The following is a 72,089-nucleotide window of genomic DNA, read 5'->3' as shown; positions in this document are numbered from 1 at the left end:
AACATGTTATCAGTTCAATTAAACAGTAATGATAAAGCAGGACAATTAAATAAATCCTAAGTACTCTTGTTAATGCAAGTATGAATGTGGTATGATGCGTGCCCTCACGCGTACACCCTCAGCGTCTTCATCTTACGTTACGCATGACATCGCCTCAAAGTGCGCCACATCTACAATGCACATGCAAATGCGGTGCATGGATATGATTACCAAGTTGTTCTTAGTCCGTTTCACACAACAGGATTGGGAAGCTAAGATACCTTCCTCATATCACCATCCAAACAGTGATCCATACTAGGGTCGTCAATCCTAGACATCTCATACGATTATATATTTGAGGTCGTAGCAAAGGGCTCGTCACCAATCAATGCACGCCTTTCATGCCCTTCCTACCACAGTTCGGCTCGTCACCTCATTGCGGTATCCAGGTATGCTCGAGGTCACTACAAAGGGCTCGTCACCAATCAATGTAGGCCGACAACACGAATATGGTGTCCCGTACCACTATAATCGGCTCACGAGTTTAATTGCTCATTGGTCACTACGGGGAGGCTCGTCACCCCAGCGTAGGCCGACAGCTTGACCACGGTGTCCCTACCACCATGTCCGGCTCATGAGTCTTAGCGGATCAAGTACCATAGTTAATAGGATGTCACTGGTAAGTTCGGTACCCTAGATTCAAGCAGTAGCGTCCATACATGGTTAACATACATCGGACAATCGGGTTACTTGACGAACTCGACTAACACGAGCGCACGTTGAATTGAACGACATAGAGTGCGCAAACACTCCGCGTGGCCAAACCACTGCCGCCAACTCTAATACGGCTCGGGTTCGTCTAATACGTCCTACGTGGCGAAAGCAATCTCAACCACGAATATAGAGTCGATTACCGATTTCCTAGACTAATGCATAGTCCCACACACCTTACACTACAATAGATATTCATATGGAATGTAAAACAGTAATGGAACAACAGCTTAAATCATGGTACATAAGCACTTGAGGAATATCAACTTAACATAAATGTAAGCACAAGTAGTGCTTGAATTTAAATAACTTGGAATGTAACTTGCATAAGGAAAATCATGCACATCAACAGGAGTATTGAGAATCACTTCTCAACGCCTACAATTCGTGTAATCAGTTACACTTAGGTCATTCATGCATTTCTACAAACACTTAGCATACATGGAACAACATACATGACGTATGTTGGAATACATGCACTTAGACAATTCCTTTTACCAAGGAGTTGTCATACATGCATCTAGCATACATACATGACAAATAATCATGGCAAACACAAGTGTGTATTTTATACGTATACGGTACTTTATAAATACACATAGAATACACAAATCTCACCATAGCACACGCATATCAGGAAAGCAATGTAAACATAACATTTGACATGTGAAATCTCATCCATAACAAGAATAAATCACTAACTGGGATTGAAAGCCTTGAAAACCATAACCTATACACTTAAAGTCCGCACCTTAAGCAAAGAAAGAACCACCGAACTGATTTAGACGAGTTGTCTTCGTCAACGACGCTAGAATACCCTAAAACAAGGATAGAAATGAGATACAACAACTCCAAAACTAATCTAAGCTCTAACACAGGTTAGGGTTAGGTTAACTTACCCCATAAGAACTCAGAACCGTTAGAAGAACGATTCAAAGTGAAGGTTCAAAGATGAAGAAGAACAATGAGGAATCCAAGGTGATTCACCAACTTATCTCTCTCACTTTCTCTCTCTTTTCCACTCTCTTTCCAAGCTAGGGTTAGAGAAAATCGTATGGAAAAGAGGGCTAGGGTTTAAGGACTATAAATAGGCCTATTCTTGATGACAATAACCCTAGGGACAAGGTATACTTAGGTTATAACCAAAGTAAGGCTTTCTCGATCCAACGAAGCACTTCTGGTGGGCCTATAACCACGAAAGGTCGGACTTAAGCTCCTTGACCATGGATCTAGGTCAAGCTGAGTTTTCATACCGACCGGCTCTTCAGATCAGCCGTGGCGGACCACACTTAATTCAACGGTCACGGAAACTCGATCAGGTCCACAAGCTCTAGAATATGCCTGGGCCAACTATCCTGATCAGAGGGTGAAATTGGGTCAGAAACCAACGGTCAGATAGCTTAAAATCGTCGCGCAAGCGACACGACTCAGATTTCAATAAAAGCTTAATAAATTCCAACTGTTCTCACACTCTTTACTCCGAGCTCAAGCAAATCGACCCAGAACATCAGATGGACTTGATTTTTGAGGAGAAGATCAAGCCCAACTCGGTGACCGCGACAGCCTAAGATCATCGCCATCGGACTTTCGACGCGCGGTCTAGGTCCGATCCAGATCTTCCAAAAATTTTCCAGAACAACTGGATTTAGCGATGGATCCCAGGTTTCAGAGTAACGTAGCGCTCACTAATCTACACGTTTAGAGCCATGCAGATACAATTTAAAGTGATTGATGCGGATTTCACAAGCAATCGAGTAAAGCACTAATTACCCCAAAAACAACTACTTAAGGAAAGATTAGCACAAAAATTCCAAGGTCGTTACAATCCACCCCCCTTAAAGAAAATTTCGTCCTCGAAATTCATACCTTCATATAATCCTCGAGGATCAGAGGGTAGGTCTTTCTGACCTCAGCTTCAAATTCCCAAGTAGCCTCTTCCACACCATGATGCGTCCATAGCACCTTCACAAGAGGGATAACCTTGCTACGCAATACCTGCTCCTTCCTGTCGAGAATACACGTCGGTCGCAGTACATAAGTGGCATCCTCACTCAACTGCACTTGCTCCCAACTGATAATATGCGAAGGATCAGGAACGTACTTCTTCAGCATAGAAACATGAAATACGTTATGCACGCCCGCAAGAGGTGTGGGCAAAGCAAGGCGGTATGCTACCGCTCCCACTCGATCTAGAACTTGAAATGGACTAATAAATCTCGGCGTCAGCTTCCCCTTCTTACCGAACCGCAGAACTCCCTTCATAGGAGAGACCTTCAGAAAAACATGGTCTCCCACTACAAACTCAAGCGGTCGACGCCTCGTATCAGCATAACTCTTCTGCCTGCTCTGCGCTGTCAGAAGTCGACGTCGAATGATGTCAACCTTCTCAGAAGTCACCTGCACCAACTCTGGGCCAAGCAAACTACGCTCACCAATTTCTACCCAATAATGTGGTGCTCTGCACGGGCGACCATACAACGCCTCATAGGGAGCCATACCGATACTCGCCTGGAAACTATTATTATACGCGAACTCTGCATACTGAAGACAATCATCTCAACTGTCCTTGAAATCCAAAACACAAGCTCACAACATATCTTCCAGGACTTGATTCACGCGCTCCGTCTGCCCATCTGTTTGCGGATGAAACGCGGTGCTGAACTTCAGTTTCACACCCATCGCTTCCTGGATACGAGTCCAGAAGATAGATGTAAAACGCGTGTCTCTATCAGACACAATCTCCAGGGGAACTCCATGCAGACGCACTATCTCCTTGATATACAACCTAGCCAACTCGTCTGTAGAGTAAGTAACTCTGATCGGCAAGAAATGCGCCGACTTCGTTAATCGATCGACGATCACCCAAATAGAGTCAAATACCTTTCTCGTCCTCGGCAACCCAGAAATAAAATCCATAGAGATAAAGTCCCACTTCCATTCAGCTATGGGCATGGGCTGCAACAACCCAGGAGGTCAGCGATGCTCTGCCTTGACCTGTTGGCACGTGAGACAACGAGAAACAAATTCAGCAATCTGGACCTTCATATTGTCCCACCAATAAGACCTCTTCATATACTGATACATCTTTATGCTACCTGGATGCATCGCAAGTTTAGAACTATGGGCTAACTTGAGAACCTCACGTCTCAAGTTAGGGATATCAGGAACACATAACCGGCCATGAAAACGTAGGCCCCCAATCAGAACTAACACTCTAGTCGGAGTTCTCATCTGTACCAACCCGCTGCCTCATGTTCACCAAAAGCTCATCATCTGCCTGAGCTGCAACGATCCTCTCGTCGATAACGGGCTGTACACGAATGTGTGCGATAACCTCATACGGCTCAACCACCGTAAGCTTCTGCTCAAAATTGTGCACGAACTCCAACATATCCCACTCTGCTATCATCAGCGGAGCCGCAAACTCAATAGCCTTCTTGCGACTCAACGCATCTGCCACAAGGTTCGCCTTACCAGGATGGTAAGAAATATCGAACTTGAAGTCCTTCAATGTCTCCATCCACCTGCGCTGCCTCATATTCAAGTCACGCTGCGTGAAAATGTACTTAAGGCTCTTGTGGTCGCAAAAGAGCTCGAACTCCTCACCATAGAGGTAATGTCTCTAAAGCTTTAATGCGAAGATGACAACTGCCAATTCCAGGTCGTGCGTAGGGTAATTCTCTTCGTGTTTCCTCAACTGACGCGAAGCATAAGCAATCACCCTGTCCTTCTGCATAAGGACACAACCCAGACCAACGCGAGAGGCGTCAGTATATATAATATACTTAACCCCTTGCTCTGGCAATACTAGCACAGGGGCGGACGTCAACTTGTCCTTCAGCTCCTGAAAAGCTAACTCCGCCTGCTCACTCCAAGCAAACTTCAAATCCTTCCGTGTCAGCTGCGACAACGGTCTGGCAATCTTCGAGAAGTCCTGAAAAAAGCGTCGATAATAGCCTGCAAGACCCAGAAAACTCCTCACCTCAGTAACTGAACCAGGCTGCTTCCAGTCCTGCACTGCAGCTACCTTGGCAAGGTCGACGGCTATTCCTTCCTTGGACACCACATGTCCCAGGAACTTGACTTCCTCTTTCCAGAAATCACACTTCTTGAACTGTGCGAAGAGCTGATGCTTCCTAAGAGTATCCAAAACCGCTCTTAAGTGCTCCTCGTGCTCTGCCCGGCTCGCTGAATAAATCAAAATGTCATCAACAAAAACAATGACGAATCGAAACAGGAATGGCCGAAGCACCCTGTTCATCAATCCATGAACACGGCTGGTGCGTTCGTCAGACCGAACGACATCACAAGGAAATCATAATGACCGAAGCTGGTCCTGAAAGCGGTCTTCTGCACGTCCCCATCCTTGACGCGCAACTGATGATACCCTGACTACAGATCAACCTTCGAGAAGTACCGTGCCCCCTTCAACTGATCAAACAGATCATCAATCCTGGGCAAAGGGTACTTATTCTTCACAGTTACCAAATTCAACTTGCGATAATCAATACACAATCGCAAGGAACCATCCTTCTTCTTCACAAACAAAACAGGTGCTTCCCAAGGAGACACACTGGGCCGAATAAAACCCAATTCCAGCAAACCATCTATCTGCTTCCTCAACTCCTCCATTTCACTCGGAGGCATCCGATAGGTGGGTAAAGAAATGGGCACCGCACCAGGCATAAGATCGATAGCAAAATCAATCTCACGCTGAGGAGGTAATCCAGGAATCGACTCAAACACATCTTCAAACTCCTGAACTATCGGCGTACTAACCAACGCCGATTCGGCCGAACTCTCCAACAGAGAAGAATAAAAATCAATACGAAGAGGGTAACTGACCTGAACTGGGAAAGTAACAATCTCGCCCTCAGGTCCATGGATCGTCACTGATCTCGCTTCACAATCAATCTCAGCTCACATCCTCGTGAGCCAATCCATACCCATAATAACATCGTAGTGATAAAGCGGTGCGACTAGCAAATCAACACGGATCGATCCACCTCCCAGATCGACCAAACAATCCATACAACGCTTGCCCAAAGCAGAGGACATCCTCGTAGCGGTAGTAAGCGTCACTCCTTGCATAGGAACAGATCTCGAACCCAAACGCCTAACTGCCGCATAAGAAATAAGAGAAGTAGTGGACCCTGTATCCACTAACACAGAAACGGGAATACCTTCAATATGCGTTGTCACCTCAAAGGACCTCGGCACCAAGTCAGACATAGGCTCTTCAGCTGAAAGCGCATGAACACGAGCCTGCTGCTGACGATTCGGTGGAGGAACCATGGGCCGTTGAGGTGGCCTGAAACTAGGAACTGCAGGTCTGAAGGATGGATGAGCTGGCGCTGATCGAAGAGAAGGAGGAGAAATAACCTGAGGCATCGGACGACTAACCCTTTGCGGTGAAGTAAAACCACCAGCTCGCATACGGGAGAAGCAGAAACGGTCCAAGTACCCCACCTTCTCACAATAAGAACATCTAAGATCAGCTCTCATCTACTGAGCGGGCGGCGCTGAACGCCTAGGAGGAGAATCAACTAGGTGCACCCTGAAAGTCCGGTCGCGGCCTAGGAGCCATCGGTGCTCGCATGCGGGACGCTCTATCTCCGTCCTGCTCTGCTCGTAAGGACATGCTCACTAGCTCCGCATATGAAGAAATGCTAGCACAGCAAATCTTCGATCGGATCTCAGGTCGCAGTCCCTCAGAAAAATGCCGCATCCTCATCGGCTGATCACCCAAGATCAAAGGAACATACCGCCCCAACTCAGTAAACCAGTTCTCATACTCCGTAACCGACAACCCTCCCTGGCGGAGGCGAAGTAACTCACTCTCCTTCTCATGTCGGTATGTCATCGGGAAATACTTCTCATGGAAGCTCGCCTCACGAAGTGATCTTGAGGAGAAGATCAAGCCCAACTCAGTGACCGCGACAGCCTAAGATCATCGCCATCGGACTTTCGACGCGCGGTCTAGGTCCGATCCAGATCTTCCAAAAATTCTCCAGAACAACTGGATTTAGCGATGGATCCCAGGTTTCAGAGTAACGTAGCGCTCACTAATCTACACGTTTAGAACCATGCAGATACAATTTAAAGTGATTGATGCGGATTTCACAAGCAATCGAGTAAAGCGCTAATTACCCCAAAAATAACTACTTAAGGAAAGATTAGCACAAAAATTCCAAGGTCGTTACATATATGATCTTAGTTACGACGTTTTTAATACATTATACATGTGTGAACTATGTTGAATATAAGATGCATTCCATGTGTTTGTTGAAATGTTTGAATGAACATGAAATTGTGATTTGCGCTTGTCATGATTGTAAATCTTGGATTCATGTTTGTCGTATGTATGTCGATCTCTTTGTATAAGGATTTGCCATAATATATGTCGTAACTAATCTAATCTTTGTATTTGGTAATGTGTAGTCTAAGTGTTTGACAAAATGTCTAAATGAGAAATTGTTGATGAATTGTATCTAATATAGGTATTGAGATAAGATTTTTAATTACCTTATCCATATGTGTAGTTTCCTTCATGTAATCTTAATTTTGACTACGAGATTTATGGATGAAATGCAAATGTTTGGTAACATATTCAATGTGTTTGATGCAATGCTTAAATGAGGAATCCACTTAAATTGTTTCTTAAATGTTGATATGATTACCACATGTATTTACATGCTACAACTGAGTAAGATTGGGACTACAACGTATCCAGGCAATCGGTAACAGTTCCCATTCAAGTGGCCAAAATAGTCTCGTTACATTTGATAGGTTCGATGAATCCGGGTCGTAGGACGATCTTCGACAGTGGTTAGGCCACGTGGGGTGCTTATGTGCTCCATGTCGATTAAGTCAGTGTGCGCTCATACCAATCGAACTTGTCCAATAAACCGATTGGCCTATTGTGTGTTTACCATATATAGACATCACTGCTTGAATCTAAGGTACCACTTACCAATGTAAAAGCCCATTTCAACCATGGTAACCCGATCCACTAAGACTCATGAGCCGGGCATGGTGGTATGGGACACCGTGGTCGAGCTGTCGGCCTATGCTAGGGTGACGAGCCTCCCCGTAGTGACCAGTGAGCAACCCAAACTCGTGAGCCGGGCATGATAGTATGGGACAACGTGTTTGAGTTATCGGCCTACGCTAAGGTGACGAGCCTCCCATACTGACCGTGAGTATAAATAATGAATTTACCTATCGACTTCTTTTCATTAAGGATGATGCCCTACAACTTGCCTATCGTATGTGAATAACTAGGATTGACGACCCTAAATGGAATCTTCAGTTTGCGTTAATGATATAAAGGGATGTACCTTAGTTTCCCAAATCTGCTGTATGAATAAGTTTAATTAAGTACTTGGCTAACACGACTATGCACCGCATTGCATGTGCTTTGACAAGGAAGTTACACTTTAGGGAGGTTGTCATGCGTGAACTTGGTTGTCGGAGTCGCTTGTGAGGGAGCTTTGTGCGAGGGCATACATCATTACTGCATACCATCCCTGCATTAACAAGAGTAGTTAGAGAATAATTGTTGTACTACTTTATCATTACTGCTTGATTGACTTGATAACATGTTAACCTTTGCCTTATAGTACCACTGAGTTGATCACTCACTCCCACCCTGGGACAATGTTTTAAAAAACCAACCAGACTCTGTTGTAGATGCAGGTGATGACGAAGTTTATATAGCTGAGTTGGACTTCATAGATGAGGAGGAATTCTCCTATGTTCAGCTATCAAGCGGGTCTATGTAGACCTTGTATTAATTCAATGGGATTACAGGGTCACATGGATTAGTTGGACACCTACATTTTGACATTTTATATATTTTAAAACAAACCTTATATATATTAAACCCTATTACATCATCATACTCTAGAGGCTGTGAACCGCTTACTTATTTCAATACATATACTTCAGACTTCTGCTTGCTTAATTACATTATCTCTGAAGTATGATATGCTGTTTTAATATAATCTCACTCATGTTTAATACATTGATATGGACAACATTTAAACATCATTATCCATGTTGCATAAGTGATGTGCTGGATCTCAGGAGTTGAGCTTTGCTCTACCCTTGAAATCCGGGTCGTTACAGTCCATCATCCTTGTTGTTTGTAGATCATGCTGCCTAGACGTGACGCCCATGGCCATGGTGCCCGTGGTTGAGTCATGAGAGGTAGAGGCATTCGTGATACCCGATCGACCCGAGCATATCCTGCTCCACCTGTTGTGGACCCTAGTCCCGATCCTATACCCAAGGTTGTGATTCTAACCCCAGTGGCACCTGTTTGTCCACCTGAGCCCGTTATTCCAATTTCTAAGGCTCCCACCCCTCTTACGCCTCCACCTGAGGCTAGTGCCACCCCCGTTCATCTGACGATTACAGTTGCGGCCGAGCATTTCTAGTAGATGACACAGGCCGTCATTGCTATTCTTCAGACCCGTCAGCCCGTTCCTAAGGCTCCTGAGCAGTCTCAGAAGTTGCTAGCGAGCGCGCTACTCCATGATTTTATGTAGCATGATCCCCCATGATTTTGGGATGAGCTGGACCCGTCTACAGCAGAGTTATAGCGCACTGAAGTGGAGAAGATTTTTGACACCATGCAATGCACCAGTGAGCAAAGAGTTCCGTTGGCCGTCTTCCTTCTTCAAGCCGAGGCCCGTCATTGGTGGAGTTCAGTTTCGAGGATGCCTAAACCAGATTTTGTATGGACTTGGAAGGACTTCATGGATTGTTTTGACTATAAGTTCTTTCCAGAGCATATTCGTGAGCAGAGGGCCCTAGAGTTCGAGACCCTAGTGCAGGGTGAGATGAAGGTGTCTTTGTATGAGGCCTGACTTATTGCCCTGTCTCATTTTGCCTCCTACCTCGTCAACAACGAGAAGCAGATGGCTAAACATTTTGTGAGCGGCTTGCGTCTCGCCCTTCGCCGTTCTGTCGTGGGACATCTATTGACCACATTTGATGAGGTCATGCATAGGGCCTTGGTGTATAAGGAGGACCGGGCCATGACCCAGAGGACGAGAGATCAGAGTTCTAGCGGCGACTGGAAGAGGAAGACACCTTCCAGTAGCTCCCGTCAGCACCAACACCGATGACATCGGGGCCGTTCTGGATTCAGATCACCTGCAGTACAGCCAACAACATCCTCATCACAGCCAGCAGCTCCTTCTTCCAGGCCTTTTACTGGCATATGTTATGGTTACAGATAGTCTCTGAAAGTGCCCTGGTTTGTCAATTAGTGTGAGTGTTGAGTCAGCTAGACTGCAGAGCCTTATAGGAAGATCGATCAAAGCGTTTGCCTCAACCGGATGTGTGCACGAACTCGCCACAGGTAAATCTAAGCCTCACATCCCATGTCCCAAAACACTAGGTAATTAAAACCCTTAAAATCTATTAAAATATCATAGGGTTTTTGGGTTAGAAAACTTTTTTACAAAATCAGAAAATCTCTTAGTTTTCTACCTCTATCAATTTATCAATATCAGGTTTGATAAAATTGAGAAATGCTGTCGATGTCCTCGATGGCTAAACAATAACATCGAAATGAGGACAAAATATGTCCAGCAACCACATACTCATCTAGACAGAATTATCGATGTATCGATATACCTATCGATATCATCGATAGTCGAATCTCGAGTCTATCCAAGGTGACTTGATATAATCGACAACAGAGTATTTGTGTCCCTATTTTTTTATAAGAAAATCATATAGACCTTCGATATATTGATGTACCCCTCGATATCCTCGGAATTCAAAAACCGATGATATCGGAAGGCCATCGTTGATATCGATCTTGGACACAGTCTTTTCAACAACATTTTTCAGGTGGTTTTTTTATCTTAGATTGAGGGTCACTCGATAAAATAGATATTCAAATATTGATGATATCGAGGCTGGATCGATTGCATCGAGAAAGCATATAAACTGTCCAGTAAGCTCACTGATAAAATCTTCAGATTTATCGATGCATCGACACAACCTTTGATATCATCGACATTCAAATTTTGATGATATCAAGTGTACCTCGATCATATCTATTGACCTGAAATATTTCAAAGCAAGTCTCTCTCATTTTTAAATGCCGAGGAATCAAACCTCGTATCGATACTATCGGAGTTCAAAATCTAATGATATTGACACCTATCTCGATTTCCTCAACCAGTTGGCAAAAGGTTTCAAAAAGCTTATGACATTGAGTTCATGTCATCGAGCAGCCAGTCGATGCAATCGAGAGTATACGCTCGATGATATCGAACTCTGTCATAAATGTGACCATTTTATATCCGTTGAAACTTTTTGCCTATATATAGAGAGTTTATCTTTAGTTGCTGGTAGAGAAAGAAGAGAGTGCTTTTGAGTGTTTTACCTTAGATCATATACCCAAAGCCCTTTCTCTCAAGGGAGTTCATCCTCCAATCCACCCTCATCATTAATATTCAATAGAGTGGATTGGGGAATGAACTTCTGCATTCAAGGATCCTCCAGCTACCACCTTAATGGCAAATCATTAAGTTGGGATGCCTTGAATGCATAGATGATTGGAATTACTCTATCTCCTTCATAGAAAAATATTTGAGAGTAGGATTTCATCACAACCTTGACCCAACCTGTCGCCATGCATTAGTACATCTTCTGAGTTGCGGTTCAAGGAAGTAGAAGACTCTTCATCAACAAAGGAGGAGATCTTCGACAATGAACTAAAAGGGACTCATCTGCTTATCTATAAGTTATCAGAGTCCAGAGGACCCTTGTGATCATTCCTTTGTAGGATTGGGTCTAAGGTGTTTCTTACCCCTTGTAAGTCCTCTAAGAGGCCTTCGGCGGGAGTGTACATGGTGGGTGCTATGTGTTGACCCTTGCTCTATGGGAGCATAAACATCTGGTTAAAGGTGAACCTATCTAAAACCTTGGATTCGAGGTGAACCATGTGAAATCTCTATTAGGGTCTTGTAGAAGATCCTTGGTCAGTGTGCCTAAAAGTGGGTGCGTTGTGTTCACTCTTGCTCGTGAGAGCATAAATAGTCAACCTAGGTGTAGGTCGTAAAGGTTAAAGGTGAACCTGATTTAAAACCTTGGGTTTGGGGTGAACCGTGGGAAACCTCCTTAGTGAAATTCGGTACACTCAAGGGTTGAGTGTGATTACCGGGAGTGGAGTAGACAAGTAGTCGAACCACTATAAAAATGACTGTGTTTGAGATTGTTATTGTCTTTCATTTGTTTATGTGATTTTCTTAATTACTTTCATTTTTGATTATTTGAGATCACACCTCACACACACTCACAGTCATATCCATCATAGACTAGTTTGCATATTATTCATCCCTCAAATAGTTTGTGATTGGATCCTCTACCAGGCTTGAAAGCCAGTAGAGTTACTCTTGAGTCCTAATATATGTTTGGTTAGGATTAGTGTGATAGGATTTTAAATTATCATAAAATTATTAAAAAGTCCTATTCACCCCCCCTCTAGGACATATTGGCATATTCCCACTTCAACTAAAGCAGTCTTTACAGCTATTTCACATCTTGCCATTAGTATTTTCCAACCATAGACGCTTCTTTATTCCTAGCCGCTTCAAGTCTCTGCATGGGTTGGCGTCATCCTTAGTTTTTCCAGTTGTGTCCAACATCAGTGCAATAAGAATTTCATGTACCGCAGCAGTAACAGAGGTAGCAGTAGAGGGGAAAGGTACCTCCCCCACAGTCCCTGGGTCGAGTATATATTACTGCACAGTAGGTGTAGGGTCAAGATCCGCAGTCTTTAAGCTGTCTTCCATTGCCAGCACAGGGCCAATTCTACGTAGCCCAGCAGGACCTGTAGTCGTCTTCTAGAGGAGTAGTTGAGGGTATTCTTCTTATCTTTACTTGTGTTGCTTATTTTTTATTTGATTATGCAGCATCTCATTCATTCGTGGTCGAGGAGTTCTGCCGATCGACCAGTCTTCCATCAGAGTTCGTGCCTGAGACTCTAGTCATTTCGACTCCCTTGGGGAAGTCCGCAGTTTTGAGCCGTCGTTGTTCTTCTTGACTGGCTTTGGTTGGTGAGATGTTCATGCCCATCATTTGTTTGTGTTGCCGATGGCCGAGTATGATGTCATCCTGGGTATGGATTAGCTTGCCAAGTACCATGCTATATTGGACTGTGCCGCGAGGACATTCACGTTTCATATTCCCGGCTTGCCGATATTCCAGCTCGTTGCCGAGCCCAGAGGAGAGCTGCTGTCCAGTTTATTGGCTTGTATTGTTGAGGAGTCTGTGGAAGGGTGTATTGAGCAGCTGTTAGTAGTTTACGAGTTCCCGGATGTGTTCCAGGAGATCTCAGGTTTGCCGCTGCATCGGTAGAGAGAGTTTCAGATTGATTTGGTGCCTGGTACTGCGCCTATTTCGAAGGCCCCCTACCAATGGCACCGATGGAGTTGTGGGAACTGTAGGAGCAGTTGGATGAGCTCCTAGAGTTGGGTTTTATTCATCCCAGTAATTCGCCATGGGGAGCCCCGGTGTTGTTCGTGAAGAAGAGGGATGGCTCGTTGAGGCTCTACGTAGATTACCGCGAGCTCAATAGAGTCACTATTAAGAACAAATACCCGCTTTTCAGGATTGATGATTTGTTTGACTAGCTGTAGGGTGCTCAGTTCTTTTCCAAGATTGACTTGTACTCCGATTACCATCAAATTCGGGTCCGAGAGGAGGACATTCCGAAGATAGCATTGTAGACTCGCTATGGTCACTTTGAGTTTCTGTTCATGTCTTTTGGGCTGACCAATGCGCTTGCCGTGTTCATGCAGCTGATGAATGAGGTCTTTCGGCCCTTCCTCGACCAATTTGTGGTAGTGTTTATTGATAATATTCTGGTATATTCGAGGACCCGGGAAGACTATGGGGAGTACTTGTAAATTGTGCTCGAGACCCTCCGTGCCCACCAGTTATATGCGAAGCTGGAGAAGTGTGAGTTCTGGTAGGAGGAGGTGAAGTTCCTCGGTCATGTGATGATGAGGGAGGGTGTCGTTGTGGACCCCTCGAAGGTTGATGTAGCGTGTTAGTGGGGCCAGCCAACGAACGCATCCGAGATCCGTATCTTCCTTGGTCTAGCGGGGTACTATCGACCAGTTATTGAGGGTTTCTCCCGTATTGTAGCACCGTTGACCCGGTTGATGCGGAAGGGCATCGAGTTCATCTGGAGTGACGCCTGTGAGGAGGCATTTATGGAGTTGAAGGACCGCCTCACGTCCACTCATGTCCTCACTCTTCCTGATGGGACTGATGGTTTTGTTATTTTTACCGATGCCTCTAGAGTTAGTTTGGGTGTTGTTCTGATGCAGCACGGGAAGCCTGTGGCATATGCCTTGTGTCAGCTCAAGGTCTACGAGTTGAACTACCCCATGCATGATCTGGAGCTAGCTGTTGTTGTCTTTGCACTGAAGGTGTGGAGGCATTATCTCTATGGGGTTAGATTCAAGCTCTTTTCGGACCATAAGAGATTGAAGTATTTGTTTTCATAGTCAGAGTTGGACATACGATAGAGACGATGGATGGAATTGTTGAAGGATTATGACTTCGACCTTCAGTACCACCCAGGCAAGGCGAACATGGTGGCGAATGCACTCAGACATCAACCATGAGGCCTGGTGGCATAGATGATGGTTCGTGAGTGGCAGATGCTCGAGGATGTATCAGAGTTTGAATTTGAGTTTGGTCTAGATTCTTCCATTATTCAACTTTCAAGCTTGTCGATTCAACCCTCTCTAGTGGCTAGGGTGATCGAGGCTTAGTAGACGGATGAGTCACTTTAGGGATACCAAGCAGAGGCTATATCCGTCGAGTAGTCAGACTGGAAGATTGGTTCCAATGGTGGACTTCGCTTCAGAGGCTGATTGTGTGTTCTGGATGTGTCAGAGTTGTGTCATGATATGATGACTGAGGCACACCAATCAAGACTAACCATCCACTCGGGCTCCACAAAGATGTACAGAGATATGAGGAGGCAATACTCTTGGTCCGGGATGAAGCTCCAGATTGCTAGCTTCGTGGCTGAATGTGACACTTGTCAGTGTGTCAAGGCTGATCACTAGAGACCCCCTCATCTCTTGCAGCCGTTGAGCGTTCCAGTTAGGAAATGGGAGCATGTATCGACATATTTCATCATGGGTTTGTCGAGGACTTAACGCAGTCACGACGCCAGTTGGGTTGTCGTCGATCAACTAACAAAGTCGGCACACTTAATTCTGATGCGTGCATCCTGGACTTTGGATCGGTTGGCGAGGATCTTCATCAAGGAGATAGTGAGACTGCACGGTATTCCGGTTTCGATTGTTTCTGACCGAGACCCCAGGTTTATGTCTCAGTTTTGGAGGAGCTTTTAGCAGGCGATGGGGGCTACCTTATAGCTCAGCACTGCTTATCATCCACAGACAGATGGGCAGACCAAAAGGGTCAATCAGATCCTTGAGGATATGCGAAGAGCCTGTGTGATTGACTTTGCGAGTAGTTGGGACGAGAATTTACACTTCATCGAGTTTGCATACAACAACAGTTATCAGGCGACTATCGGCATGGTTCCTTTTAATGCACTATATGGTAGACCATACAGATCTCCTAGCTATTGGACCGAGGTTGGAGAGCATCGTCTCCTAGGTCCCGAGCTTGTGCAGCAAACATAAGAGATTATTGATATTATCAGGCAGAGGATGCGCACAGCTCAGAGCCGGCAGAAGAGTTTTGCTGATCGTTGGCGTCGACCCCTCAAGTTTGTAATCGGGGACATGGTATATCTCAAGGTCTCGCCTATGAAGGGTGTGATTCGATTTGGAGTGAAGGGCAAGCTTGCCCCAAGGTTTATTGGACCTTTTGAGATTACCGAGCGCATGGGCGTTGTGGCCTACAAGCTTGCCTTGCCTTCAGAGTTGTCCGGGATCCACGATGTGTTCCATATGTCTATGCTGCAGAAGTGTTGATCAAACATTATTTTGGTGATTGATTGATAACCCCTTGAGGTCCGAGAGGATGCTTCTTACATTGAGTAGTCAATTCGTATCCTTGATTGGAAGGACCAGGTTCTCAGGACCAAGGTCATTCCCCTGGTAAAGGTGCAGTAGGGTCATCATTCGGAGGCTGAGGCGTCCTGGGAGTACAAAGCAAAGATTTGAGAGTGTTATTCCCATTTGTTTGATGCTTGATTATTATATTATTGTATGTATTGCCTTCCCTTGTGCTTATTGATATATATCATGATGTTTATGCATGTTGTTATTCTGGTTTTAGCAATTTCAAGGATAATTTTTTTTCTTGGTGGAGAGAGCTGTAAGATCCTACCCGAGTGTGCATTTTTTTCCTTTAGGTCTCGCAGTCCTACCGGTCGAATCCCGGTGACCTGCGACCAATGGATAGCATTTGGGGTCATCCTCTAGTTCGGTCACATAGACCCTATTCGGATCGACTCGGAACTTATGCTATTGCGACCGCATCGCCGCTGCGGTTCCAACGCCACGTCTCATGTTCAAATCCGACGTGTACATCTCATGTTATTACCCTGGCAATTATCGGCCATCCATCATTGCATGGGACCCATGTTCATGGGGCCCACATATTTTCCCATGGTGGGCCCCACTTAGGCTCTCATTCCTAAAAACCTACACCCTACCTAATCCTACTAACCTACCCTACCTAGCTAGCTAGCTAGAGAGTCATCATGTGCATTGGGTAGCAACCCCTAGAAATCTCGTCATGCTCTTGCTCTCTTTTCTAGCAAGAGTCATGTTACTACCATATACTCTCTCTCTCTCTCTCTCTCTCTCTCATTTCTCACTCCCTTCTCCCTTAACAAGGGAGAAAATGTCCCCACCCCCCTTCTCCATTTTCAGCCGCTTCTTCCTTCTCCCCTCCTCAATCCAACCACTAAAAATCCATCTCCCACCTTCAAACCTCTTCTCCTTCGAGCCTAGAACATAGTGGTGGAGTTTTGGTGGCCATCTCTACAAGTGGGTGCTCTCCTTGGTTCCTTCTCTTCTTCTTCTTCCTCCCTTCTTACTTTCTCTTTTTCTACATGCATGGAAGCATGTAGGGCCCACCAATCCATGGTGGAGGCCCTACATGGCTCTTAAGTAGGGCTAATGGCCTAAATCTTGCATAACTCTAGCCATAATGGGCCATTCTCCATGGACCCACCATGAGGCTTCTTCTTCTTCCCATTTCTTATACATCAAGGGCCATATAGGCCTTACATGCATGTGGGGAGAGGAATCCCCACCATCCAACACTTTATTTTCCATGTAATTTGCCATGCATGAAGTTCATAAGGTTAGTAATGGTGTGGATGGTGTGTAGGTGGTCCATTAGTGGTGGGACCACCCACCTATGGCCGAATCTCACTCTTTTTCCTTCTCATTTCTCTATAATTTCCTTTCATGTTTACTGGTGAGGTGAGGCCCACCAATGAAGGTTAGCAACCTCCCAGGCCTCAAGTAGGGTGGACGTCTAAGCCCACTTGAATGGACGTCCAAGCCCAACCATGCATGCATGGTTTGGGTGATCTCCAAACCCCCCTTTTGATGGAAGTTTGAATGAAACCAAGGGCTTAGAATTTTGTTGGCATGTCAAGGTGGACCCCACAAGTTAAATCAAGGCCATGGGCCCTTTGATTTTTATGCATGGGCCAAAATATGGACAACATATGTTGTAATCCAGATTTCAGCCCAGTTAGAGTAAGTGTTTTGGGTTAATGATTAGACTCATTTCCAGATTCTTTTTCCCCAAATTTCTTTAGGGGATTTATAGTGTGTGGACCCCTCTTTGATGTGGGATGAGGCCCACACCCTACCTCCCATGATTGAGGCCCATGGGTTGGGCCAAAGATGGCTAACTGTCCAGAATTTTCTGGACAGTTCAGCAACGCAGTATGATAGAAATCATCTCGTTCGCCTGAATTTCTGGAAGAAGTGGGCCACCCTAGTGGACCCCACTTGTTGACCATATGTAGGACCACTTTTCCCATAAATTTCCAAGGGTTTGGGTGGGTCCAGGCCCACTCCATGTGGTCCCAAACATAAGGACAGTTATAATTCCTACAACAACCAGATTTCTGAACAGATTGTTTTCTCTTAATTCATAAAGATAGTTTCCATGCTCAGAAATTCTCAAATTTTATCTAGAGGTGGCCCACCCATGCTGGGACCCACCTACGAAGTTTTAGGCCCAACGAGCCACTATAGAATTTATGTTGAGGGCTGGACTAGCCCACCTGGCTAGACGCTCATGGTAGGGACGTCCAGCATAGGCTGGCCGTCCACCCAACTTTGTGGCCCACCATGATGTGTGTTTTATCCCAATGGCCATCCATTGTGTGGCCCACTTGAGTATGTCCCACCTTATGTGGAGTACCCAATGTGGGGCCCACCTTTAGCCATTGCATAGGGCTAGGCGTCTAGCCCATTGGGACGCCCAGGCCCATATGGGACGCCCCATGTGGATTGCTTCTAGACCTTTAGTCCAGCAGTGTGACCCACCTTTTTCGGATGACTTTAGTGTGCTCCCAATGTGGTGGGCCCCCTATATTTAGTGTTGGACCACCCTGAGTCCTTGTGTAAATCAGATAATCATCTTATTGTGCTCCAGCAGGCCTAAAAGCCGGTAGAATAGAAATTCCAATAACATATTGTAACTTTACATTTCTTTTAGGTTGAAATTTTAAGGTGTGAGGGCCTACCATATTGTGAGAACCTTGATGGGATAAAACATGTCTTAAACCCCCAAATCTTGGGCTTCATTAGTGCACTTTTCAGGCCCACCATAATTGGGTTTATTTGAGTCCATGAATGTAACTAGTCGTTGGACTCTTTAGGCCCAAATGGGCTGAAAATTCTAAATAGGCCCATTGGACTCTTGGGCCATTTTTTACCATACTATTGTGTTGGGTTAATGGGCTGGATTACATAAGTAATTGGGCCCTTGGTTGCCCACTAAATCAACTTTATACTTGGGGTAGGTTGTAGGCCTAACTTACTTGACTAAGAACATGACATTTGCCCATGTGATTTGAGCAATGGGCTATCCACTAGGCCCACCACAATATATGGAATTACTGGCCTTTATGTTGGGCCCTAACCTTTCCCTATGGGCCTATAGTGGTATATATGGGTTGGGCTATGTGTGTTTCCCTTGGACCCATGTTTTAGATAGGCCTTGGGCCGCCTTTCGAAGCCCAACATGAGTGTATGTGGTATGATTATGGCTACCCATTCTTATGTTGTTGTGTGGGCCCTGGGCCTTGATCCGCAATCAATTAGAGATGGGTTACCTCTTGGGGACCACTTATGGTTAGATGTTCATATTGGTGGCCCTAAGGTAGGCCCATGGGCTTCTATGGGTGGTTAAAGGCCCACCATAGACCCTTGCTAGGACTGTTTCATCTACTTAAGCCCATATCATTATTCTTCTTAGTCTTATGGGCTACCTCAGACTATTGGGCCCCCACTAGAGGTCGATTCCTTAAGAAAATTATCTAAGTACCTAGACTTGGTCCCTTCTTAGATAGGAGGAGTGTACTACATTGCACATCGCCGCATGGTGTGTCTAGACTCATCTTCATAACCCATGTACATCATTGTATGCTTGGTTGACATTATGTGTGTGGTCATGGTTGTGCGATTGGGCATTATATGATAGCTTCCCAGAGGGATGGAGTTTGCCTCTTAATCGCGTTGGATGCTTGGGGATGATGCATGATTGATATGCGTGATTCATGCATCTGGCATTACATTGCATGATATTACTCACCCTTACTTCATCAGGGCCAATGCCTCCACTAGTACATCGTGGATGACCGTTTTTGGACACCGAAAATACCTCTTAAGTATTTAGGGCACGTAGGATGTCCTTAGGTGAAAGTCCCTAAACTTTCATGGTACCAAGAAGACGCCTCAACGCCGAGACCGAGTGAAAATCATGAGCGCCTAAGTGCCTTATACCGTTAGGCCGCGTCTCCCACTGTAGAGCGGTTGGTTGAGATTGGGTGTGGCCTTACCCGCCTGAGTGAGGGGGCAATAGCTAGGCTGAGTTTGACCAGCTCGTGAATGGGTACGCTACCATTGAGCCCTACTGGTAATTGGTTGTCCACAGGTGGGTAGTGTGGTCTCTTATGCTCGTTTGACTATGCGGGTCTGGGAGAACGGCAGTCAACCAGTAGTGTACTTGACCCCGGTGGTTTCCCTATAGTGGAACTGTATATGATGTGTGGACTTGATATGAGGATTGGCATGTACCTGTATTGCATTGACATTGGCTACGTATGCATTGCCTTAGGATGGCACCCAGTACTCATGTATTGCATAACTTAGCCTTAGTATGGCTAGTGGCATTGGTATCGTTCATGGTTCATGCCGCATTCTCTATATTTCTTTCTCAGCACTAGTATCACACACCTACACCACCCTCTAAGCTTTCTATAAGCTTATGCATGATTGATGCATGCAGGAGATCCTAGGTCGTCGCAGTAGCTGAGGAGCTTGTTGGAGAGTGCTGAGGACTTGTTGTGGTTTTTCCTTCTTTACAGCTTATGTATTTCCCTTTGAGCCTATGTACCTGTATAAAGTTTTAAATTCATAGTGGATTGTGTAATGCATTCCTATGGTTACTTTTTGTTGTTACTATGTTATTATCTTGGGTATGCTCTATTGGATTAGATTTATGATATGGAAATCCTCCTTATACACTCTCAGGATCAGAACCTGGTGTCATGAGTTGAGAATGGGGTTCCACGGAGGCTGTTGCGTTCAGAACCGGCTATTGGGTTCCTTGTGAGTCCGGTCACCGAGTCTGGGGCATGACCGTAGTCAAGGGCGTTCATTGTACTAGCCTTCCCTTTCCAAGTGTTATCTGTAAACTCTTAAAATTCCTTGGTTTGCCACCTACCCATGATACAGTATATCTTACGTATGCTTTACCAAGGAAACTCTAATTCAACTGAATGTGACTGCACCTACACTTAAGGAGAATCATGAATGCAGGAGTGGCGAAGAAGCTCGAAACACTCCAATGGCGACTGCCTGGGACTCCTGTCACACTCCCATGGCTGCACCAAGTCCAATTTTAGTCAGCACCAGGCACCTTCTTCGTCAGAATGATCCGATCTGTCTTCTTCTTGATGGATAATCCAATATGGAAGCTCGCCTTCGGCAATGTGAATATTGGCTCTCTGGGATTAAATTGCGTCTTGATGCTCTTCAACATATTGGGGAGTACATTTATGGAGTTGCTTCTGTCTCACCTCACTTATATCCCTCCATATGAGGGTGGATCTTCGAAATGATACCTCCTTTGATCTGTGTTGTTATTAAACTTTTATTTTAGATTCTTATGCCCTTAAGGGCTTAGTCTCTTTTTGGATGATGGATGATTCTACCCAAGCTTGGGGTAGTAATTTTAATGAATTCATGATGATAACTTTATGCTCATATCATTTATTCTGCTTCATGGTTACATTTTTTTTAATGCGCTTGTCACATAATGTTTATCTATTCCCTGCTATTCTAATTTTATGTGCTTTGCATGTCTTCCCTTCTCTCAATTAAGTTTTCTCATATATTTGTTATTGGCTTACTTTTTGGTAAACCCTTTGCCAATGATTGACAAAAGGGGGGAGAAGAAACCTACCCACCAAAACAATCCGTTGTTTTCTGCAGAGTTTGTTCCTTCTTGTTACAGGTTGATCATGGTAGAAACTACGGGGGAGCAACATTATTGTGTTACATGTCCAAAATTGTCTTAAGTTGTAAATTGGTGTATTCATGTGTAATTTTGATATATAATCTTTCATTGTTTTGGTATGTCATTGAAATGGGCCATGATAATGTCTTAGGTTAGGTTGTTTTGTCACGTAATTGACAAAGGGGGAGATTGTTAGTGCACTCACCTTGCACACATGTTTGTCAATCACGTGACTAGTTGTGTTAAGTAGTTGGATGAGTCCTTAGCAAATGAAGACTGACGACGCAACTAGAGCAGAAGCCCAAGCTACAAGTTAAAAGTGCAAAGAAGCTTCTACAATCTGGATCTTACCTATAGATGACCTTGACCCATAATAGGAAAACCTACTTAGATCATTTATACAAGCCATTCTAAGCTCATATTTCTCATCATTCTAGAATTGGCTTTCGAAAGTTCCAAGTTGTTGAATGAATTACTGGACAAAAATTCAAACAGGAAACACCGTCTCACATTCGGTTGGAGAAGGTGCCACCGAATATACCTTCGGTGCTACAGAAAGTGCCCAAAATAGTCCAACACTATTCCAAGTTAATTCGGTACCACCGACTAGAATTTTGGTCCCACCGACTCCTACCAAAATACAAATATTCGGTGCCACCAAAAGTGACAAACTCATCTAGCAACTTAAGGATCTAATTTGGTACCACCGAGAGATATTTCAGTGTCATCGACTACAGTTCGGTGCCATCGAAGCTTCACTCTGTAGAACCAAAAACTAGCCGTTATAGAACCATTGGGACTTTTTCTTTATAAATATAGCACCTAGAACTTTATGGAAAGCATGGATTAAGGCATTTCAGAGTCCCTAATGCAACCCAAGCTTTACCCTAGCCTTCCTAGACTCTGTCCATATGAGATTCATGTTCTTTTCATTGTGATTCATCATCTCAATGAACATTCAAAACTCATATTAATAAAGAACATGATCTCAAGCCTTCACTAGAGTATTGAGACCAAACCTATAGGTATATCCTTAGTCTCAATCATACTCTAGTGCATCCATCAGTTGAATCTCTTAGGAAATCCATTCATAACCTTTGATAGGAGATTCAACCCACTCTCATTACCTTGGTTACCTTAATAGGAACATCATATGCAAGGTACTTGATCGTGAAGCTAAAACAACAACAACATTGTGATCGGGGGAGCATCGGGGAGCTAATTCAAGCATGAGAGAGCAAAGATCAAGCAACCCAAGACAAGTTATAAAAGAGGACTCATTCTGACAATAAGAGTCATTGTTAAGAGTCCACAAGTTAGTCTCTATCCTTGTATAGGATTGAGGCTAAGAGTTTGCTATCCACAAACTTGATTAGGTGCCTAGTGGGACCTTGGCAGGTGTGGCCTAAACGTAGGTGCCTAGTCTTGAACCTTAGCTATGGCGCCTAAACGTAGGTTCTTAGTGTATGACCTTTGCTCGTGTGTAGAGCATAAATTGGAGAGTCCTTTGTGTAGGGCTATAATGGTTTATGGTGAACCTAATTTAACACCATTGATAGTGAAATCTGGCACATTCTAGGAGAGAGTGCGGTTATCGGGAGTGGAGCAGGCAAGTAGCCGAACCACTATACATTCTTGTGTTTGGAATTGTCATTTGCATATCTATTTAAATTATCTGTATGATTTGAATGCTTAATTATATATGCATGATTAAATGAATGCCTAAGATTGATAGGTAACATATTCCACACAAACATGTTCACTATGTTATAGGCTAGTCGCTTAATTTACATATCTTAAGTAGCCTATGTGATTGGAACCTTTATTGACTAGGAAGCCTTTAAAGTTATATTGCCTTACTTGCTTTAAACTGAAGAATTGTTTAAGTAGGCATAATATTTGAAAAGTCCTATTCACCTCCCTTTAGGACTCTCGTACTATTCCATACTTCTATTACGGTGGTCCAAACCGCAATTTTAACTGATTAGTATCTTGGTTCAGCAAGAAGCAAAATTCAGTACCTCTCTCTACAGCTGAAGCTAAATACATTGCAGTAGGAAATGCTTGCACTCAACTAGTTTGGATGAAAAGAATGCTAGCTGATTATAGAATTATGCAAGATACAATGACTTTGTATTGCGACAATTCAAGCGCAATTTATTTCTCCAAAAATCTAATCCAAAATTCTCGTATGAAACATATCGACATAAGATACCATTATATTCGAGAATTGGTTGAAGACAAGACTATCATGCTTGAATACATTCAAACTGAGAAGCAGCATGCAGACATACTGACTAAGCCACTTAACAAAACTAGATTTTCCAACTTAAAGCATGATATTGGATTGTGTAGTAATAAATAATTATTTTATTTCCTTTTATGCATTTTCATTTATGTTTAATTTTTTAAAATGCATAAAATGATAAATTAAAATTAAAATAAAATAACAATGTCAAAAATCTAAAATTTTTAGGTTTTTCAACCAGCCGAGCACGGGCTCAGGCTAGCTGAATTTTTCGGCCAGTTGAGCATATGCTTGGGTTAGCCGAAGATCGCACAGATTCCCCCTGAAAGGGGGAAAAATCCAGAATCACATTCATTTCATATCTTCTTCCTCAACTAGCCGGTGCCCCATTCGACTAACCCATCTTTTATTTTTGCTAGTAAGTGTTTTCCTTCCAATTTTTTCTAGTATTTGGTAATCTATTGCTAGCAAATCACTTTTAAGTAGTGTATTCATCATTTGAAACCCTATTTTGTGTGGGTTTTCATCAAAATCTGATATACTCTTTTTCTTATCATTTTCTTTTATTTTTATCTTGTGCAAACTGATATGGAGTATCGATCCAAGAAAACGGCATGCAAAAATCGTGCTAGTTCTGCTCAATCAACTCCTATTGGTGTGAGAACCCTATGGGCCCCGGAAGAGGATTTAGAGCACGTTCAGGATTTTTGCACTAGAGATATAATCATTAAGAAAACAGTAAACTTAAACAATATTGCTCATTTTTGGTCTAGTTCCTATACTCTCTGAAGTCGATTAGGAATGCATTTTGGGATAAGGTGGATCGGCTTACTGCTCCATTGTGTAAGGAATGTATGCATCAGTTTGTGATGTCTCCCTTGATGATATGACATTCACAATTAAATTTATTGAAGGGACATTCCTAGTTTCACCGCAAGTTATTTCTGCATTGATGGAAATTGAAGTTGCAGATGATGGCATACCTATTACGACATTAGCTAAAAAAAATGTCCAATTCTGAGAAGCAAGCAATAACCCATAAGTTATGTCGCTTTAATGCAGAATGGCGATCAGGTAATACCCTCCCCACAAATCAGATGCTCACCAAATATCGAGTTTTGCATCGAATTTTCACTTCTAATGTCTATCCTCTAGCCGGGAATAAGACTAATCTTACTCCCCTCATGGTTAGAGTCTTTCATTCTTTTGTGTCTGGCATACATTCCTATTTACCTTCCTTGATTTGCTGCATCATCATTCAATTTCGCTTGCACCCCAAGCACGGTTCGATTCCATTTTCTTATCTTATGATTTGCCTTACGTTGCATTATAACATTCAAATTCCATTGTCTGAGGCACTGGAATCTGAACTCCCATTCAGTAACTCCAATATGAATATGATGAATATTAAGCCTCTTCCTAGTCAAAATGAAGAAGAAGAGGAAGCACAACCACCTAAAGACACCATGTAACGCCCCAGATTTTTTTCAACTGGGAATTGGATGTCCTTGGGTATAGTACCTTAGATTTATCGACTTGAGTGCATCTTCGTGTGTGTGTTCGCACATGTTTGGGACAAAAAGGAGTAACCTTGGATCCACAAAAACTGCTCGACCTAGTGAAACCTAAGAATTTTAAAGAATATGGACAACAGGGTTCGGTTGCACCGAGTGGGAGTCGGTGTAACCGAGTAACTTTGTTCAACAATATTCTGCATGTTCAGATTTTTACAGTTTCAGTGTAATGTCTTCAAAAAGTCATATCTATTTTTTTACAACTTCGATTGAGGTGATTCAAAAACTAGATTAAAGCTTGATGAGTCTAGTTTCATGAAAAAATAGATAATAAATAAAAAACCTAAAGGGGGTTAATTTTAGGATTTGTTGGAAACTATACCAAAATAATTAGTTTCAGGCAGCTGATACTCCTAGAATTTTTTAGAATTTTTATTTAACTCAAAATAAGATAAAAATTTTTAAGGATAAGTTAGACTTAATGATAAAATAATATAAAAATTTTAAAAATAAGTCATCTATTAAAAGTATCAAAAACATTTTAAGGAATAGACCTATTGAAACTGAAAATTTCTACAACTACATGTTGCTGATGAACTGCGTATATCTTTCTCATCTTAGAGTTTTTGTATTCAGTGTCTTCTTAGGAATTGCTTCTAATCATACTAAGAATCATCTTATTTAATTAAATTAGTATTTTCTATTTTTTGGTATATTTTACTAATTCGGATAATTTTGAGTATAGTTGAATTATGGTCCTTGATTGAGTGATTAGAGTTGAATCACTGTTTTTGCTAATTAATTGTAAGCATGTCACACTATGAATTTAGCTAATCCAAACCCCAATCATCGTGCGTGAGAAATCTCACTGCCCAATTCATCCCAAAAATCCCCTGATTATCCAAATAAGCTCTAGATCGCTCATTAATGGGCCATTAGACTCGAAGCTATAGAATAATGACCATCTTACTGGGCTTGATGTCCATCGTAGATGTCGAGCGGAGATAGTTCCTAGAATCACTTGCAAATGCTCTAGGCAAAAATCTAAAAATTAAGTGAATTGGACTCCTCGATCTTTTGCGAAGTTGTGACTTTTCGACCATTGGGTTTCAACCAAGCTCGATGTGTGAGTTAAGGATATTTTCCCAAATATATCCGTATAGCCATGGCCCCGATCGATCATCGATGACCATCCATCGCAAATGGGGTCCCCACGGCTAATCAGAGTATCCGATTACTGCATGATTGTGTTCAAACATAGATCCTATAATGAGGCACCTTTCCCCTAAGACGGATGAGCCAATGGGCCCCCGTAAGGACCCTTTAAATTGAAAATAACCCCCTTCAGGGTTAGCGTACTGAATAAAAGGGCCATTCTCACCAAATTTAGCTTAATAAAAGCGGCTCATTTGGACTCACCCTCTCCCCATATGAATTTTTCTAAGCCAAGGACAGAAAGAGGAAGAGAGGAAGAGAGAGAGAGAGAGAGAGAAGAGGAAAATGGTGGAGCCCGATGGTAGATCACATCATCCGATCGACGTACTCACCGGATCTTATAAGATCCCTCATTTGGACTCGGTTTCATGCTTTTCACAGCCAAAATCCAATGAGTTTGGGATAGATTCTTCATACCTTTCTAGGTAAAATGTTTCTAAGTTGTCTTGCCCTCTCTTCCTTTCATTTTCTACTCTTTTTGAGCCATTAAGATTGGAAACCCTCTTTCATTTTCGGCATTTCTCGAAAATCCTAACACTAGGGTTTGATCATGTTAGGACTTGGGGTCCTGGAAATTGATTTGGAGTGGCTCATGTTATGGATCAACATTCATGAAATTTTAAGAATCAAGGCAAGCTGCTATGGAGACCTCTTAAAAGCTAATGGAAATGTCAGCACTTGCCACGATGTTTTGCAAGTAAACAAAGGGGGTTTTACAAACCACACTGCCCATACAGTTTATGTTGGTGCTCCTATACCTGGAGGCTGACTAGCATGTTCTGTTAAGGGTCCGGGCAAAGCCCGCATCTTTGCAAGAGCCATATTTGGGCATGGCTCTATGTGGATATAGTACGTCAATCCTGGGCCCTGACTTGTCGAATCGAGTTTAGATTTGCTCGGACTAAGTTAGGTAAAACCCTTAACCCTTAGTTAAAACCTAATTATATTAAAATTCACATTAATAATGATGAAATTGTCGATGAATTAGGGTTTCGAGCATTTTCCTCAAATTCTCGACGCTAGCGCCGCATCCGAGTCCAGGATTTTGACTTTAAGGTGAAGATCTACCCCTAAGCTTCTACTTGGCATTTTAGAATAATTAAATGCATTTATTTTCTATTTAATTAATAACACACTTGATGTAATGCTTGAATGATATGAAACTTTTAATATTAGAAATTTTCAATGTTAAATGCTAACAAATGCTAATATGATTGAATTATGTTATTGTGGTGGATCAAGCTTCACAAATTATCTAAATATGCAGATAGCCCGCTTTAGGGAGACTATCCTAGGCTTATACATCTGACCGGAGTTGAACATAGACGATCGACAGTAGTTAGATCTACTTGGGATGCTTTGCACTCAATGTCAGTTTGCTTGGGGTCCTTCATAGTCGATCGCATCAGTCTAATGTAAGCTTGATCATTCTTGTGCTTGGTGATTATATAACATTCAATAGAATCTTGGATACCACCATTACTATTGATTTAACCTGCTTATAACCATTAGTGTGTTATGATCCCCAAAGACTCATGAGCCGAGCATGGTGGTATGGGACTCTGTGTTCGAACTATCAGCCTATGATGAGGTGATGAACCTCCCCATAGTGACCATTAAGTACTGATAGAGGTGATAGTGTGTTGTTCGAATACCCCCCGTCAATTACTTGGCCGATGGTTCTGTGACAGAGTACCATTCGAATGACCGGGCGTGAGTAGACTTAGGTGATGAGCCCTTTCCTTTGTATTAATTTAGTTTTGAGTGATAAGCCCACACCTTTGAATTAATGATTCACACTTGGTATTGGGTGACAAGCCGTACCTTGTTGATTCCTTAATTTAGATCAAGGGACACTGGTGAAGAGCCGACACATGCCGTAATGAACAACGTGATCCGGATAATGACTAGTGATATAATGGTGGTATCCTAGCTTCACCAACATGTTGTATGAACTGGTACTAATAATCACTTAGCTAATCATGCATATCTTAGGATAAGTTGAGATTTGACGTTGGAGTCGCTTGCGAGGGAGTGTTAGCATTTACGAAATAGGAGTGACAGTCACTTGTGACGGAGTGTTCGATTGTGAGGAGCATGTATCATTTCATCATTGCATTAATATAATTACCAAATATATTAGGAAACTATTTGTTTATCATGCTATCATTACTTGTGCTCTGTTGTGTTGGTAACATGTATAACTTGTTTAGTAATTATGCGTTAAAGATAACATTCTTGAGTGTATAATATGTATTAATTGTATTTGTTGTGAGCCTGCTAATCACTAAAATGTCACAAGTAACAATCTTGGGGATATTTCTTCACTATGTTGGTGTTTGACACCTCCCATTTGACATATACAGATAACTCATGAATAGGACCAATTAGTGGTGCGCTCGGGGCGACTAAATGTCACGCCCCAAACTCAGAAACCGGGCTCACAAAATTTTTGTTCACCGAATCTGGTGTCGACAGCTTCCGTAGTATCCTATTCTCAGCTCCCAATGCACATGCACCAGATTCCGATCCTGGGATCTTACAAGGAGGATTTTCCAATGTACATTTATCTTATAAGAAGCATAACCACAAGTATACCCAAATCACAAGAGCAATATCACCAACACATATCCACTAATATAAAATTTTGAATACAATGTAGGATGGGAATACATATATCAAAAATCAAAGATCCAAAAGTCCGCTACATGCTCCAAGCTCCACACTGCTGCATCCTAACATCACATGCACGCATCTATCGTGCATAAGCTTATAGAAAGCTTAGGGGGTGGTGTAAGTGTGTGCACAAGGTAAGTGTCAATTATTTAATACAGTGCCATAACCATACAATATCAGAAATACTGGTAAGATCATGAATCATACGATATCAGAGTAAGTGAAAATATTGACAAGTCCATGAGTCAATCAATATCAAAATATGCAATATAGATCAGCTATACAAATGAGAGTTAAACATCAGATGCCGATGATGCAATGTAATATACAATTCTTAATGAGTTTATGAATACCGTCAGTCATATCCAGACCATATAAATGCAAAAACATAGTAACCCAAAATGTCATATGCCTGCAAATGTAATGTAATATGCAATGCGAATGAAATGACTATGTTGGAGAGTGAAGTCGGGATGATAGTACATAGTATCGTAGGCTATGGGGTCCATCACAAGGGACTTTTATCCAAACTAGTCCCATACTTAATTTGGATAGTCAGACTCAATGTGGTAAACTCCTGATCTCAGGTTAGTCGCGCCCCCCAACCAAAATCCTGGTCATTACGAAGGTACACGTAACAAATAGTTGCGCACCACCAACCCGAGTGGATAGTGAATGAAGGAATGAATGAGTATGCAACTCCTGCTCAATAAGTCCACATATCAATACTATTCATCTCTGGGGTCATCATCGGGATTTAGTACACTCCAAATGGCACTGCCTCTCTCATAGCCGCACAGTCCAAGTGAGCATAAGAAACGTCACTATCCGCCTAGCTAATAGTCTATCAATACTTATCTGACATGTCGATAGTGGACCCATTCACAAGCTGGTTAAACTCAGCCTAGCTATGCCCCCAACACTCAAGCGGGTAAGGCCACACCCCCTCCCAACCGACCACGACATAGTAGGAGATGCGGCCTCCTGGTATTCGGCACTCAGGCGCTCATGTATCCACTCGGTCTCGACATTGGGGTGTCTCCTGGCCTCGGAGGTTTAGGGACTTTCACCCACAGACATCTAAAGTACCCAGATGCTCGAACCAAACATTTTCGGTATCCCATCTAGCCATCCACGACATGCTTGTGGAGGTCATAGCCCTGATGTCACTAGGGCGTACAATAATCACAATCACACAATGCAAGATGCATGAGTCATGTAGTCCAATCATACATCAATCCTCCGCATACTGTGTGCTCATATGGGATAACTCCACCTATCAGGGAGTCCTATAAACCATCTGCCCAATGGCACATGCAATGGTCAATCACATCTCATAACAAACATGCAGATGATGCTTATAAGCATGTATTATGATGCTATGCTGTCACATACTCATAAGCGGCATCGATAATTGGCCTAATGAGGCCTAAGGGAAGGTCATAATGTGGACATTTAACCATCATTGTCCATCAATGTGGACATTCAACCAACATTGCTCCTAAGGAGTGGCCAACATAAGGCCGAACATACAGTGGGCCCACGGCCTCATACAAGGGTCTAATATACATCACAATGGGCCAATTACATGGGCTTAATATACATCACCATGGGCCACGACCCATGGTCCTCAAATACATCATAATGGGCTATGACCCATGGACCTCAATATACATCAAGTGGACGGCATTAATGGGTCTCATGTACATCAAATGGGCCACGTACCTGGGCCTCGAATACATCAAGTGGGCCACACATCATTGGCCTAATACATATCACAATGGGCCTTGCCCTTAGGCCACGAATACATCACAATGGGCCTCTGACACGTGTCTAATATACATCATGAGGGGCCACATCCTATGGGCCTTAATTATATCAAAATGTGCCATGTCTCATGGGCCTCGAATACATCATAATGGGCCACACCACTTGAGCCTCGAATGTGTCACAATGGGCCATAACCCATGGGCCTCAATACGTCACAATAGGCCACAACCCATGGGCCTCAAATACAAAACAGGTGGGCCCCATATATATTAAGTGGGCCAAATGGGGTAGTCCATGGTTTAACAAAATAGATGGACAGCGTGGTTGAAACATATTCATCATGGTGTGCCCCACATGCCGATGGGTGGCGTGGTGAATACATACATCACGGCGGGTTCCCACACTACCCTGGACAGATGGACGGCTGGAGAACCACATACATTCAAGTGGGATCCACGTCCTCAAGCGGAAGGACAGTTGGATATAACAATACATCATTGTGGCCTTACGCCACTCGTCCAGATGGACAGGTGAATATAGAGCATGTACATCAAGGTGGGTCTCACCTGCCATGGATGGAGTGGATATACAACACATCATCAAGGTGGGTCCCAGGAATAGTCTGCCCAATGGCGTATGCTATGATTAGTCACTCCTCACATCAGGCATACATATGATGATCATGAATCATGGATCTCTACTAAACATGTTATGTGGTAATGGGCTCTGTTCATAACGAAGATGGGCCTAGACGGTCTACACACTACAAGTATGAACCTATCATTGGGCCCTAGGGAGACTCACAATGCAGACATTTAACCAACATTGTACTTATAATGTAGGCGTCAAACCATCATTGCTCCCAAGGCATAGCCCACTATAAAGGTCAACACATAAACCATGGTGGAATCACACTACAACGGGCCTTATGTACGTCTTATTAGGCCTCGACCTATGGGCCTCCAATACATCAAATGGGCCTCATAACATGGGTCTCATATATGTCAAAGTGGGCCTCAACAACGGGCCACAAATACATCAAGATGGGCCTAGTCACATGGGCCTCATATATATCAAAGTGAGCCTCAACATTGGGCCACAAATACATTAAGATGGGCCTAGTCACATGGGCCAAAACTATGGGTTAAATCAACCGGGTCAGGTCAAATGGGCCGAGTTGAATGGGCCGAATCAAATGGGTCAACTCGAGTGGGCTGAATCAATCATCCATCTATAGAGATCATTATAGAGCATTAAAAAAATGAATCATATCCAAAGATTATATGGACCATACTACAACTAACAGTGGTGATAACAATTTCCCGCTATCAAATTCTAGTAGGCCCACCATAACATTTAATTTTCATCCAGACTATTCCCATGGTCACAAGCACCTGCGGAGAAACAAATATCATATTGGTCTAAAGCTTTTGTAACCTAAAAGGGAATTCAATGGTAGGCATTTAATCCACTGTTTCCTGTAGTGTGGTCCACTTGACAATTGGACCTGTCTTATTTTTAGTCCCAAGTCTTAAAATTATCTTCAAAATGGTTGGACAGTTGGGATGCAACACATGCATCATGGTGGGTCCCACCGTCCAGTGATGTGGATGGTCTAGATAAAACACATATATCATTGGGTCCCACGTGGGGTCCACCATTATGTTTATTTTCCCCCCTGCCTATTGACAATGTCACACAGACATGGGGCCCACCGAAATGTTTATTTTTCACCCAACCTGTTGATAAGGTCACGTGGACCTGGGGCCCACCGTAATGTTTAGTTTCCACCCAACCAACTGATAAGGTCACGTGGACCTGGGGCCCACCGTAATGTTTATTTTCCACCAAAACTGTTGATACGGTCACACAGACCTGAAGAAGAGGAAAAAAAATTTCATATGATCCAAAACTTCTGACTCAAAAAGGGTTTTAATGGCAGACGTTCAATCCACTGTTTCCTGTGACGTGGGCCACCTAGATCACGTACACGGCTGATTTTTATGTGGCCCGAAGCTAGGATGGAGGCCCACCAAATTCAAAGTGATGATGTTCAACTCACATCATGGTGGGGCCTCAGGTGGGGCCTGCAACCCTGGTCGTTTCATGTCTAGCGCAGCAAGCCCGCTGCGTGTCAGTCAGTGGCAGCGCCTACTACCACTCATTTTTATTTTTATTTTTTTGTTTTGGGGGTTTTTCTAAGGATTTTCATAAGTGGGGCCCGCATCAACAAAATTCACTCCGTCCACTCGCTCCTACGGCTCAAGACAAGCCAAACGAGTCTAATATCCGAGGTATTTTGGTGTATAGGATCATCAGGTGAATTTTTAATGGTAAAGACCACCATTTTCCAAGATACGACCCACCAGATACTTGGATTAACTTCATTTTTCGGCTCAACACCTAAAATGATCTAGAGAATGAAATGGATGGCTTGGATTTAATATATACATCAAGGTGGGGCCTGCATGAACAGTCTACACTTCATTGCTACCCACAACCTACGTCAGTACACACTGCACTGTTAGCCGCACCCCACCCACAACATTCACACCTCACTATAAGCCACATCCAGCATCCCTGGACGTTGGACAGTGGATACAATGTAGGCATCATGGTGGGTCCCACATGTGTGTGGCCCACTTGATCTGGATCAACATAATGTTTATGTTTTCCCATCCATCCAAGCCCGCTAACGGGCTGGATGATGTAGATCCATTACTTCCATCAGATGGGTCCCACATGTAGGTGAATGGCATGGGGAAAATATATGTTTCATGGTGGGACATACACAAACCAGGTGGGCCATTCACCCCTTCATCATCATCACCATACAAGGAAGAGAGAAAAAGAGGGAGAGAGAGAAAGGGAGAGACGATGATAAAAGGGACCCCACCACTATGGGCCCCTCATGGTTACATCACATTCATTAAAATGGGTCCCACTAATAAGTGGGCCCTAAAATAAGAGTGAATGGTGAATCACCCACCTTATTGGCCTCCTTCTTGCTCTCTTAGGCTTGTATGCACCTATGCTCAACGTTTAACGGTGGATGATGGTGTTTTTTTTATGGTGGGGATGAGAGATGAGAGGGTGGGCCACACTTGTTAATTTTGGGAGAGTTGGGAAGGCTTGGACGTTGGGGTGTTGCTTGGGAGTGAAGAGAGGGAATGAAAGAGAGAGAGAGGGAAGTAATGGGTTAAAGGGATGGATGGAGTGGTGGTTGTAATGAAGAGGTATGGGTGAGTTTGAATTTTGTAAAAAGAGGAATAGTGAGGGGAGAGAGAGGGTTGACTTAAGGGAAAAGGAGAGATGGGTTGTTGTACTTGGGGTATGGCTTGTACTTGACATTAAATGATTGATTGATTGATGGGACATGTCGTAGAGATTTCCTCAAAATTCACAACATGTGACGTTTCTTCAGAATGAACGTGGACCCATATCTCCTAGCCTGGGTATGGGTTTGGTGCGCGAGTTGCGGTGTTAGAACCGCGGCGACGGCATGGTCACTAAGGTACAGGTTTCGGTTCGAGCCAACTTCGGTATGAGGGACCTGGCTTAGGATCACATGCAAACATCGGATACGGGTCGAGGATTGCCAGAATTCGACCGGAAGGACCGCGGAAGCCTACGGAATGGTACGGACTAGGATAAGGGTCTTACAGTAAATCCTTAGCTTCTTCGCTTGGTAGCTATTTATTGTTCCTATTGTAATTATTGTGATTTGTATAATTCTCATTTAGGCAAATGCTACTTTTTAATTGTACTATTGATTGTTAGCCCTATATTTATTAATTTTTTGTTTTCTATACCTCCCTTTGATTCCACTAATTTAAATTGCGTTACTCTGATTGTTCGTGTGTAAAATGAGTGTGAATATGAACGAGGTCACACGTGCATTTTATTTGGTTAACACCCGCTGAAAACTCGAGATCGGGGTCTTTGTACTCGGGTGCCAATTTTTGAGGGGTTACACACTAATATAGAAGATATTTTCAATGAGTTAGATGAGTCAAATGATTCGATGATTCCGACTACGAGCCTTCCCAAGTTGATGAGCGTCTTAAAGCTTTAGAGGAGAAGGTTGAATCTTTGCACGTATAGCAGGAATGTTTGGTTCAAAGCCATAAGTCTTCAATGAAGTACATGAATAAGTACTCCCATCGTATCATCAGGAGTTTGAGCTAACATGATCCTTCGCTGCCTGCTCCTTTTGGGTTGGGTTGAGCCAGATTTTATTTAAAACTTGTGTTGGTTATTTAACTTAAACTTTATTCTTATGTCTTGGTACTTGGATAATTTCCCCTAACACTTCCTTAACTCTTTTAAGCTTTAAATTTCATATGTTTTCCTGACTTTAACTATTTCATATGCTTGCTTCTACATACTTCTTGGTATTCGAAATATATTTATGCCTAATTCATATTTATCTATTTATGACAAAATGGGGGAGAATTAGCATGATTGATAATGATTTATAATGAATATGATGTGGTATGAATGTTACATGCTAAGAAAATGTTATGGAATGCTATATATATGGAATGCTATGTGGAATGCTATGTTTCACAGTACATGGGAAGTGCTATTTGAGGGGGAGTACCAGAGTTGACCTTCACTTACAAGAAGCTCCTAATACAAGATTTCTTAATTTTACAAGACTTCAGTATTTTCATATTTGTTATAATAACATTTTATCACGAAATTGACAAAAGGGGAGATTGTAGGTCCTAAAATGTTTGAGCACACTTTAGTTGTTAAATTTCATATAGCCAAAACAACTTGACAATAGATCTTCAAGACCGGTCCACAAACAAGAGAAGATCAAGCCCACGATCAAGAAAAGATCAAGCTCAAGATCAAGAGAAGATTAAGCTCAAAACTGGTACATTATCAAGAGAAGATCAAGCTAAAGATCAACTGATGTTCAATAATAGATCAAGCTCAAAAGTCAAGATGAAGTCCGTAATTGAGTTCAAGTCAAAGAAGTTTAGATATTTGATATATCTTAAGTAGTATAAAACCCTAGAAAGACCTTAGGACTAGGTGCTTTCAAAAATTATCTTAAATTGGAATTTTATGCTTATTTTGCTTGGAATTCCGCCAACCTAACTTTTGGTTTGGCTAGCCTAAGTTTTCTCGGCCAGCCCAAGTTCATGCTCAAAGCAATAACTAATTTTGGTTACAAATTTAGCTAGCCCAAGTTTTGGTTCGAGTAGCCCAAGCTTGAAATTCAGCTAGCCCGAGAATCTTCGGGTCAAATTTTAGCAACTTCAACATTTCGAATTTGTGGGAATTCGGCCAGTCGAAGGTCAAATTTGGCTACATAAACTATGTTGTTCATCCAGCCGAAGATGACCTCGGACCAGTCGAATTTTGGATAAATCTTATCCCGCACGATCCGAAGTTTGTTGAACTGAATCCGGTCTGATCGGGCTAGTTGAAGATTGCTTCGGGCTACCCGAAGATTCAACTTCTTTGCCTATTAATTGAGTTCCTCTCTCAATCCAAAATATCTAAGTTAATTATCAAAATTCTTTTGTAAGAGAGAGAGAGAGAGAAGCTCAAGTTATTAGCAAGCTATTTGAACAATATTTATAAATTTAATTTATAACTTTTTGTTTAATTCCTTTAATCTCAAGATCTTTCTAGTTTGATTCTAAAGATAGTAAATTATACTCTTCTTTTGAGATTTAAGATAATTAATTCAAGTAGCCATTGGTTTGAACTTAATTTAAAATCAATAGAACCATAGACCCTTTCTATCTGACTGAACAAAGAACAATCTACATTCAAGAAAATGGTTCTTAGGCTACAAGCTTCTGATACGTCTTCTACGGTGAAGATAAGTATACTTTCTAAACTTTATTTGGTTTTTCTAAGATAGTCAGAAAATCTCAGTGTAGGTTTTGTTTGAGATAGCCTGAAAATCTTAGTGAGGGGTTTAATAGTGAGAGCTCGTGAAAATCACAAGAATTGTATCAAGTTTTAAGGTGGCCTTGGGAAAACCTTTTTTCATAGTGAAAGCCAAAATTACATGGAGAGTAATTTTGAGAGTGGAGTAACTGTGACTATTTTTTAAAACATCAAACCACTATAATCCTCTATGTTATGTGGCGAATGCCTTTACTTTTTATGTGGTGAATGGTTGTTTTAACTTCAAATTGAGTGGTGAATCTTGTAATATTTTATTTTAATTTACTCTTGCAAGTTTGATGTTTTGATTTTAAAGAAATTATGAAATAAGGTTATCCTGCTTAAAACTTTAGGTGAAGGTTGTCTTACAAATTATTTGGAATCAACATTTCAATACTTAAGCAATTGAGATCTCTGATTTATTTACATATTTAGCACTTATGATTATTTGGCATAATCCTATTCAACCCCCCTCTAGGACACTTAAGCTCTCCTTTTCAAAGACCTCTTTCCTACATGGGGAATTTGAAGAGCATATTTATATGAAGAAACCAGAAGGGTTCAGGGTACATGTGTTAGAGAATAAGGTTTACAAGTTGAAGAGGTCGTTGTACAACCTGAAATCGTTGCCTATTCAGTGGTATAAGAAGTTTGATTCTTTCACAATGAGTAAGCGGTTTATCAGAAGTGAATTCGATCATTGTGTCTATTTTAAATTAATGACCGATGGAGAATTCATTATATTTGTATTATATGTTGATAATTTGCTTATAGCCAGCCATAGCATGTTTGAAATCTACATCATGAAGGCTCAAAATATTCTAGAAATAAGAGAGAAGCTCAGGTCCTCATTAAGATATTTGTGCAGTATTTATAAATTTATTTAAGCATATTCAATTCCCTTTCTTAAGCAGATCTCAAATATATTTTTTAGAGAGTAGTCTATACTCCACTTGAGAATAAAGAGAATTGAATTTGTAGCATTAGGATTTTCATTTTTTGAAATACTTTATATCCCTATACTCTTTCTAGTTGAGCGAATACTGCCTCCTCTGTACTCAAGAAAGAAGATCATTACTACAAGCTTCGACTGCATCTTCGAATCATCATTTGAAGATAAGTACATTGTTAATTACTTTATTGTATTTAGATTTTTTTGAGATAGCCCGAAAATAACTATGGGCTGATTTATGATAGCCCATAAAAATCACAAAAGAGATTTGATCATGATAACTCATAAGAATCACAAGAGTTGTATAAGATTGTTAAGGTGAAATGTGAAAACCTTGAAGTAGTGAAAGCTAAAATTACGAAGGTAATAATTTTGGGAGTGGAGTAGGTGTGTGTTTAAACACCAAACTACTATAACCCCTTGTGCATTGTAGTGATTGTTTGTTTGTGGTGAATGTTATATTTACTTCATTCTTTGTACTGAAGCTATATTTATGTTATCTTCTCTTGCTAGTTTGAAGGATTGATTTCGAAGACATTCGTGAAATAAGGTTGTCTTGGCTAAAATACTAGGTGAAGGTTGTCCTACGAATTATTTAGAATCAAAGTTTCAATACTTGGGTGACTGCGATTATTTATTCCGGTTTTTTTTTTCAAGAAATTGGTATTATCATATTTACCCCCCTCTAGGACATCTATAACTTGTCTTTTCAAGCGGTATCAGAGCGAGGTTTCTCTTTTTGGAATTTATCTCATAGAGCTAGATCTAGAGCTATAAGATGTCAAATTTTGAAAGTTTATCCATTACCAAACCACCTCCCTTTGATGGCTCAAACTACTATTATTGGAAAGCCAGGATAAGGATTTTCCTCAAATCCATTTATGAGAGTGTGTGGCAAGCCACTGTGATACAATGGATCCCTCCTATGATGGAAATAGTAGCTGAAAATGGAACCATGTCCATGAAAGGAATCACTTATACTTTTTGGACGACTATTCAGAAAAGTGAAAGTAGTGCTAATGCAAAAGTTTTAAATGCAATAACTTATGCTCTATCACCAGATGAATTCAAAAGAATCATTTCGTGTGATACAACTAAACAAGCGTGAGATATTCTTGAAATGACACATGAATGAACTAACGTTGTCAAAAAATCTAAGATCTAAAATCCTTATAACAAAATTTGAGAAAATTCATATGGAAGAAAATGAATATTTTATGGACTTTTATACGAAATTGAATGATATAGTCAATTCCATGTGGAATCTCATAGATAGAATCCCTGAAAGCAAGGTTTATGGAAAAATTATGTGATCACTTCCTTGTAGGTTTTGAAAAGGAGAGCTAACGATGTCCTAGAGGGGGGAAGGGGTGAATAGGACGATGCCAAATAATTGAAATAAATATGGAATATATAAAGAATACAAAATCTCAATCGCCTAAGTATTGAAACCTTGATTCCAAATAATTCGTAGCACAACCTTCACCTAAAATATTAGGTAGGACAACCTTATTTCACAAATGTCTTTAAAATCAATCTTTCAAATCAACAAAAGAACATAAAATAATTACAACATTCACAAGAAGAATGAAATATATAAAATCCACCACCAAAAGGAAATAAACATTCACCACAAAGCGCAAGGAGTTATAGTGGTTCGGGACTTAAAACCACCACACCTACTCCACTCCCAAAATTACTACCCTCGTAATTTTAACTTTCACTATAACACGATTTTTATAGATTCACCATAACAACCTAATACAGTTCTTTGTGATTTTCATGGGCTATCACAATAAAAACTCCCTTTTGTGATTTTGACGACCTATCACAAAAAAAAAAAACCCTTAGTGATTTTCACGGGCTATCACAAATCAAGCTATTGAGATTTTCACAGGCTATCTCAGAAAAACCTAAATGAAATAAAGTAATAAAATAATTATCTTTAAATGTAAATTCAAAGATGTGGTAGAAGCTTGTAGTAGAAGAACTTTCTTAAATCTAGAGGAGGCAATATTCGTTCAAAAGAAAGAGTATAAGGTTCTATAGATTTTTTAAAATGAAAAACCCAAATGCTAATTGATTCAATTCTCTTTAGATCTCAAAAGGAGTATAGAATATTAGAATATGATTGAAATGATCTTGAGAAAAAAGAATTGAATAAGGTAAAAATTAAATTATAAATACCATGCTATTAGCTCGCTAAGGACTTAATCTTCTCTCTGATTTGTAAAAGGTTTGGAGTGATTTTTTGTTGTAATTTAGAATGAGAGAAAGCCTTTATTTATAGCCAAATATATTGAAAATTCAACTAGCCTAAGACTGGATTTGGCTGGCTGGATTCCACCGGATTCGTTCCAACGACTATCGGTTCGTTTAGCCTAAGGTCAAATTTGGCTGACCCAATTCTTGCAAAAATCAAAAGTTTGCATTGATAGAATTTGACTCGAATTCACTCGTGCTAGCCAAATTTCAAGTTTAGGCTAGCCAAACCAAAACTTAGGCTGGCCGAATTTTCAACAGAATTTGTTATTTTGCCGAAACTTGAAGTTAGGTTAGCTGAGGAGGTTAGGTTAGTCGAATTCCAAAGCAAAAACACTATTAAAATCCAAGTTAATGATTTTTTTTTAAAGATCCTAACTTAGGGTCTTTCTAGGGTTATACTACATGTGTTTTAGCAAATACATGAGACAACTTGTTCTTGAACTTTGGCTTGATCTTGTCTTAAAATCGGGCGACGACTACTTGAGACAATATGTCGATCTTGAGCTGATTATAAGTTGATCTTGTGCTGATCTTCAGGCATGTAGAGTAGTTGTGATTCCCTTGTGATTCAAAACTTGCGATTTAACTTGAAACACATTTGTCTTATGAAATCTGATAATCCATGTGTGCTAAACATAAAAGCACTTATAATCTCCCCCTTTGTCAATTTCGTGACAAAACATACGACATAAACAATACATCCACTAATATTTATGATCACACTCATTTATAAGATTTATTCACAAGATTAACAATATTGAAGCTGTCCCATGTAGATTTAATAATCATCCTTGTAATCCTCGTAACGAACTATGCTTAACTGATGCTCCCCCTGAGAAATACAACATATATATGCACAAAATATGTAGCACATTCATTCCATATTCATAATTCATTACATTCATTCCACCCCACATACTAACACTAATTTCTCCACCTTTTTGTCACTGTTGACAACGGAAGAACAAATTATATGATATATCAAGAAACATATAAAAGCAGGGTAAAATAATAGGAATACCAATAGTCATGAATATCAATAAGCAGGGATAGCATCAAAATCCAAACATCTAGAATAAAACATTAAGATGAAAAACATTGTATGAGACAGTGTATAAAATATCTAAATAAGTCATAAAAATATCCTCGCAAACCATCAAAATATAGTTTAGCACAGATCCAAAATAAGTAAAGAAAATAAGCAAATCTAGCTCAATCTAACCCTAAGGAAGATGGCATAGGCATCAAATGATCATTAATCCACAAACTCTGATTGATTTGATGGAAGTACTTTTTCATGTATTTCATAGTAGATTTTTTACTTTAGGATAATGATGCCTGGGATACTTGCAGAGCATCAACTTTCTCTTTTAATGTAGATAACCTCTCATCAAATTGAGAAATATGATAGTCAAAGTCAGCTAGATCATCTGAATCTTCTAAATCATTGAAGATATCATCCATGGTGGTGTCAGCTTGTTGAGGTTCTTCTTGATCTTCTCTTTGTTTTGGTAATGAAGTGAGGTTCATCATATTCAAGTTCAAATTATTGAATGGGAGTTCAGATTCCAGTGCCTCAAACGTAAGGACTTGGACATTGTAGTGAAATTCAAGACAAGACATAAGATGTCCAAATGGAATCAACACATGCTTATAATGCAAATGAAATTAAATGATGACATAACAGATTAAAGAAGGTAACCAAATACGTATACCCGTGACAACGATATGGAAAAACAAGACATAAAGGGAGTAAGATCAGTCTTATTCATAGCTCTAGGATACACATTTGATGTAAAGATGTGATGCAGGACATGGTATTTGAAAAATAATTTGTTGGAGGGCAAGGCGTTACTGGACCGCCATTGCGCATTGAAACCACACAATGCCCTTGTACTCGACATTTTTCAGAGTTAGTCATTTTCTCTTGAAGTGTTGTGATCGGTATTCCATCATCTGCTATGTCAATGTCAATTAAAGTAGAAATAGTGGAAGGTGAAATGATGATTGTCTCCTCTAAAAATTTAATTAAGAAAGTTAATTCATCAAGAGAGACATCACAAATTGAGGCAAACATGCTTTGCACAATGGATCAATAAGCCGTCCCACCCCAATACAAATTTTTTTCCCATCCAATCTTGGAAATTATTTTTATAAGACCAAAATGAGAAATATGGTCTAAATTCACTGATCTTTCAATGATAATATTTTTCGTGCGGAATGGTGGTCCGGGCTCCAACTTTTCATGTTACCAAAGATCCCATCCATGAATTTCTACATGTAAAAACGACATCAAGAATAGATTAGCAATCAACGTGCTGATTAATAGTGGCCCATTTACATGAGCAATGTTCCATGCATGCATAGATTGAACATAGGAGCTCCCAGCAATAGAAATATAAAAAAGAGTGAGAGAGAAGAAGAGAAGGATAGTGTTGAAGAAGAAAGAAGAGAGATGAGAGGGAGAGAGAGGTGATGAGAAAATGTTGTGGAACTTAGGGTTTTCTTCTAAACCATAACTCCTCTTCCTTTGTATAATATGTAATTCCATGTACAATATACATGTGGGTCCATGGGTTGGGCCCAAGTGCCAAAGTCTAAGGTCCAACTTATTCAACTCATAGTTTGTGACTTATAGAACCTAATGTATAGCTGTAATGACCCAGAAAATTTCATACTAAGACCCGAGTACTACCTCTATTTTTCTTAGAAGCTATTTGTGGGTTAATTAGCATTAAACTCGATTGCTTGTGAAATTAGCATCAATCACTTTAAATTTGATCTGCAGGACTCAAAATCTGTAGAATCGTTAGCGCTATGTTGCTCTGAAATCTGGGATTCAACGCTAAATCCAGTTGCTCTCGGAAATTTTTAGAAGCTTTGGATCAGACCTGGACCGCGCGTCGAAAGTCCGATAGCGATGATCTTAGACAATTATGGTCACCATGTTGGACTTGACCATCACCTCAAAAATCAAGTCCAGATGATGTCCTAGGTCGATTTGATTGAGTCCGGAGTAAAGAGTGTGAGAACGGTGAGAAATTAAATATGATTTTATGAAATCTGAGTCGTGTCGCTTGCGCGATGATTTTAAGCAATCTGACCGTTGGATTCTGACCCAATTTCACCCTTGGATCAGGGAAGATGGCCCGAGCATGTCATAGTGCTTGTGGACCTGATCGAGTTTCGGTAACTGTTGAATTGAGTGTGGTCCACCACGGTTGATCTGTAAATCCGATCGGTACGAAAACTCAGCCCGACCTAGATCCATGGTCAGTGAGCTTAAGTCCGACCGCACATGGAAAAAAGACCACTGGAAGTGCTCCGTTGGATCGAGAGAGGCCTGTTTTGGTTATAACCTAAGATACCTTGGCCCTGGGGCTATTTTCATCAATGTTAGGCCAATATAAAGACCTTAAAACCCTCACTCTCTTTTCCATACGAATTTTCTAACCCTAGCTAAGAAAGAGAGAGGAAAAGAGAGAGTAAGTGAGAGAGAAGTTGGTGAATCATTTGAGATTCTTTCCTGTTACTCTACATCCTTAAACCATCACTTTTGGATCGTTATTCCAGCGATTCTAAGTTCCTTCTTGGGTGAGTTAATCTAACCCTAATCTGTTTTAGAGCTTAGAATAGTCTATGTGTTGATGTATCTCATTTCTATTCTTGCCTTAGGTTTTCTAGTCGCCGTTGACGAAGACATATCATCTGACTCAGTTCGGTGTGCTATTTCTGGTTTAAGGTGCGGACTTTATTCGTATAAGTTATGGTTTTCAAGGCTTTCAATGTCAGATAATGGTTTATTCTTGTTGTGAGTGCAATTTCACATGCCAAATGCTATGTTTATTTTGTGTTCCTGATATGTATGTGTTATATTGAGATTTGTGTATTCTATGTATATGTAGGAAGTATCATATACGTATAAAATATGAACATGTACTTGCCATGATTAACTGTCGTGTATTTGTGCTAGTTGTATGTGTGTCAACTCCTTGGCAAAAGGAATTGTCCAAATACGTGTATTCCAACATACGTCATGTATTTGAACTATGTAGTTTAAGTGTTTGTAGAAATGTTTGAATAGGCTAATGTGTAATACATTATCCTATTTGCGGGCGTTGAGAAGAGATTTTCAACTCTCCTATTGGTGTATATGATTTCTTACATTCAATTTACATTCTTTATTCTTCAAGTTCAAGCACTACTTATGTGTAAATCCATGTTAAGTTGATATTCTTCAACTGCTCATATACTGCATGCTTTGAATTATTGTTCCATTACTGTTCTAAATTGTATATGCATATCTGTTATAATAGAATGTGTTTGGGACTATGAAATAGTCCAGGAAATCGGTAATCGGCCTTGAGTTCGTGGCTGAGGTTGCTTTCGCCACGAAGGACGTGATTTGACGAACCCAAGTCGTATTAGAGTTGTCGGCAGTGGTTTGACCACATGGAGTGTTTGCGCACTCTATGTCGTTCAACCCAACGTGCGCTCGTGCTAGTCGAGTTCGTCAAGTAACCCGATTGTCCGATGTATGTTCACCATGTATGGACGCTATTGTTTGAATCTAGGGTACCAAACATACCGATGAAATCCCGTTAACCGTTGTACCTTGATCCGCTAAGACTCATGAGCCGGACATGGTGGTATGGGACACCGTGGTCGAGCTGTCGGCCTACGCTGGGGTGACGAGCCTCCTCGTAGTGACCAGTGAGCACACCAGACTCGTGAGCCAATTATGGTGGTATGGGACACTATATTCGTGCTGTCGGCCTACATTGATTGGTGACGAGCCCTTTGTAGTGACCTCGAGCATACCTTGATACTGCATTAAGGCGACGAGCCTTAGAGTAGTAACGAAGGTATGATAGGCGTGCATTGATTGGTGATGAGCCCTTTGTAGCGACCTAAAACCACATGATCGTATGAGATGGCCTAGGACTGACGACCCTAAAATGGATCACTATGTGGAAATTGATATGAGGAAGGTACCTTAGCTTCCCAATCCTGCTGTATGAAAAGGACTAATAACAACTTGGTAATCATGTTCATGCACCGCATTTGCATGTGCGTGGAAGTCGTTGGCACTGTGGGAGGATGTCATGCGTAACGTAAGATGAAGACGTCGAGGGAGTAAGGCGAGGGCATGCATCATTTATACATACATCCTTGTACTAACAAGAGTAATTAGGAGATGTTTGATTGTTCTGCTTTATCATTACTGCCTGATTGAATTGATAACATGTTAACCGTTGCTTTATTGTTCCACTAAGTTGATCACTCACTCCCACGTTCTGGGGCGGTGTTTAAACACCAACCAGACTCTGTCCTAGATGCAGATGTTGATGCGACCCCTGAGGTAGAGCAGGAGTTTGAGGATGATGAGGCTGCGTTCTCTTTCATGTAGTTTTCAGGCGGGTTCTTGTGAGTCATGTCCTGATGTGCAGGGATTCTGGGTTTTCTTTTGGGAATAGATGAATTTTATTTTAATACTTGTATTTTGATAGCAACACTTGTAAGTCTTTCGCTTGCGTTTTTCACTTATCCCTGAATTATGTTTGCAGTTTGGCTTAATCTATTCCATGTTTTATGTACTCATACAGACAACATACATCTATCATTAAATATGTTGCATAAGTGATGTTTTGAAACTCGAGAGCTAAGTTATGCTCGACCCCCGAATTTCAGGGCGTTACAATAGCCTATTAATTTAAGTATAAATTTTCTCCTTTTCTTTCAACTCTCCCCCTCGTGCTGGAGTGTGTGTGTGTGTGTGTGTGTGTGTGTGTGTGTGTGTATCAATTATGCCTAACTTATCACCAATATATACACTTTATACATATGGCAAAGGTTTGGCGAAGATATCCACTAATTGGAACTTGGAAAGCACGTGCGTCATTATGACTTCTTGGTAGGCAATATTTTCCCTGATGAAGTAGCAGTCCACCTCTATATATGTAGTTTGTATGTTCATGGAATACTAGATTACTTGTTATATGGAATTTTTCTTGGTTTTCACAAAAGAGTCATTGGATTACCATTAAATAATTGAAGTTCTTATATAAGATTTTGGATTCATAAGAGTTCACAAACAACATGACCCATTCCCCTATACCCTGCCTCTAACATTATATCTAGTGATGACTGTTTGCTTCTTACTTTTCACATAGCCAGGTTGTCTCCAATGTACGTATAGTAATAAGAAGTAGACGTTTTGTTTGTTATTGAACCAACCCATTTTTCATCTAAATATAATTCAATCTGGAGATGTCTATTAGACCTGTAGACATGTCCTTTTCCTATAGATTTTTAAAAATACCAGAGAATAACGGAAGATTGCATCCTAGTGTTGAATCCGTGGTTGATGCATAAACTAGCTTACCATGCTAATAAAAAATGATATATCAAGGTATGTAGTAGTCAAATAAATTAGCTTTCCCATAAGCCTCTTGTATCTTTCTAGACTATAGAAGAATTCTCACTTATATGTTAATTGTAGTAAACAATCAGGTCACTTCAATCCTTAAAAATATTGTAGAGGACCAAGGTCTTTAGTTTGGAATCAATTTGTTGTGTGATTCATAACTTCATCACTTCTTGTGATGATTATGTCATCAATATAGATGATCAACACCACCATCCCTCTGAAATTATCCTTTATAAAAACTGTGATCTACCTTTCACCTATGGAAGTCAAATTCTATCAAAGCTTGACTGAATTTCTCAAACCAGCTACTTTAATCCATAAGTAGCTTTCCATAAGCAACACACTTTTCCTTTCTCCCCATGAGCTACAAATTTAAGAGGTCACTCTATATAAACTTCCCCTATTAATATCTATTCAGGAAGGCATTCTTGATGTCTAGTTGGTATAGGGGCTAAGACCTATTAGATACATAAGAAAACAAAATTCGCATTTAGTTTAGTTTAGCAATAGGAGAAATTCATCATAAACTAGGTTGACAGTTTGTCCATAGCCTTTTGGGACAAGTTTTTCCTTTAAACGTTCAATTGAGTCATCAAGCTAGTACTTAATACTATAGTCCCATCAATAGCTAACTATTCACTTATTGGGTGCGAGAGAAACAAGAGGACATGTGCCAGTACAATATATAAAAGCAATTTCTTCAATGGCTCATTGCCATTAAGGATGAGCTAATGCATCATGATGTGACTTAAGGACTTGCTGTCACGCCCTAAATCCTGTTACTAGCGCCCGTTCGTTGTACCCCAAATTTGGAGTTGACAGCCTCCATAAAACCCCAATTTCAACTCCTAGCTCACATATGCCAAGTTTCAAAAGTGGGACCCCACAAGAAAGATTTAAGAAAAGCTTAATAACTAAACATGACTCTTGATGCTCAAATCAGGTCAATCCTACCTCACCTCATGCAAGCCGCTGAGTACCTACAATTTAATTGAGATAAGAGAAGTCCTGCCTCACCTTCCATGAGTGGCTAAGTACCTGCAATTTAATGGAGAACATGAGAAGACATTGGGGGTGCCGGTTAAGGCCAGGGACCCTCCATTGCCTAAGTCAGGTGTATGGACTTGCCTAATAGATCAGGATAGCTGTCTATACCCCTTACCCATGAGAGGGGGTGTATTTATAGGCTTTTTTAGGTAGTCTGCATATCTAAGTTGATTTGTTGGATATGCTGGAGGGGCCTGTATCGGAGTCAGACTATAATTTCAAGAATATATCCGACTTTACTTTGATCTGCGTGATTTTCAGCTAAAACCTCGTCGGATCGATCCTATGTTTATATGTTTCAAGATTCTCTCTTGATATTTCTATTATGAGGTTGAGGTTGGTATCTGAGGTCGTGGTCGGTATCTAAGGTCAAGGTTGATACCTGAGGTCTGTACCCAAGGTCGAGGTTGGTACCTGAGGTCAGGTTGGGGGCCAAAGTGACAACTGAAGCCGAGGTAGAAAGTAGCCGACACTAAAGGTCGAGGTGATTTTTCGGCCCTCAAGTAATATATAAAGTCATCTAGTCTCACTACTCGGCTCATCTATCTTATCATACATTTGTTTAGCTCCATTTTACCCATAACAGTCCCCTGTACTTCTGAGCTCCGTACTTTATGAGTTCGGGAAGTAACTTTCGAATTTACCGGTTGGTTCTTCTTCATTTTTTTAATGTTTTTCTTTTAATTTAGTATAATAATGTCTTTTGTTGGTTAAATCTCTTAGTTAGGGCAAAGAGTAAAGCTTGTAGTGGTTTATAATGTTCTAGTTTACTTTGATTCAAGTAACCGGTTTTATTGTTGAATAATTTATTGATATTTGATTGGAATAAAGATTTATTTTTAGTTTACTTTTATTTATTGTCAACTCCGGGCATTGGATGCTTAGGACAGCTAGGAGTAATTGCTTGTCTATTTTGCAAGGGATTGATCTGTAAAATCCATTAATTTACCGTTGACTAAGGGCACGATAAATGCTTTGAGTTCCCTCAGATCAATCCTTTGATGTTTTATATGGGAACCAATTCAATTAAAGTTCAAATATGTTTTGAGTTTTATAAATGGTGATTTAAGCACTCTATTATCCGACTGAATACGATATGAATTCAATTCTAGTTGAGTTATATGATTGAATCAAGTGAATTAAATATTAAGAATGGCTATAAGTGGACCATTGGTGCTCTATGCTTTATTTCTATTTATTTTCCTATTTACTTTACTTAAATACATGATTACTTCTTAAATCAAATTCTCTAAATTAGTTTAGTTATAGTTCTAATTCTAAAATGCTCCAGAAATCATACAAATATAAGTCCTTGTGGGTACGACCTCGGTCTCACTGAGTTATTACTACATAACAACCCTGTACTTGGAATTTGTTCCAATTAATGCTCCACTCACACTATAACAATTCAGTCTTTTTGCGACAAGTCAATTCGTCACTAAAAGCTCCAAACTCATCGCTAAAAACTTTTAGTGATGAGTGTTGCTCATCGCCATGTTTGTTGCAAATACGGCGTCATTAATTCTATTTATCGACGAAAACGGCAACCCGTCGCCAATAACTCAACCATTTGCGATGACCTAATAACTTGCAAAATATAGTTAATTAGCGACGAGTTGACATGTCGCCATTGCATATCGTAAAACGTTGATAAATATGAGACTCATCGCAAATAAAGACGTTTTACGACGAGTTCTCGTCGTCACTAACAAACAACCCATCGCCAATAACTCAATTATTTGAGACGACCTACTAACTTGTCACAACATATAATTAATTAGCGACGAGTTGACACATCGCCATTGCATATTGTAAAACGTCGCTAAATATGAGACTCGTAGCAAATAAAGACGTTTTACAATGAGTCCTCGTCGTCGCTAGCAAACCTAAATTTATTACAAAAAGTTTTTTGTAGCGAGTGTGCCTTGTCGCCAATAATAATTATTTGCAACAACTTAATAAATCGTCGCTAAATATAGCTTATTTACGACGACTTAATAAATCGTCGCTAAATATAACTTATTTGCGACGATTTTACACGTCGCCATCGCATATCGTAAAATGTTGCTAAATATGAAAGTCGTTGTGAATAAAGATGTTTTGCGACAAGTCCTCATCGTCACTAATAACCTCACACTTGTCACGAAAGCTTCACTACCAGAAAACTGGGCAAAGGCTACGGATAAAAGCCATAGCTAAAGACCTATGGCTACAGTTTTAGTCCGTAGCATGACCGTATTCGTAGGTGCCATAGCCATAGGTCTAAAACCTATGGCTACGGATTTAATCCGTAGCCATAGATTACTATAGCTACAAATATAATTCGTAGCAATCATTTCTGTAGCCAAAAGTACCTACAGCTACGGATAATATTTGTAGCCAAAAGTAATGCTGGATCCATCGCAATACGGTTGTTAAATTACCAGCTATGGTCAATATCCGTAGCTAATGCCTACATTTATAAAAAAAAATTATAACCATTCATTCATTCAATTACCACCTGCATAATCATTCATTCATTCATTCATGTATAATCCTTCATTCAATAATGAATCAATTACAATCCTTCATTCATTATGACGTCCATACATGTAGACAACCTTACCATAAAGGGCTTGTATGATGCAATCCTCTTGCACCAAGAACAAGGAAAAAGAAAAAACGGGGGGAGAGAGATCACCTGTGAATGGAGCTCCTATATCAAAGGAAGGACCTGGTTGAGCTATAAGTAGATCAATGAGTTCTCAAGATTTTATATTACTTTAAGCATACACTTCCTGGAAAAAAAATTATGTTAAGGACTCTCACTCTACACCAATTTACTCTAATAATTGTCCAAAAAAGAAAATTAATATAAATGGCCATCGTTTCATCAATGTGTGTGCAGCCATCATTCCACTATAGATCAATTGTACCTCTAATTTATAATATAATGAAGACTTAAAAATTTGAGACACTTTTTATAACCTCTAGTGGTTAATCAGAAGTAACAGGAATGATTTTTTTTCTCTTTAATAACCTACAAAAGAAAAGAGAAGAAGCCTATATGCATCATACCATCATGGCTCAGCAGTCCATGTCTGGTATGGGCATCTTCCAGTAATTCAAAGAGTTAAATCCCTTAATAGTTGCATTCCTAGAGCAAATAACTAAAGTAGAAACTGTGACAGCTCACCACTTCATTTGTAGATTCTCCAGAAAGAACAGTAATATAATAATAAAAAAAGCCCACAATTAATTAAAGACTACTGACATGAAGCTCAGAACTAATATCAAATGGTTCAGCAAGCTGGATCAAGTAAATCTCTCATAAAAATTATGACAACAAACAAAAACATAACTGATTAACAATTAGAAGTTAGCACAACTTCTACCTGTATATTTCTAACCTTCATTGTTTATGTTAATAAAAATAAGGATAAATTACAAAGTACCCTTGTATATGCAACAAATAGCATTTTAAATCTAGGACTTCAATGCAAATCATTCATCCAACTGGCACTCCACCCCAAAATTGACAAAAGCTTATCAGAGCAATCATGCAACAAAAACAAATCACAATGACAAACAATCTGCTAGATCTCTTCATAGTGAACCACTGACAAACAAATTACATAATTACTAAAATTGTTTTCACAATTGCAGTTTATTTAAAAATTGTATTAGTGGAGAACCCTTTTAACATGATCAAAGATATGGAAAAATAAGGAAAACATTGTGGTTTCAATTAAATAAATTTCCATAAAGAAGAAACCATGTAGCAGCTTCTTGTATGACTTCAAGAAAACAGGAGTTACCCATCAGTTTTAAGTGAAACATTCAGAAAAATTTTCTACTCTAGACATGGGCAGAGGTTGCTTCAAATGTGGTGGTCTGGATCATATCGCCAAGGATTGTGCCGATAGCCCGACTATAAAGAGACAAAATCCTAAATACAATTTTTTTGAGATATCCAAACAACTTTTCCATGTTGCATTTGTCCTAAAAATCAAGCTCCAGTTACAACCATCAAGATATGCATATATAACTAATTGGCATTAGTGCTAGATAGAAGAGTCAATCTCACCAAGAGGGTGATAAATAGTGGAAATAGCACAACATCAATTGGAGACAAAAAGACACATATGAACAGGTCCAGTCCAAAAAGAAGATTGAGCCCGTGTGCAATGCCCAGAATCTGTTATAGTCAACATAAATATGTTAGAATATCCAAAAACAGTTCCAGCTGTCAAACCAAGTATGGTAGTATTAAGAACTGGATAATCCTGAATTTGCAGGTGAATTGTGACAGAAGGGAGAACCAATGAAGAAGAAACTTTAACAATCCAACTGACTTAAGACACCCACCAAGGATCAAATGTCAGTACGCCGTTAAATAAGCATCAAAGCATTTACACCCAATTTCCTGAAAATCAAATCTAAACCTACAAATGTAGGATAAAAATGAATCAAATAATAAGAAGATAAATTACAAGATACCGTAACTTCTTAGAAGAGTTTTACCTAGAATTCAACCAAAATTGTAAAGAAAACTCATGCCCAAACAACAGGAAGAGTTGTACCTAGAATTTATTCATCAATGAGATGTAGTGAGAGAGAGTCGGAAGTTGTGAACTCTGGCTATCCAACATCTGTATCTAAATAAGCCACTTTCCTATATCTGAAAAGGAAGCAGAGGGCATTGAGTTGCAAAAGCCTAGACTGAAGTATAATAAATTTTTTTTTAAAGGTATTTTTATTTTACCAACAATGACCTATGCAAAGCACTAGAATATGCTTTTAAGGGAATCAATTGACCAAAATACCTTTTTTTCCTTTTGATTTTCCCATTAAAAGTGTCAAGGTAAAGCATTTTTAGGCTCTTATGGTGTGTTCATCACATTCAACCCATACAATAGGTTCATTCCACCATGATGATAAAGTGAACCCAAAAAATTAAGTCCAATAATCAGGTGGGCTACATATGAATTTGAAGGTCTTTAGGTGGTTTAGGCCAATCTTTTATCCCATTCCAATACAATAAACATTGGATTTAGCAGACAAGGTGGAAGAATATTTGACACTTCAGGTGGTTAATAGGCCCATCTTTTATTGGCATTCACCAGGGAAACATGAACCCTGTATCATCCATAATTTCGGTCTGCGCTCCTACTCTTGCTTCCCAACTGTCTATCCTTGCTAATTTTTTTAAACAAGTGCTTTCCCACTCCTGCACCCAAACTTCTTGCCGCTGTGGCTTGAACTTCATGCAACTGTAATGACCCAAAAAATTTTATGCCAAGACCCGAGTACTACCTCTATTTTCCTTAGAAGTTATTTGTGGGTTACTTAGTGCTAAACTCGATTGCTTGTGAAATTTGCATCAATCACTTTAAATTTGATCTGCATGACTCAAAGCCTGTAGGATCATTAGCGCTAGGTTACTCTGAAATCTGGGATTCATCGCTAAATCTAGTTGCTCTTGGGAATTTTTGAAAGCTTTGGATTGGACCTGGACCGCGCGTCGAAAGTCTAATAGCGATGATCTTAGGCAGTATTGGTCACCATGTTGGACTTGGCCATCACCTCAAAAATCAAGTCCAGATAATGTCCGGGGTTGATTTGATTGAGTCCGGAGTGAAGAGTGTGAGAGCGGTGAGAAATTTAATGTGATTTTATGAAATCTGAGTCGTGTCGCTTGCACGACGATTTTAAGCAATCTGACCGTTGGATTCTGACGCAATTTCACCCTCGGATCAGGGAAGATGGCCCAGGCAGGTCATAGTGCTTGTGGTCCTGATCGAGTTTCGGTGACCGTTGAATTGAGTGTGGTCCGCCACGGCTGATCTGTAGATCCGATCGGTACGAAAACTCAGCCTGACCTAGATCCATGGTCAGTGAGCTTAAGTTCGACCGCACATGGAAAAAGGCCCACCAGAAGTGCTCCGTTGGATCGAGAGAGGCCTGTTTTGGTTATAACCTAAGTATACCTTGGCCTTGGGGTTATTTTCATCAATGTTAGGCTTATATATAGACCTTAAAACCCTCACTCTCTTTCCCATACGAATTTCCTAACCCTAGCTAAGAAAGAGAGAGGAAAAGAGAGAGAAAGTGAGAGAGAAGTTGGTGAATCATCCTTGGATTCTTTCCTGTTACTCTACATCCTTAAACCTCCACCTTTGAATCGTTTTTCCAGCGATTCTAAGTTCCTTCTTGGGTAAGTTAACCTAACCCTAATCTGTTTTAGAGCTTAGAATGGTTTATGTGTGTTGTATCTCATTTCTATTCTTGCCTTAGGTTGTCTAGTCGCCATTGACGAAGACATATCGTCTGAATCAGTTTGGTGCTCTATTTCTGGTTTAAGGTGCGGACTTTAATCGTATAGGTTATGGTTTTCAAGGCTTTCAATGCTAGTGAATGGTTTATTCTTGTTATGGATGAGATTTCATATCCCAAATGCTATGTTTATTTTGTGTTCCTGATATGCATGTGTTATATTGAGTTTTGTGTATTCTATGTATATGTAGGAAGTACCGAATACGTATAAAATATGAACATGTACTTGCCATGATTATTTGTCGTATACTTGTGCTAATTGTATGTGTGACAACTCCTTGGCAAAAAGAATTGTCCAAATGCGTGTATTTCAACATGCGTCATGCATGTTGAACTATGTATTCTAAGTGTTTGTAGAAATGTCCGAATGATCTAAAGTGTAATATATTAACCTAATTGTGGGCGTTGAGAAGCGATTCTCAACACTCCTATTGATGTGTATGATTTACCACATGCAAGTCATATTCCTTGTTGTTTAATTTCAAGTATTACTTATGTGAAAATCCATGTTGAGTTGATATTCTTCAAATGCTTACATACCATATGATTTGAGTTGTTGTTCCATTACTATTCTAAATTGTTGATATGAATATCTGTTGTAGTGGAATGTGTTTGGGACTATGGAATAGTCCAGGAAATCGGTATTCGGCCTTGAGTTCGTAGCTGAGGTTGCTTTCGCCACATAGGACGTGATTTGACGAACCCGAGTCGTATTAGAGTTGTCAATTGTGGTTTGGCCACACGGAGTGTTTGTGCACTCTATGTCGTTCAACCTAACGTGCGCTCGTGCTAGTCGAGTTCATCAAGTAACCCGATTGTCTGATGTATGTTCACCATGTATGGACGCTATTGTTTGAATCTAGGATACCAAACTTATCGATGAAATCCTGTTAACCATTGTACCTTGATCCGATAAGACTCATGAGCCAGACATGGTGGTATGGGACACCGTGGTCGAGCTGTTGGCCTACGCTGAGGTGACGAGCCTCCCCGTAGTGACCAGTGAGCAACCAAACTCGTGAGCCGATTATGGTGGTATGGACACTATATTCGTGCTGTCGGCCTACATTGATTGGTGACGAACCCTTTGTAGTGACCTCGAGCATACCTGGATACCGCATTGAGGTGACGAGCCTTATTGTAGTAACGAAGGTATGATAGGCGTGCATTGATTGGTGACGAGCCCTTTGCAGCGACCTAAAACCATATGATCGTATGAGATTGTCTAGGACTGACGACCCTAGAATGGATCACTGTTTGGACGTTGATATGAGGAAGGTACCTTAGCTTCCCAATCCTGCTATATGAAAAGGACTAATAACAACTTGGTAATCATGTTCATGCACCGCATGCATGTGCCTGGAAGAGGTGGAGCACTTTGAGGTGATGTCATGCGTAACGTAAGATGAAGATGCTGAGGGTGTACGCGCGAGGGCACGCATCATTCCACATACATTCTTGCACTAACAAGAGTACTTAGGACATGTTTGATTGTTCTGCTTTATTATTACTGCTTGATTGAATTGATAACATGTTAACCTTTGCTTTATTGTTCCACTGAGTTGATCACTCACTCTCACGTTCTAGGGCGGTGTTTAAACACCCACCAGACTCTGTCTTAGATGCAGATATTGATGCGTCACCTGAGGCAGAGCAGGAGTTCGAGGAGATGAGGCTGCATTTTCTTTTATGCAGTTTTCAGGCGGGTTCTAGTGAGCCTTGTTCTGATACGTGGGATTCTGGGATTTCTTTTTAGGAATAGATGATGTCATTTGATACTTGTAATTTTGATAGTAACACTTGTAAGTATGACCTGGTATGTATATGTATTTCAGGGATTCGCACATGTACACATATATTTCTTTAAGTCTTCCGCTTGCGTTCTTCACTTATCCCTAAATTATGTTTGCAGTTTGGCTTAATCTATTCCATGTTTTATGTACTCATACAGACAACATACATCCATCATTCAATATGTTGCATAAGTGATGTTTTGAAACTCGGGAGCTGAGTTATGCTCGACCACCGAATTTCAGGGCGTTACAGCAACTATACTATGAGCTTTGCATGTTTTGGTGCACCTGCTTTGTCGTTCTTATAGTTGCACAAAGCCACAAAGCATGAATCGAAGCGGCTACAAACTCAGGTGCAGGTGTGGGGAAGCATTCTTTCAAAATGTAAACAATTATAATTAAGTAGGGAGCAGACGGGAGTGAGATTCCATAGAGGTGATTTGAAGTGGGAGCCACACCTAGTTAGAAGGATCCTGCAACTAACTTCTCTAAGAGCATGGACTAAGCTTTTTTGTTCAATCCACCTTATGTCTTTCTAGGGTATAGCATCAGGCATAAGGGTTATTAATGTTATGATTATTTAGTAAGTGGCATGCATACTATCAAATTCCCTTAAGCATATTCCAATCTATTCATGATCAGCCCGATCTCCCTTGACTCCTTCACCTGCTAAGAGCATAACCCATTCTACTGATTCCAGTGTTGCATGATACATACTATATACAAGGGAGTTTTATCAATACTAAGTTACGTATATGCAAAAGCTTATCAACAATTGTTTGGTCTTTCACATATGTGATTGTATATACACCTAACACTTACATCAATGAACATAGAACATTCATCCCCAAGTTTCAGATGACAGGTCAATAGCACAGTGCTCATTTTGTACTATATGAAGGTGGGGACATTAGCAAAATGCAAACGTTCCCAAACCTTTTAAGTGGCACACGGGATGACCCGTTGTTGATCTGATCATTCATACAACTACGAGCAAGTCATGGTGCAAGAATCAAGCCACTCGGATTATCCTAACTATTTAAATGGAGCCAATTTGTTAAAACTGTCTGTTGTTTCTAGCTGTAAATCACATGATTAGAATCATCAAATCAAAGTGTTACTATAGAATCATAAGAAATACAAAGTGGGATCTATCTACTGGATGTTTCAAGATGATGATTGGATCCATTTTGTTTCTCCCTTCAATCTTGACTGACCATATTCATGATATTGATTGGAAGCTTATAATACCATCAAGCTTAGGATCATCCTATTGGCATGATTTTTGCAAAATTGCTTATTCCTAGTTGTATGAATGAATTACCAGTTTGGGTCCACAATAAGTCATCTCATGTGCCATTTAAAAGGTTTAAGGACCTATATATTAAGAAACTTCCCCAGAAGTTTTGTAACACACACATATATTCATAAAATTAAAAATAAAACCATCAAGACTTCAAAATACACAATTATTTCTTCCTGAACAACAATGCCTTTATTTTTCTAACAAGACAACAACCAAGATATATGGTAGACATGCATAAAAAAATAAGTGTCTTCAAAGCAGGACCAGTCAATGGATCAGCAAGTTCATTGGTTTGGTCAAACCAGACCATACAAGATCACTAAAAAATGAAGTTTGCATGGACCAAAAAGTTATAGAAAGAAAAAAAGAAAAAAATGAGAAAGAGAAAAACAAGCTTACCGTCTCTAAAGAATTATATTCGAACAGAGAAGCACAAGGATAGAAGCAGAATTGCCAAATAAGGTAACCATACTTGACCTGACCAATTCCAACCAGAGGGTCAGCCCAATCCAACTTAAAGAGGACCTATCTGTAATTTTATATTCATGAAGAAGTAGCATACATTAGCAGTTAAAAACAAGTCATAATATTTTCATTTCAGAAGGGTCTTAACAATGGATTTGACATTAAGCTTCTTGAGATGTAGCTGAATTTTATTGATTCTCCTCCAAGGTATGGAATATGGAGAATGTGCTCACCTCAAATTTGGTGGATTCAAAGAAGAGGTTTTCTTGCTATGATGCTAACAAGACTGATCCCTGCAATTCACATTTCAAATTCACATCCAAAGGTCATTTAGAAGCTTGTATTTAGAAGGCATTGGAATCCAAATCACATTTATACTGAATTAACAGTTATATGTGGTAACTTGTAATTAGAATGCTTTGTTCTTATGGTAGGAACAGATTCATTTCCTGCCATATTTTAAACTATAATGTAGTAGGAAGAAAATGAGATTATTTAACAACTTAAGATTCCAAGACCTAGCTCCATTTTTCCTGGGCCTAAACGATCTGATGCAACCTGGCCTAGAAGTATACATACAGAGAGGGCAACACCCATCGTTCCCACCATTTCAGATGCATACTTTGCTTCTGCAGTAACATCAGCAAGAGAAAGACCAGCAGCAGCTGCTTCCCGTGCTACTTTCCATTCACAAAGTAAACATTTACTACACTAAGTTGAAAATGAAAGGAATATAGAGGTAAGTTCATTTTAATCATTCCTAGAATTGTTGCCTATCCCAACCACTTAAAAACAGTTGCTGCAAATAGGTATTAAGCAATTCCAACAAATCATAGATGCCAAGCAAATGTCATCAGAAAGGAAAACACCAAAAATCATTGAACTCGATTAGTTTCTTTCATGATAGACATGTTCACTAACATCTTAACTGTTGAAAATAAGGCAGACATGAGATTAGACAGGAATTTAAGAAGACAAGACCCCTCTTTGAATCCCAAAAGGGGAAAGTTTCCTTAACACGTTCCATTGAATCAAAACATCGCTACATAGACCCAAAGGATGAGGAAATAGTTTCAAACTAACATAGAAGCATCTCAGAACACAAAAAAGTTTTTTAATCAGTACACAATACAAGGGCATTGAGTTTGCATATTTTGAAGCTTCCCTCAAACTCAACCTAGGAATTCTGCAGTTTCAACTTCTGGTATTCAATGTGGTTCTGGTTCATGAACAAATGATCTATACCATTCATTTCCATTGAAATTTTCAAGAAAGATTTTATACAAAAAATTTGAGAACTTTATTGACTAAAGGATATACAGCCACCATAATGTATAGAATCATAGCAACACCATACTCTGTGGCTTAGACAAGGAAAGAAACATTACCAAGACCCTGAAGACCAGATAACAACATAGTAGAGCTCTTCCCCTATGCTACGATAAGCCCATCTATCAGTAGAAGAGAATATCTTACGATCTCATTTCTGATGAGTCACCTTCATATTCTTTCTTCCCAACAATCATTGCCTCCACAATTTGTGAATAAGGAATAATCTGTAAATATTATAGCACCAAATTCCTTCAATATGAAAGCCCCAATATCCTCAAATCCCTAAAATCCCCAAATCCCCAATTTCCAAAATCCACAACTCCCCAATTTCTAAGATCCACAAACCCTCAAATCCTCCATGGGTGAAAGAGAAATGAAACACACACACACACACAGAGTACCAAAGTAAGAAGGAGAGGGTAGGAGGTAGGGATGGGCATTCTTACCAAGGATTCTGAGAGAGGGATTGGAGTTACTAGTTAAGCTTCTGCAGATTGTTGTTAGCATTCGATTCTTTCTTCACCGCATGAAGAAAGCATCTCCTCCTGTCCAGATTACTATTAGCATGAGATGGAGAGAGGAAGGGAGGGAGGGAGAGAGATAAAGAAAGCTTACAGCCCGCGAGAATGAAAAATAATTAAAAAATAAATAAATTTGCGAGCTCTTTTTGGGTGCGGACTGGGGATTACACCCATTGGACGAAACTAGGGACGGGCATTCCAACCGAGGGTTCTGTGGGGCCCACAGTGATGTATGTAGTTTATCCACGCCATCCATTAATTTTTACAGTTCATTTTAGGACATGATCTCAAAAATTATGAAGATTGATGGCCTAATTGGACCACACCACTCCCAAGAAAGATTTAATGGTAGGAGTTTAATCTCCACTGTTTCTTACCATGTGGTTCACTTAAGCCTTGATTTGCCTCCTTTTTTGGGTTCGTGTATTAAAATGAGCTTCTAAAATGGATAGACGGTTTAGATAAAAATATATACATTACAGTGTTGAATGAATGTCGACCGTTAGAAACTTTTTGGGGGCTATAAAATTTTTGGATCAAGACGATCTTTGTTTTTTCCCTTCATCTGGGTCTGTATGACCTAATCAACAGATTGGATCTCAAAATAAGCAGTACAGTGGCCCATAGGAGGATTTTAATGGTGGATATCCAATCACTATTGTTTCCTGTGGTGTGGTCCACCTGAGATTTATATCCCTCTCATTTTTGGCATAAAGCCATAAAATGATATATAAAAATAGATGAACGAAATGGATGAAACACATACACCATGGTGGGGCCCACAGAGCACCGACCATCAGCTAATGGTCTAGTGGCAGGAGGAGTAGCCAATCCGTTTTCGTTCATCCATTTTTTATGATCATTTCAGGGCTTGATCCCAAAAATGAGAGTGATAAATCTCAGGTGGACCACACCATTAAAACAATAGTGATTGGATATCCACCATTAAATTCCTCCTAAGGCCCACTGTACTGTTTATTTGACATCCAATCTGTTGATTAGGTCATACAGGCCTACATTAAAGGAAAAAACAAAAATCGGCCTGATCTAAAACTTTTATAGCCCCTAAAAATTTTTAATGTTTGACCCTCATTCAACACTGTTTCCTATAATGTGGTCCAATTGAGATTAGGATATAACTCATTTTTGGTCTCATACCGTAAAATGATTTTAAAAATAGATGGACGGCATGGATGAAATACATACATCATGGTGGGGCCCACGGGCACCGACCACCAGCCATTGGCTGGTGTCAGGGGGAGTAGCCAATCTGTTTCCCCCTGCCACCAGCCCGATGGCTGGTGGTTGGTGCTCTGTGGGCCCCACCATGATGTATGTATTTGATCCATTCTATTCATCCATTTTTATATATCATTTTAGGTCTTTACACCAAAAATGGATGGGATATAAATATAATCTGGACCACACCACAGGAAAACAATAGTGATTGGATATCCATCATTAAAATCCTCCTAAGGCACACTGTACTGTTTATTTCACATCCAATCTGTTGATTGGGTCATACAGACCCAGATGAAGGGAAAAAACAAAGATCAACTCGATCCAAAATTTTTATGGCCCCTAAAAAAATTTTAATGGTCTAAGTTCATTCAACACTGTTTCCTGTAATGTGGTCCACTTTAGATTGGGATATACCTCATTTTTTCGTCTCATATCATAAAATGATATAAAAAAATATATGGACGGCATGGATGAAATACATACATCATGGTGGGGCACATAGAGCACCGACCACCAGCCATTGGCTGGTGGTGGGGGAGTAACCAATCTGTTTCCGCAAGACTCCTACTGAAGTGACATCACTAGTTATATGTGTTCCACCATGATGTGTGTTTTGTATCCACACCGTCCATCAATTCAAAGAGATGTATGAATTGTATCCACACTGTCCATCCATTTTTTTTCATATCATTTTAGATGTAGATTAAAAAAAATGCATTCTATGTATCAAGTGGACCACATGTCACGCCCCGAACTCGGAAACCGGGCTCACAAAATTCCCGATCACCGAATCCGGCGCCGACAGCCTCCGTAGAACTCCGTTCTCGGATCTTGATACCCATTCACCAGGTTCCGATCCTGGGATACTACAAGGAGGGTTTCAAATTATCAGTCTGATTCATAATGAGCATAACAAAAGCATAACCCACAAACAATAACCACAAGAACACCACCACAAAATCCACTATGATCAAAAACATTTGAGTACAATGCGACTGAAAGGGGAAAATACAATGTAATAAAAGAAACAAAACTCCAGAAGCTCAGCTGCACGCTCCAATACGGCGAGACTAAGGCTGCGACTGCGTCCTGGTGTCACCTGCACGCATCAATCGTGCATAAGCTTATAGAAAGCTTAGAGGGTGGTGTGAGTATGTGCGCAATATAAGGGTGCTCAAAATGCAAGGTCAGAGTAATGCGGAATCATGGTGATGAGTACATGAATGCAATCAGCCGTACCAAGGCTATGTGGTGCAAGATGTGAATGCCATCGGCCATAACACGGCCATGCGATGTGAAATGCAACTCAAGCATGCCAATCCTCAACATGTATCAGTACAGTTCTCATTCAGGATAATCACCGGGGTTCAATACACTCCAAATGGCACTGTCGCTCTCCTAGCCGCACAGTCCAAGTGAGCGTAAGAAACCTCACTATCCGCCTGATCAATAGTCTGCCAATACCTATCCGGCACGTCGATAGCGGACCCATTCGCGAGCTGGTCAAACTCAGCCTAGTATTGCCCCCTACCCTCGGGCGAGTAAGGCCACACTCCTTTCCAACTGACCACGACACAGTGGGAGACGCGGCCTCCTGGTATTCGGCCCTCATGCACTCGTACATCCACTCGGTCTCGACGTTGGAGTCATCATCTGGTACCATCGGGTTTAGGGATTTTCACCCAGGGATATCTATGGCGCCCGTATGCTAGAACCAAACATTTCCGGTATCCAATCCAGCCACCCACGATGTGTCTGTGGAGGCTATGGCCCTGGTGTCGCTAGGGCATACAGTAACTACAATCACACAATGCAAGTGCATGAGTCACACTACCAGTCATGCAATAGTCCTGCGTAAACCATGCGCTCATGCAGGGCAACTCCGCCTATCAGGGAGCTCGTAACAGTCTGCCCGAAGGCATATGCTATGATCAATCACTCCTCATACCAGTCATACATATGATGCGTATGATAATAAGTCATGGATCTATACTAAACATGCATATAGGGATGGGCTCTGCGTATCATAGAGATGGGCCTAGACGGCCTGCAGAGTATAAGTATGGACCTATCAGTGGGCCTTAAGGAGTGTGACAATGCGGACATTTAACCAACATTATCCTTACAATGTGGACGTCAAACCAACATTGTTCCCAAGGCATAGCCCGCCATAAAGTACCATTACACAAACCATAGGAAATCACACATTGCAATGGACCAATATACATCTCATTAGGCCTCAACCCATAGTTCTCAGATACATCAAATGGGCTATCTCATATGGGCCTTATATAAATCAAGTGGGCCGCATTAGTGGGCCTTATGTACATTGCAATGGGCCATAACCCATGGGCCTTTAAATACGTTAAATGGGTCGAATCACATGGGCCTTATGTATATACCAAGGTGAGCCTCAATAATGGCCACAAATACACATCCAGGTGGGCCTCAACAACGGCCACAAGTACACATTAAGTGGGCCTCAACAACGGCCATATGGTTGAACAACTTGGATGTAACACATGCATCATGGTGGGGCCCATAGAGGCCCACCATCATATATATATATATATATTATATATAATATTAATATATGTAAATATATACAATATTATATATAATAATAATATAATATTATATATATATATACATATATATATATAAATATGTATGTATGTATATCCACACACACTCACACACGTGCACACACACCCACATGCATACACACGTGCACACACACCCACATGCATACACACGTGCACACACGTGCACACTCACGTGCAGCAGGGAGGGGGTCCCACCGTCCAGGAGGACGGTGCGGACGAACACATACATCAAGTAGGCCCCACCGTCCGTCTGGACGGTGGGCATGTAACACATGCATCACTGTGGGTCCCATGTGAGGCCCACCATAGCGTTTATCTTCCATCCGATCCGTTCATAAGGTCACACGGGCCAGGGTGAAGGGGAACAACAAATTTCAACTTGATCTGGAACTTCTGTGGATCAAGAAGTTCTTGATGGTAGAGTTCAATTCACACTGTTTCTTGTGATGTGGGCCGCCCGGGCGCTGGATTGGCCTGATTTTTAGATCAGATAGTGGCCCACCAAATGGGCGGTGTGGATACAAAATATACATCATGGTGGGGCCCACGGATGGAGCCGTGGGTCCCTGCCTCTTGGCCGCCCCCCCGCCAGCCGCAGGCGCTGCCTGCACGTCCTGCAGCAGCAGCGTCAGCGCTGGCTCTCTCTCTTTCTTTTCTTTTTTTTTGTTTTTCCACGGTTTTTAGTAGATGGGGCCCGCATCGACAAGATCCAATCCGGCCATGGGTCCCTGTGGCTCGATACAGACCTATAGAGTCCAAATTTGGGCTGTTTTTTATATACAGGAACATAATGGAGTAAATCGAAGGTAGGATCGCTATTCCCTATGGTATGGCCCGTTTGATTTTCTGATTGGTCCCAAATTTTGTCTCAACGGGTAAAATAATCTGGGAAACAGGATGGACGGCTTAGATTATATGCATACTTCAAGGTGAGGCCTGCATGAGTGGCCCACCATTTGGCTAGCTCGTTTGTACCGCCCATGTCAGTGTATACTCCACTGCTCGGCCACCAATAGCACGGCATAGGATTACACTTCATTGTGGTGGGTCCCGCGTGGATGTGGCCCACTAATCACCTGTATACACATAGTATATATAAATATCCTATATTATATATAGTATATATATAATATATATTATATTATATATCATATATATATTATATAAAATATATCACATAATAAGAAGGGCATTGGGCCCATTTAACAATGGATGGTGTGGATCTTCACCATCACAATGCAAGGGAGAGAGAGAGGGAGAGAGAGGGAGAGAGAAATTAGAGAAGCGGTGATGGAGAGGAGGAACCCCGCCACTACGGGCCCTCCATTGATACAACTCATACATCAAGTGGGTCCCACAACAAGTGGCCCTTAAAATTTTAAAACAACGGTAGATCACCCACCTTTAAGCCTCCTCCTTGCTCCCTTAGCTTCAAATGCACCTTGCCTATGCCTTGGATGGTGGATGATGGGGGATTAATGGTGTGGATGAGAGATGGGAGGGTGTAGATGGATGATTGAAGGTGGACCACACTTGTGGTTTGGGAGAGGAGTGTCGGACGTGAGAGGCTTGGGTTGCTTGGAGAGATATGAGAAATGAGAGAGAGAGAGGGGTGATATGGATGGGTGAGGTGTGATGGGGGATGGTTTGGGTTGAAAAATTGTAAAAGGGGTATGGGTGATGTTGAAAATGGGAAAAAGAGGAGTGGTGAGGTGGAAAGGGGGGTAGACTTTTGAAAGGGATGGAGATAGGTTGTTGTACTTGAGGTATGGGATGCTTTAATGGTTGATTGATGGGACTTATAGTAGAGATTCCCTCGAAATCCGCAACATGCGGTGTTTCTTCGGAATAAACGCAGATCGGCATCTTCTTGCCTGGGTATCGGTTCGGTGCGCAAGTTACGGCGTTGGAACCGCGGCGACGACGCGGTCGCTATGATACAACTTTCGGATCAAGCTAATGTCGGTGTGCGGGACCTAGCTTAGGATCGTGCGCAAACACCGAATACGGTGTGAAGGTTGCCGAAATTTGACCGGAAGGACCGCGGAAGCCAACGGAACAGTACGGATTAGGACACGGGTCTTACAGCTCTCCCCTCCAAATAAAAATTTCATCCTCGAAATTTACACAATTAAAGCAAGGAAACAAGGCATCGTCGAATAAATATTAGAGACAACATACAACATACAATATACAATCAATCATCAAAAAGATGAGGATAGCGCTCTCGAATCTCAGCCTCGCGCTCCCAAGATGCCTCATCCATAGAATGGTGACCCCACTGAACCTTCACCAAGGGGATGACCTTGGTTCGGAGGACTTGCTCCTTCCGATCAAGGATACGAACTGGCTGCTCGATGTAAGAAGCGTCCTCACGAACCTCTAACGGCTGCCAATCAATAACAGGAACTATGTCTGACCCACACTTCCTCAACATAGAGACATGGAAAACGTTATGGACGCCAGACAACTGAGATGGTAAGGCAAGCCGATAGGCCACAGCGCCAATGCGCTCAGTGATCTCGAAAGGTCCTATGAATCTCGAGGCAAGCTTGCCCTTTGCTCCAAATCTAACTACGCCCTTCATGGGTGAGACCTTGAGATACACATGGTCCCCTACATCAAACTCTAAGGGACGACGCCGGCGATCAGCAACACTCTTCTGCAGGCTCTGAGCTGTGCGCATCCTCTGCCTGATAATATCAATAACCTCTGATGTCTCCTGCACAAGCTCGGGACCTAGGAGACGCCGCTCTCCAACCTCGGTCCAACAACTCGGAGATCTGCACGGTCTGCCATATAATGCCTCAAAAGGAGTCATGCCTATGGTCGCCTGATAGCTGTTGTTGTATGCGAACTCAGCCAATCGTAAATGCTCATCCCAGCTACCATCGAAGTCAATCACGCAAGCCCGAAGCATATCCTCAAGGATCTAGTTGACCCTTTCGGTCTGGCCATCGGTCTGCGGATGATACGCGGTACTGAGCTGCAAATCAGTGCCCATAGCTCTCTGAAAGCTCCTCCAAAACTGAGACGTGAATCTCGGATCTCGGTCAGAAACGATCGAGACTGGTACGCCGTGCAGTCTCACAATCTCCTCAAGGAATAGCCTCGCAAGCCGGTCCAAAGGCCAAGTCGCACGAATCGCAAGAAAATGTGCCGACTTCGTCAGACGATCGACGACAACCCAGATGGCGTCATGACCGAGCTGAGTCCTCGGTAACCCCATAATAAAATCTGTAGATACGTGCTCCCACTTCCACATCGGGACGCTCAACGGCTGCAATAGACCAGGGGGTCTCTGATGATCGGCCTTGACACGCTGGCATGTGTCACACTCGGCCACAAAACTGGCAATCTTCCTGAAATACTGCCTCCTCATATCACGGTACATCTTTGTCGAGCCAGGGTGGATAGAAAACCGCGATCGATGTGCCTCGGTCATAAGATCTCTACGCAACTCAGGAATATCCGGGACACACAATCGGCCTCTGAAGCGAAGTCCACCATCAGCACCAATCTGCCAATCTGTCTGACTCTCAGATGCCGCCTCTGCTCGGTAATCCTGTAACGACTCATCTGTCTGCTGAGCCTCGATCACCCTTGCGACAAGAGAGGGTTGAATCGACAGGCTCGATAACTGAACGATAGAAGACTGCAGACCAAAATCAAAGTCGTACTCTGCTATATCCTCGAGCATCTTCCACTCCTGAATCATCATATGTGCCACCAGGCCTCGTGGCTGACGGCTAAGGGCATCCGCCACCACATTCGCCTTGCCTGGGTGGTACTGGAGGTCAAAATCATAGTCCTTCAGAAGCTCCATCCAGCGTCTCTGTCTCATGTTCAGCTCAGACTGAGAAAATAGATACTTCAAGCTCTTATGGTCAGAGAAGAGCTCGAACCTAACCCCATAGAGATAGTGTCTCCACACCTTCAGTGCGAAGACGACTGCTGCCAGCTCTAAGTCATGCGTGGGGTAGTTCAGCTCATGAACCTTGAGCTGACGAGACGCAAATGCTACAGGTCTGCCGTGCTGCATCAGGACAGCACCCAATCCAATACGCGAAGCATCAGTAAATACCACGAATCCATCACTCCCAGAGGGAAGAGTGAGGACAGGAGCGGACGTCAGGCGGTCCTTCAGCTCCATAAATGCTCGCTCACAGGCATCACTCCAAATAAACTCTGCGCCCTTCCGAGTCAACCTGGTCAACGGGGCTGCAATACGGGAGAAGCCCTCAATGAAACGTCGATAATATCCCACTAAACCAAGGAAACTGCGGATCTCGGATGCAGTCATGGGCTGACCCCACTGACGCACTGCCTCAACCTTCGAGGGGTCCACTGCGACACCCTCCCTCGTCACCACGTGACCGAGGAATCTCACCTCCTCCTGCCAGAACTCACACTTCTCCAGCTTCGCATATAGCTGGTGGGCACGAAGGGTCTGCAAGGCGATCTCCAGACGCTGCATATGGTCCTCACGGGTCCTCGAATATATCAGAATGTCGTCGATGAAGACCACAACAAACTGATCGAGATATGGACGAAAGACCTCGTTCATCAACTGCATGAAGACCGCGGGTGCATTGGTCAATCCAAAGGACATGACCTGAAACTCAAAATGGCCATAGCGCGTCCTGAAGGCTGTTTTCGGGATGTCCTCTTCTCGGACACGAATCTGATGATAACCAGAACGCAGGTCAATCTTCAAAAAGAACTGTGCACCCTGCAGCTGATCAAATAAATCTTCTATCCTCGGGAGCGGGTATTTGTTCTTAATCGTGACCCGGTTGAGCTCGCGGTAATCTACGCAGAGCCTCAACGAGCCATCCTTCTTCCTGACGAAGAGTACCGGCGCTCCCCAAGGTGAACTGCTTGGACGAATAAATCCCAACTCAAGCAACTTGTCCAACTGACACTGCAGCTCACGCAACTCCATCGGTGCCATACGGTACGGGGCCTTCGAGATAGGCGTGGTACCGGGCACAAGATCGATCTGGAACTCGATATGACGGCGAGGAGGCAATCCTGGAATCTCCTGGAACACATCGGGGAAGTCGCAAACAACCGGCCACTGATCAATACACAAGGCAATAGGCTCCTCGACTGCACAGGACATCAAGCAAGACAACGACTCTCCTCTGGGCTCAGCGATGAACTGGAATTGCGGCAAGCCTAGTATGCAGAATGTGACTGTCCTCGCAGAACAGTCCAAGATAGCGTGGTACTCGGCAAGCCAATCCATGCCCAAGATAACGTCGAAATCTGTCATCGGCAGCACAAACAAGTCAGCAGGCAAAAAGATATCACTGACAAGAACCGGGCAAGATGGACAGAAACGGCCCAATACTGTGGTCCTCCCCAAGGGCGTCGATACGGTCAATCCCTCACTAGTAGACTCTGTCTGCAATCCATTCGATCGGCAGAAACCCTCGGACATGAATGAGTGAGAAGCGTCAGAATCAAATAATACTCGAGCGATGCATGAAGAGACGGGAAGTATACCCTCGACGACTCCTCCGAATTAACAAACTATCGCCAAATAGTGGGAAGCTCTTGGAGATGAGAGCGAACGATACTCATTCCTGACCTGCATGGCCCATGGCCCTATATTCTGCCTCTGCTCTCGATTTTGTAATCACAATTGACTTCTTACTCTTCCAAGTCACCAAGTTTTCTCTAACAAATGTGCAATAATTTTATGTGAACTTTTTATCCGTCATTACATCAATCCAATATGCATCGCTATAGCATTTGACTAGGAATGTCCACTTAATCTATGGGGTGGCGCTGGAGGTGCTGCTGGGGCTGCTGGTGCTCTAGCAGGTGAGTGGCTCCTATACCTCTGTGGTCGCCGCTGCTGCTGGGAACTACTGGAGGGGGTCTGCCTCTTCTGTCCCCTCCTCTGATCTCTGTCGGCTTGCGCGCTAGCCCACTCAGTCTCGTAAATCTGAGCCCTCCGCACTACAGCCTGAAAGGTCGGAAGCTCGTGCCCAATCACACGGCCTCGAAGACCGTAACGTAAGCCGCTCTCGAAACGGCGGGCCTTCCGCCCCTCATCATCAACCATATATGGTGCAAACCTCGATAGCGCCACGAAACGAGCCGCGTACTGAGCCACGGTCGTGTCTCCCTGCACCAGAGTCTCGAACTCTAGTGCTCTCTGACGTCAAATATGGTCAGGGAAATACTGCTCCTCGAATCGATCTACAAAATCATCCAATGTCCAAACGTAGTCAGGTCCTGCGACGCGGGTAACCGAGGTCCACCAGTGCTCGGCCTCGCCCTGAAAAAGAAACACTGCCAACCAAACTCGCTGCTCGGTCGTGCATGACATGGTATCAAAAATCTTCTCCACATCGGAGCGCCACCTCTCAGCTGCTGTCGGATCTAGCTCGCCCTGGAATCGTGGAGGATCAAACTGTCGGAACTCTCGAAGTAGGGCACTCGCGCGCTCCTGCTCTGCCTGGGCCGGTGAAACAACCGGGTGTCTGCTCTGCCCCTGGAGTGCGGCCGTCACAGCCTGCAGCATCTGCTGCAACTGAGAAGCACTCACTGATACGGTCGGATCCGCACTGGTATCTGGTGGAGGTGCAGCATCCTCAGGATGGACAGTATGAATCTCTGGTAGAGGAGCGACATCCTCAGGCTGGGCAGTAGGAATCTCCGGTGGTGGAGCAGGGGTCGTAGGTGGTAATGCGGGAGCCGCAGGTGGTGGAGCTGAAGTATCTGGTGGTGGTACGGGAGTCGATCGGGTCACTCTCCTGCGCGCCATGTCCTACAGAAAAGAGCGAATGCGCCTATCAACTTTGAAAACTCTCGAAGGCACGCTCGTTAAAGGTCGGTAATAAAAGATCGCTAGGCTATCCGGACTTAGGACTTAATCATTCATAGCAGACATGAAATGTTGTTCGTGGTTATTCCCGAGTTATGCTCTGATACCAACTTTTGTCACGCCCCGAACTCGGAAACCGGGCTCACAAAATTCCCGATCGCCGAATCCGGCGCCGACAGCCTCCGTAGAACTCCGTTCTCGGATCCTGATATCCATTCACCAGGTTCCGATCCTGGGATACTACAAGGAGGGTTTCAAATTATCAGTCTGATTTATAATGAGCATAACAAAAGCATAACCCACAAACAATAACCACAAGAACACCACCACAAAATCCACTATGATAAAAAACATTTGAGTACAATGCGACTGAAAGGGGAAAATACAATGTAATAAAAGAAACAAAACTCCAGAAGCTCGGCTGCACGCTCCAATACGGCGAGACTAAGGCTGCGACTGCGTCCTGGTGTCACCTGCACGCATCAATCGTGCATAAGCTTATAGAAAGCTTAGAGGGTGGTGTGAGTATGTGCGCAATATAAGGGTGCTCAAAATGCAAGGTCAGAGTAATGCGGAATCATGGTGATGAGTACATGAATGCAATCAGCCGTACCAAGGCTATGTGGTGCAAGATGTGAATGCCATCGGCCATAACACGGCCATGCGATGTGAAATGCAACTCAAGCATGCCAATCCTCAACATGTATCAGTACAGTTCTCATTCAGGATAATCACCGGGGTTCAATACACTCCAAATGGCACTGTCGCTCTCCTAGCCGCACAGTCCAAGTGAGCGTAAGAAACCTCACTATCCGCCTGATCAATAGTCTGCCAATACCTATCCGGCACGTCGATAGCGGACCCATTCGCGAGCTGGTCAAACTCAGCCTAGTATTGCCCCCTACCCTCGGGCGAGTAAGGCCACACTCCTTTCCAACCGACCACGACACAGTGGGAGACGCGGCCTCCTGGTATTCGGCCCTCATGCGCTCGTACATCCACTCGGTCTCGACGTTGGAGTCATCCTCTGGTACCATCGGGTTTAGGGATTTTCACCCAGGGACATCTATGGCGCCCGTATGCTAGAACCAAACATTTTCGGTATCCAATCCAGCCACCCACGATGTGTCTGTGGAGGCTATGGCCCTGGTGTCGCTAGGGCATACAGTAACTACAATCACACAATGCAATTGCATGAGTCACACTACCAGTCATGCAATAGTCCTGCGTAAACCATGCGCTCATGCAGGGCAACTCCACCTATCAGGGAGCTCGTAACAGTCTGCCCGAAGGCATATGCTATGATCAATCACTCCTTATACCAGTCATACATATGATGCGTATGATAATAAGTCATGGATCTATACTAAACATGCATATAGGGATGGGCTCTGCGTATCATAGAGATGGGCCTAGACGGCCTGCAGAGTATAAGTATGGACCTATCAGTGGGCCTTAAGGAGTGTGACAATGCGGACATTTAACCAACATTATCCTTACAATGTGGACGTCAAACCAACATTGTTCCCAAGGCATAGCCCGCCATAAAGTACCATTACACAAACCATAGGAAATCACACATTGCAATGGACCAATATACATCTCATTAGGCCTCGACCCATAGTTCTCAGATACATCAAATGGGCTATCTCATATGGGCCTTATATAAATCAAGTGGGCCGCATTAGTGGGCCTTATGTACATTGCAATGGGCCATAACCCATGGGCCTTTAAATACGTTAAATGGGTCGAATCACATGGGCCTTATGTATATACCAAGGTGGGCCTCAATAATGGCCACAAATACACATCCAGGTGGGCCTCAACAACGGCCACAAGTACACATTAAGTGGGCCTCAACAACGGCCATATGGTTGAACAACTTGGATGCAACACATGCATCATGGTGGGGCCCATAGAGGCCCACCATCATATATATATATATATATATATATATATTATATAATATTAATATATGTAAATATATACAATATTATATATAATAATAATATAATATTATATATATATATATACATATATATATATAAATATGTATGTATGTATATCCACACACACTCACACACGTGCACACACACCCACATGCATACACACGTGCACACACGTGCACACTCACGTGCAGCAGGGA

General features: G+C 41.8%; 1 long non-coding RNA gene across 5 annotated transcripts; it reads right to left on the bottom strand.

Moving 5' to 3' along the window:
• Positions 1 to 50,011: 50,011 nt before the first annotated feature.
• Positions 50,012 to 59,348, bottom strand: LOC131246113 (uncharacterized). 5 transcript variants are annotated; one of them, XR_009171176.1, is made up of 5 exons: positions 58,790 to 59,348; positions 57,635 to 57,694; positions 57,336 to 57,413; positions 51,589 to 51,699; positions 50,012 to 50,217 (listed from the first exon to the last, which is right to left on the bottom strand). It is a non-coding gene; the product is annotated as an uncharacterized LOC131246113 (long non-coding RNA). The 5 variants fall into 5 exon arrangements; XR_009171174.1 differs by having other exon boundaries at positions 50,012 to 50,244; positions 59,180 to 59,348; XR_009171175.1 differs by having other exon boundaries at positions 50,012 to 50,235; positions 59,180 to 59,348.
• Between the last annotated feature and the right edge of the window lie 12,741 nt (positions 59,349 to 72,089).

Source organism: Magnolia sinica, chromosome 5, assembly GCF_029962835.1.
Source record: "Magnolia sinica isolate HGM2019 chromosome 5, MsV1, whole genome shotgun sequence".
Taxonomy (NCBI): domain Eukaryota; kingdom Viridiplantae; phylum Streptophyta; class Magnoliopsida; order Magnoliales; family Magnoliaceae; genus Magnolia; species Magnolia sinica.
The sequence above is the reverse complement of the archived record's forward strand: the minus strand, read 5'-3'. Positions and strand labels throughout refer to the sequence as shown.